Source organism: Neopelma chrysocephalum, unplaced genomic scaffold, assembly GCF_003984885.1.
Source record: "Neopelma chrysocephalum unplaced genomic scaffold, ASM398488v2 Primary Assembly neopelma1_77, whole genome shotgun sequence".
NCBI lineage: Eukaryota > Metazoa > Chordata > Aves > Passeriformes > Pipridae > Neopelma > Neopelma chrysocephalum.
Genome location: NW_020897738.1, coordinates 2,088,778 through 2,157,162, shown reverse-complemented (window position 1 = coordinate 2,157,162; position 68,385 = coordinate 2,088,778). Strand labels below are relative to the sequence as shown.

Genomic DNA, 68,385 nt, shown 5'->3' with positions numbered 1-68,385 from the left:
GATGTGGAACATGATGTGGAACATGATGTGGAACATGATGTGGAACATGAGGGCCACGGAGATGCTCCAAGAGCTGGAGCCCCTCAGCTCTGGAGACAGGTTGGGAGAGGCTCCAGGGAGACCTCAGAGCCCCTTCCAGTGCCTAAAGGGTCTCCAGGAGAGCTGGAGAGGGTCTTTGGACAAGGGCCTGGAGGGACAGGACAAGGGGGAATGGCTTCCCACCAGAAAAGTAGAGATTTAGAGGAGATACTGGGAAGAAATTCTTCCCTGTGAGGGTGGTGAGGCCCAGAGAAGCTGTGGTTGCCTCATCCCTGGAAGTGTCCAAGGCCAGGTTGGATGGCACTTGGAGCAACTTGGGCTAGTGGAAGGTGTCCCTGTCTATGGCAGGTGGTGGAAGTGGATGAGCTTTGTGGTCCCTCCAACCCAAACCATCCTGTGATTCCATACTCAAAGCTGGATGTGGAAGGATTGGCCTCACTTTTTGCCGTTTGCATATAATCAATCAGTTTTAATTGGAAAGAAAGGACAATCCTGTTCTTTCTTGATCCACATCCCACTGAACTACAACCAGTCCTTCTGGGGTGAGGGAGAGAAGCTTTGCTCTCACTCCTGCTGCTCCTTCCTTCAGTCTTTCATGTCTTGCACTGTTTGTCTTTGGGGCTCTGCTGTTTCCTGAGATCCTTTTATTCCGGCCCCGTGCAGTGACTCGGAGGAGGGGTTGGTGTTTTGAACTGGAGTTGAATTCACCTCAGGCTCCTCTCTGCCAGCTGCTCCTGCCATACTTCAAAAGCTTTCAGCATTCCTGACTCTCCAGCACTTGGAGCAAGACAATTCCCAAAATGGGAAATGCTACCTGTTCTCTGGGCTGGAGCAGAGGAGTGAACACCTGCCCCCAGGATTTGCATGTCAGTCTCATTTTAGGTCCACCAATACTGGTTCATCCTTCTTAAAGCCATTGGGAATTGATCCCCGAAGTCAGCCTGTGTGGCTTCAACATGAAGGTTTTTATTCAAGGAATGTTCCACAAAGCGTTGTCTCCACTTGATCCCACTTTGGGGGCCGAGCACTGCAAATGGAACTGAGCCCTCCTGCCACTTTTCAGGGAATAAAGACAGCATAAGCAATGCTGCTCAAACACCGAGCAAAGAGCAGCTGAATTTGGAGTAAAACAAGCTTAATCTCAAGGTAATGGCACAGCACAGAGATAATCCAGGGAAATGCCAGGAAGGAGGCAGAGCCCCGTGGTCGGGAGCCACATCCGAGCGGAATCCAAACGAGGCCGGGAGCTATGTGGAGCAGCTTGGGTTTAAGGCGATTATCCCGTGGAGTAAGACTTATTTATTTTTTTTTTTATGAATGCATCTAACAGTTTGCATCCATCTCTGGGTGGTTTATAATCCCTTCCAGGCCTGGGGAGGGAGGGAGGAAGGGGGACTGCTCCAATCTGAGAACTTTGACAAAGATTGAAAGTGATAGTGCTGGGGTGATACTTAATGTCTCCTGTCTTTGACTCCTGCTCTGTGGTGACACTTCCAGTCCCTCCTGCCTCCTCCCAGCCTGCTGTGCTGTTTTTGTGTGCCCACGTAGGTGAGTATAAATATATTTATTCTCCCGGTGCTCTCGGTGTTTATACAAACGTAGATGTTCGGATATTGCTCAAGGACAAGTTTGTTATCTCCATAAAACCTTGAAACTCTGGCTGACTCTTCTTCAGGGTGAATTCCTACGCAGTTTGTGTTTAGGTTGGGTGAGTTCTGAATCATGAGGTGTGTCGCTCTTCCCATCCGGTGACAGGTCGAGGAAAGGGAAGGTGTCCTTCACTCAACCTATTTGCTCTGCCCAAAGGAATTGTTTTTCCAGCCCATCTCTCTTAGGAGAGCTGGTGCAAACCAGGTTCTGTTTCCAGGGTGGCAATTCCAGTTCCATGTCTCTGTGTATTGCATCTGGTTGTGCCTTTTCAGTCTTCACGTGCCCATCCCTTTTCTTGGGATCATCCTTGTGCCTCAACTCTCTGAAATCTTCCTTTGCCTTGAACCGGGGCCTGAGGCTCAAGTGTGTATCTATTTTTTCCCTTTGTCTTTTGGAATACTTGGGAAGGATACCTTCAAAGGATTCTTAACATGCTGCTCGCTTCCCGTTTTCTCCACGGAGCCAGAGAGCAGAACAATTCTGAGATCAAAACCTTGAATGTGAAAAAACACAGCTCTCCCAAGGAATGCCTCAAGTGTTGGAGGGGCTGCGATGTTTTTAGTGCCTCTCATCTTGACAACTCATTTTTCAGGGCTATGTGCAGGTCTGCTGCTGACAGAGGGAAGATTTTTGCATTCTACTTCGGCGCTTTTTTCAGTCTCCTTATCTGTGTCATTGGAAATGGGAGGGGGAGGAACTCCCTCATCTCTCTTGTGCTGGAAATCAGGCTGGAAAGTGCTGTGATTCCTTCTGGTCTTTTTATTTAACAGTGTTATGTCTGACCTTTAGTTTATGGTTGTTTTTCTGGTCCCGATCTTTAATTTTACAGCCCTGTGGAAGCCCCGTGTTTATTTACGGCTGGGCTTGGCCGAGGGGATAGAAAGTGCTGCATATAAAAACAGGAGAGAGAAATATGTACAAGTGGTGGCTTTTTCAAACTGCTTGATCTCACTTCTCTTTGTGCACTTAAGGGTCTGTATTTGTGGAGTGGCTGAGTGTCCCTTGGAGGGGAGGGAATGGCTCTGTCCTTCCCGGTGGCTGTAGTTGTGTGGAGCAGGTCCGAGCCTGGCTGGTCCAGATTGATTGTGTCGCTGTTTCAGATAAGCCTGACCTCAGCTCCTGCCTGACTGCAGCAATCCCGGCTTGGTTTATACCTATTTGGCCTCCCTGTGGGAATCAGTGTCCCCAGGGAGCCTCTAAACCTGCACAGGGACATGTCCCACTGCCTTCCCAGTGCTGCTGGCAGCTTTGGCAGCTCATGGGACCTGTAGCACTGTCCTAATTGAGCAGAGCAGAAAGCTGCTCTAATTGGGGTGGTTTTGGGGTTGGCTTTTGTGCAAATGGTGAACATTCCCGGGATTCTGTGCAAGTCTGTCCCCCAGCAGTGCCAAGCCCTTATTTTGGGTGTTCACCCTTCTCCTTGTGGTGGTTGGTGGGTGTGGGATGTGCTCCCCATCCTTCAGGCTCCTGGACTCCTCCTGTTCATCACAGATGTTTGTAGTGAGCTGGGATGTTGTAATTAAGGGCCTTTCTGCACCTTGCAGTCCATTCCCCTTCCTCGTGGCTCATGAGCTCAGGGAAAGGCAGCACTCAGAGCCTCCCTGCTGGATCTCTGGTGCCCTGCACCCACCTCGGCAGAGCCCCCACCCTTCCCAGCTCATGCTTTGGAGGCTGCTCTTGTCCCTAATGAAAAGCTTTGAATAAATCCTGCCTGAGATCAGCCCCTAAGGGTTCTCCCACGAGGATCTCCCTGCAAGTTAAACCTTATTGATTCACAGCAGCTCATAATTGCCCAAATCATCAGCAGCTGCCCTGAATTCCTTTGGTCCATTTCCCAGGCTGAGATCCACATGGTAATGTTGGTGTCTGGGAAACTGCTCCTGAAATTCAGCTGGGTCAATCAAAGGGCCTTGAGTGGTGACTTCCGTCACAGGGAGGGGATTCTGCAAAGCATGGAAAAGCTTCTGTTACTCAAATTGCCCTTCTCTGACACAGCTCATGGATGGACTCAGTCTGGATTGTGGTGCTTTTATCAGAGGCACGAGAAAAATATGGAGCTGCTCTCCCAAATAATTGATGCCTGATGTTCAAAGGATGAAGCCAGTGTGGTGCTGTCACCCTGTAGGACAAGTAAGTGTGTCCTCAGGGGGGTGAGCTGGGGCATCTGTGCCTCCAGCTTCCCAAAGGAATGTCTGGAATCCCACTCCCCATAGCTATGTCTCACCCTTCGAGCCTGAACTCTTTAGGATGAATTGGGAAATGGATTTGGGGATGGACTCTGGACAGCATCGCTGTGCCCTTGGGCTGTGGGACAGGAGGCCACAGCAGGACTGATGTTGGGAGGCACCTCCCTCCCAGGGGCTTGGAGCATTTTTCCCCATATTTTGTGAAAGCTGAAGAAAGAAGGGCTGTGGTGATGATGGGTTTTTCCTGCCAGGCTTGATTCTCTTTTCTCAGCTGCTTGCTGAGTGTTTCTGACACGTGGCACACTCGGGATCAGAGACACTGGGAGAGGGTTTGTTCCAGGGGCTCTTGCCTGTGAGTGTTTGTAGCCATGGCAGAACTCACTTTGTGCTGAGCACATTCAGTTCCTCTGAGCTTTGGGGCAGAGGGAGAGGGAAACAATTCCCTGGCAGCTCCGGCTCTGCTGAGCTGGACCCTTGGAGACATGGGGAATAATGGACTGTGCTGACTGAGCAGGTGTGTCGTGAGAGACAACACTGAGGGGACTTCAGGCCTCTTGAATCATGGAATCACAGAGTGGTTTGGGTTGGAAGGGACCAGGTCATCCAGTCCCACCCCCTGCCATGGGCAGGGACAACTTCCACTAGACCAGGTTGCTCCAAGCCCTGTCCAACCTGGCCTTGGACACTTCCAGGGGTGGGGAATCTCTGGGCACCCTGTGCCAGGGCCTCATCACCCTCACAGGGAAGAATTCCTTCCCAATGTCCCATCTAAACCTTCGCTCTTTATCCTGGTGGTAAATATATTTTACCCCAGTGGTGTGAATTACCCTGGTGGGCACCTTGTGTGACATCCAGGTGTAGTTCACTGGGCTGGATTGCCAAATCCACTCCCCCTGGAAGCCCCTTTGCTGGAAAAAGGAGGTAATTTCAGGCTATGGTGCCACCAGCCCTGGTGAGGTCTCAGTGAGAGCCCCACTCATCCCCCACAGGCTCCGAGGGTGCTGCCAGCAGCATTTCCCAAACCATCCCTCTGCCACCACAGCAGCACCAGTATCCCTTTGCCCCACAGCTCTGCTCTTACAGCTCTAGCGTTAAATATTTGTGCTTTAAACACAAAAACATCAGAGGGAGTTTGTGCTCTGAGCCTTTGTGCCCCTGATTGCCTTCCCTGTGGCTGGGGTTTGTGTTCTCCTGGTGGTTTCCTGGGGGTTTTGGAGCTCAGCACAGGCACAGAGCCCGTGTTCCGTCAGGCTGGGGCTGAGCCACGCTGGAGCTGTTTTATCTCTATTAATAGTTATTTCCTCACTGAGGATTTTTCTGCTTCCATGCACTTAGGGAAGGTTGCTTTCAAATTCTCTCCCTATCACTCCCGATAAACGGCGTGTCAGTTCCAGGAGAAACAGGCAGGATGGGGAACGTGTTGCCATGGCAACTGAGGGATTTCAGTCATTGGTATCCATGGAGATTGTTGCTAAATTCCGAGAGATTTTAAAAATGCTTTTTTTTTTAAGACCTAACGAGGGTTCTGCTGCCCGTGGTGGGAGCACACGTGTGAGTGTGTGCACACACGTGCAGGCTCAGGCACAGGAGCTTTGCAGTGGGAGTTAATCATGCGTGAGGAAGGAGGGGAAGTTTATTTTCAGGCTGTTTGGATGCTGTGTCATGTGGCATCATGTCCTGTCCCGACCTGCCTGTGCAGGGTCCATGGAGGCTCCTCTGCTGCAGCCACAGAATGCTGAGGCTCCGTTGGGAGTGGGAGCACCTGGAAGGGGTGCGTGCGTGTTTGAGAGGGTAGGAAGGACAGCTAGGTCCATCTTTGGGGGCTTGTGATTATTGGAGCACCTCTGGAGGTGTATGGATGGCCAAAAGGTTGGGAATGGTGGCAAAACCTGCTGAGAAACTGGTTTATGCCGTGGGGTGCCTGTCCTGGTGTGGAACAGGGCTCTGTGAGCACAGCACTTGGCCCTGTGCTGTCCATGTCTTTGGCTTCTTCTGGAGGAATGGCCCAGGTGGAAGTGGCCCTGTGAGGCAGGAGGGATGTTCCTGGCCCTGTTGGATGGAGCAGAGGTGGGAATGGCAGCCTGTCACCATCTGGGCTCTGCTTCTGCTCCAGCAGCTTTGCCATCCTCCACAGGCTCAGTGAGGGAAGCGCTGCAGTGTTTCGGCACAGGCTGGGAACAAACAGGGTAAAAATCCCTTTGCCGTAAGACCTGTGGCTGTGGGGGAGCTGGTGGGTGTCTGAGAGGAGCCCGTGGCTTGGTGCTGCCTCCCACCACCCTGTTGTTATTGGAAGCAGAGCAGGAGCAGCTGCTTCCTGCTCCATTAACCATCCCATCTTGGCAGGGGGCTGGAAAACTACTACAGTGAGTGCCAATGAAACACCTCTCCAAAATGATCCTGGACCAGCCAGGTATTATATTTTATGAGCAGGGATGGAACAAATCAGAAAGCTCTCCCCTGGGGACCCAGCTGGTGGTGGCTTGGTTTGTCTTTTGGATCTCTAGGATGCAAATATTTAAGCTGCTCACTTGGAAAAGGTTCATGTAGTGGGAACAAAGGCCAAGTGAGGGAAGGTCCAGGAGGCTCTTTGTATCCCCCAACCAGGCAGAGCCCCAAACCCCTGGAGGGTCACTGGCTCCCTGTCCCAGTGCAGAGCATTGTCCTGAGCACACCTTGGAAAAAATCACACTGTATTTTGGGAAGAGCAGCTGGTGAGTGTCCAGGTGCTGGTGATGAGTTTGGCTTAATAAGTGGAAGGGATTTTAAGGCTCATCCAGTCCCACCCCCTGCCATGGGCAGGGACACCTTCCACTATCCCAGGTTGCTCCAAGCCCTGTCCAACCTGACCTTGGACACTTCCAGGGATGGGGCAGCCACAGTTTTTCTGGGCAACCTGTGCCAGGGCCTCCTCACCCTCACAGGGAGGAATTTCTTCCCAATTTCTAATCTAAACCCACTCTCAGTTTGAACCCCTTCCCCTTGCCCTGTCACTCTAGTGCCTGATGAACAGTCCCTTTCTGGCTTCCCTGTATCCCCTTCATATCCTGGAAGGTGCTGTGAGGTCTCCACACAACCTTCTCTTCTCCAGCAGCTTTTTACCTCCTGAGCTTTCCCTTTGCTTTTCCGCGTGGTTGTGCCAGGGATTAAAAATACCGCTGACGTTGGGCTTTGATGCCCCGACTCCCCACATGCTCCTTTGCACCGAGAGCTGCATTTTCCCCCTCAGCTCTCTGTGTCTGGGGGTGTTCTGAGGGCGTTGAGCCTGACCCGGAGGCTGCGTGGGCTTCCCGAGCTGCTCTTGGAGCCGTGGCTTCCCATCAAACTGACGGCTGCTGCCACCTCCCTCCACTCCAGCGGCTGCTGAGGCACCAGGGATAAGTGTTGTGGATAAGCAAAATCCATTCGGCCTCGACAGGCTCTGTTAGTGCCGCTCCAGTGCCGCCCGGTGTCACTTGGGGGGCAGCCACCACCCAGGGCCATGTTTCCTACCTGGTGGGGATATTGAGTTACTCCTTGTTTCTGATGGAAACACGACCTTGGCTTTCCGTCTCAGTGCCCAGAGCACGTCAGCTGTTCAAAAGGAAGAGATCCAGAGTGTTTTCAGGCTGGATGGAGCTGTTCAAAGGGAAAAGATCCGCAGTGTTTTCAGGATGGATGGCTGAGCCCTGCTCGCGCTGGTGGGAGAGATCTCAAGCCTGGAGCGTTTCCCTGGCAGAGCTGCTTTTTCTTGGGAATCCATCAGCTCCGGCACACGCCGAGTGTCATCTGGGGCTGGAAGATGGAGTGTGTGCTGGTGATCATCTCAGAGTCCTCTGGCTTTGGGGAAGGAGCTTTAGATGAGCTGATTTGCACAATTCCCTTCCCGAGCTGCGAGCCATGAGGAAACGCCACCGTCCGGCCTGTCACTGGATAATTGGTTGGCAATATGAATCATAAAAGTAGCTTCCCCCCTGGAATTTTATCCTGACACTTGATTTAATTTTTCTTGACATCCCATCCGTTATGTTCCATCGCCTTGCCCTCGATAGCCCACTTTGCATGCCGGGAGTACGGCCCAACAGGTTACTCAAGGAGCAAAGTGGCTGTCAGAGGGAGCCTTTGATCTCAGCAAAGGGAGAAATCCCTTTTTAAAGGAGATAAAAGTTGTAAAAGTGCTGGTGAGGAAGCAGGATTCCCCCTCCTGCTCTAACCTCCCAGCACGAGGAGAAGAGGCTTTGCTGTCCCATGGGGATGGAAGGGATGGGATGGATGGGGCTGAGCTCACAGGGAATGAAGGAAAAGGTGTTGTGTGATTGTTTTATCCAGCTGTGCTTGGTGTCTCTGCGCTTTCAACATTCCCAAAACAAGGAGATAGGGTAATTTTTCCACTGGCCACCGGAGACGTGGAGCAGACACAGTGTCCTCTGCACACCTGGGGCCCTCCTGGCACACGGTGACACCCCGGGCGTGGCCCCCAAACCAGGGAGGGTGAGGCTGGGGCTGGGATCAGCTCCTCTCCCAGTAAATCCTGTGTGCTGGCTGTGCTGCCAACCAGCATATCCACACGGAACTGGGGACATGCCGCGGTGCCACCGGAGGTTTGGTTTTTTGCTGGAGGTTTAATGAGATTTGTTGAAGGCTCGGAACACCTGGTGGAGCCTGGAAGGCAGGAGACCCTCTTGAGCCCTCCAGTCACCCTGACAATTCCATTTTGGCATGGTGGGATCCCCTGTAACATCCCCAGCTGGAGCCTGGATCTGCTGCTTCGGCAGGTCCACAGGCTCCCACCTCCCTCCTGCACATCCTCCTCCCACAAACTGGTAATTAGTGCAAGTGTAGGATCCTGTTAATTGTCATGTTTAGATTTATGGGTTAATTGGTAATATCTGGTGTAACCATTTCTCCCCTGGCTATTTTTGATACCAGTAATTAACCTCCCCTGTTGGGGGGAGCAGATGCTCGTCCCTGCCCTCTCCAACAGAGATCCTGGTGGGATCCCTCTCCATGGGTGCCATGGTGGGCTCTGTGCTGCCAGGTGGAGCCTCCCTGCAGTGTGACCCCTCCATACATTCATCTGGCATGTCCTCGGGAAGCTCAGGGAAGCAGAGACTGTCCTGGCTTGCCTTTGAACCAGCAGCAATAAAGCTGCTGCCAGTGATCCGTGTTTTTAGGGAGAGGACGGATCGTTACGGGCGGCTTCGCTTTCTTATTATTTCTGCCATGACAAAGGGAAGTGGAGATGGGACCGGGAATGCCAAGCGTGGCTGTCTCATCCCTGCTGCCTTCCGCTTCCTCCCCTCAGTCCTGGTGGCAAATGATGATGAATGTCCCGCTCCAGCTGCGGCCGGGACTCGAGAGTGGGAGATGGGGGAAAAAATCAGGTTTGTAAAGGTCAGCAGGGTGTTCCAGGACAATGTTCCAGCACGTCTCACTGTCTGCCCCGTGATGGGATCTGCAAAGGCAGGTTTGACCTTCCCACTGTGCTACCTGAGCCTTCCCGGGTGGGTGATGGATCTCCAGTGATGCTGGTTGGACTCCTGTGGGGCTGGGGGTGGGTTTGGGGTTTCTCCCTGTTGGTCATGGAGCTCTGGATGAGTGGAGATGTGTTGAGTCACATCTCACCTGGCTGCTCTCCAGCTCACGGTGTGGAGACACTGTTGAGAGCAGCCTTGGGCTTTACCCATCATCCTTACAGTGAAACACTTGGCTCTTCTGAAATCCATCCCAGGCAGGAGCTTGTGGGCAGGAAGACCCCAAGTCAGGACCAGTTGGGAGCACATCTGGAGAGCTTTCATGGAGAACCATCTCTGGCAAAAGGCTTTGGCAGCAAATCATCCAAAGTGTTTGTGTAATGAATCAATAACCCCCCTTCCTGGAAGTGTCCCAGGCCAGGTTGGACAGGGCTTGGAGCAACCTGGGATAGTGGAAGATGTCCCTGCCCATAGCAGGGAGTGGGACTGGATGAGCTTTAAGGTCCTTCCAACCCAAACCACTCTAGGATTCTGTGATGGTTCTATGATCAGTGGATGGAGATGTGGCTCATCTGGTCTCTGCTTGGGTCCCACCAAGTCCAAATCCAGAGGAATGAGAGCTAATGGAAAGGATGCTCCTACTTTTGGGAATTGAGACCCTCTGCTTTGTGGGGTGGCACTGGGTGTGTCATCCATCCATCCCCAGTTCCTGGCCAGTCTCACCTGGCTTTCTGCTCCAGTGCCATCCTCTGCTGGGACTTGCTGTATTGCAGCTTTCAGGTCACCTTCTCCTGGGGAACATCCCTCTGGGAAAGCAGGGCACGGACACGCAGCAGTGCCGGAGCAAATGGCACATCCACAGGTCACTGCAGCCAGAGCGCTCGGATGGACACCCACAACGTGCATCTCTCAGTGTCCTTCCTGGGCCTGAGTCATCTCCAGAGGCTTCATCCAACCAGGTCCTTCTCACACCCTCACTCTGGAGCCTCTGTGTCTCTGAGCATGACACAGTGCTTGATGTGATGTGTCCTTTGTGCTCCTCTCTCCTGCTTTTGCCTGGAGGAGAGGGGAGCAGGGAAGGACACCGATGGCCATGGCCTGGAGGTGAACCAGAACATCACGTCTGAGTGTCAGACTCTCCAGGGAGGCGTGATGAGAGCGTTTGAGCTTTGTGAGAGGCTGGTTGTGGTTTGGAGAAGTGCTCCTGAGCTGGAAGTTAACAGCTTCGAGTTGTCACTGACGGGCTTGTTGATGAGCAGAAACCAATCCCAGTTTGGGAGAGGTCTCTGGGACAGGAATCAGTGTCTGGGCAGAGCTGAGGGAGGATGACAGGATGGGGATGCTGGTGTGTCCCTGCTGCTCCCAGACCTTGCACAGTGCGTGTGTGTGTGTATGCTCCAGGGCCCCAAAATCCAAGGTACAGCTGAGCCTTCAGGATTAATTCTCCTCCTGTCACAGCTCTGTCGAGACAGGAGCCCTGAGGAGCCACCCCCCACCCTCCTCTGCACAGAGGTGACATTGCAGCAGCCGCCTGGCTCGGGGTGTCCTGTGATCCCTCCCAAAGGTACTGGATCAGGGGCTGGGGACAGAAGGGCTCGGAGACATTGGGAGGAGGGTTTGGTGCTCGCCTGAGCAGAGACGTGAAGGTTTTGCAGAGGAGGAAGGTGCCTCTGCACGTCCAGAACCACAGACCTGCTTGTTTTTGCTCCCTGTGATGCTGTTTGCAGGGACACCTTCCACTGTCCCAGGCTGATCCAAGCCTCATCCAACCTGTCCTGGAACACTTCCAGGGATGGGGCAGCCACAGCTTTTCTGGGCAACCTGTGCCAGGGCCTCCCCATCCTCACAGGGAAGAATTTCCTCCTAATATCCCATCTAAATCTCCCCTCTTTTAGTTTAAAACCTTTCCCCTTGTTCTATTATTATCTGCTGGTGTAAAAAGTCCCTCTCCCCATTTTTTATAAGCCCCCTTTAAAAAATCCTGGCTCTGGGATCCTTCTGCATTGCTGCCCTTGATCCCTGTTTCCCACATGGGTGGCACTGGCAGCATCTCTGCCCCTGTATTGGTGCTGCCCTCGCTTCCAGCCTGGATCCATCCCAATTCCCAGCTCTTCCCTTTTTGGATTGTCCTAGTAAGTGATTTTTTTTTCCCATTTCTCTTTTTTGGCTGCCTGTTGCAGAGCTTGCTCCTGATTTCCCAGGAGAGGAATAAAAGCCAGAGCACAGATCCAGCCTGGAAAATCACCGCCAGCGGGCAGATCCATCACACTGGGATGGAGCTCTGACTGAAGCCGCAGTGCTCATGGAATATCCCAAATGGGATGTGTGTGCCCATCCAGATGGGATGGGAGGAGAGAGAACCTCCAGCTCTGTTCTCCCCAGATGTTTCCCCATTTCCCAGCCCTTCATTTAATGGCTTCTAAGGAATATTTTTGCCTGAGCTTTGCTCTTATCCCGGCTGTAAACCTGCTTTCCCTGTGTTCGTTATCAGGAATAACCCTCAGAATAACCCTCGTTATTCCAGGAGCTGTCAGCGGGCAGAGCATTCCCATCAATATCCATCAGAGCATTCCCATCACCATCCATCGCTCCCCTCCCTGACATTCCTGGGTGGAACCAGCTGTTTAGAGCTTTAGCAGGTTCTGCTGTTGATTTTTCTATTGTTCCAGCTCCTTCATCAAAACACCCCCTGCGGTTGAATCCAAGGACCCGGCACGTTGGGAAACTCATTTTGGAATCTCAGGGAAAGCTGGGGTTGGGTTAATGAAATCTGCTTTTCCAAAATGTGTGCTGATTGGCACTAATTAAATCTCACTTCTCCATTAAGCGAGTCCTGTTTCAGACCTTCCCTTGTTTTCAATGTCAGCCCAACAATCTGGAAGGTGATGTGGATTGTTTTAATGCACAAGGAAATAAATAACACCACTGGAATTCAAAGTAGGCTCTTAAAAAGGCCTTATAAAGCAAGAAAAAAAATTAAAATAATACTTAGAATTAACTCCTTGGCCAGCACATTTAAACCTCTTTGCTTCACTTGCTCCAGATCTTGCTGATTTTTGAAAAGCTTGGTGTTAATAATCTCAATTTATTGGTTTATTTTAATTTGTGTTGCAACACAAAATATCCCATTGCACCATGGCACAAATGCATCATCTCATTCTCTATCTTCTGTATTAAATAAGCCCAATTCCTCTGTGTCATCAGCAGCATTTCCACCCACCTGTTGGTTCCAGGGCTGACCCCCTGCTCAGGTGGACCTGGACCTGACCTGGTGGGGCTGGACAGGGACCAGGATTTCTTCCAAGCTCCTCTTGCTCCCATTCCTTTTGCTCCTTTTATAATTTACCTGGTAGCAACAATCTAGTCCTATATATTGTATTTTTTAGAATAAATCTTGTTAAGCCTGATTACGTCTCCCAAGCGAGGCTTTTATGAATCTTTTTCTGCAGCTTTTAAAATAATTAATTGTCCCTAAGCAGCATCCATTTCTCTCTGTTCTTCATTAAATGCTTTCCCCAAGCTGACTGGCCTTACCTGCACCTCCAGTTTTTGTGTTCTCAGCCCTTTTAAAGCAGAGAGAGGATGTGAGTGTCTGAGACTTTGCCAATTCAGCCTCTATTGTGCCCAACTACAACCCAAAAAAGCGATTCCCAAGCCAGAATCCTTTGGGATCTTTGTGGAGAGGCTTTGAGTAGCTGTTTGCTGCTTTATTTGCCTTGAGAGAGGTGAGAGAGCCAAGTGATCCTGAGCTCACCTTGGTCTTAAAAAATTCTTAGGGCTTGGAACAACCTGGTCCAGTGGAAGGTTCCGTGGCCATGGCAGGGGTGGAACAAAATGGGTTTGAAGGTCCCTTCCAACTCAAACAGTTCTTGGATTCTAATATGTAAATGGTGCCTCTTTGCTGCTCCTTGATTCCCTCTTTGTTTCCTTGGTTTAATTCTGCCTTTTGGATCTGTTTTTATTTCCAGTGGCTGTGTTTGTGGGCAGCAGGCCCAGGAGAGGCATGAGGGGATGGACCAAGGGCTGGACCTCGTCATCCCTTTGGACTCTCTGGGAAGCTGATGGTTGTGCAGATTTTAGGATGGGGAACAGCACAATAATCTGACTTCGTGTCCAGAGGTTTTGGGGGGCAGCTGCTCTGCCTTGACCCCCCTGTGCTTCCCCATCATAAGGGGATGGGGGCACAGCAGGGGAGCTGCTGACAAACACATCCCACAGAATCTGCCTCTGGCAAGAGTTTTTATGCCTTTAGATTATCCTCCTGCCTTGCATTTGGAAAGCCATTAGTGGATCTTTTTATGGGGGGAAAAAACCATCTCCTTTGAGAGGACGTGTTATATTCCTTAAACTGCGCCGGGAGAGCTCCGAGTGGGCTCTGAAAAGGGATTTGCTTGGAAATGTGCACTCAGTTTGTTCCCTGCTTATTTTTCTTTCTTTTTGGGGTGGAAGAAGGAAGAAGAGGAGGAAGAAACGCATCAGCCTCGCGGGGCGGTTTAGGGAGGGAGATGCACAATCCGTGACTGTCCTTGAGGGTTTTAATATCCTTTAAATTTCTCTTTCCATCCTCTCTCCCACCACGTTTAACCCCCAGTTCGTGGCTGTGCGGGGTGAGAGGAGCCCAGGATGGTTGGGAGGTGCGACTTCTGCTCCCCATGCCATGGGTATGGGCTGTGAAGTGCCGATGCCTTGACACTTGTCCCCAAAATAACCCCGGTGACAAAGGAGAGATGTCCCCTGTGACGCCCCATTTGAAGGGACCCGACTCTATCCAGCATTGATAGATGAGGAATATTTTTTCCTTGTCCTCAGGTTGATGAGGCAACAAATAACCATGTGAGCTGTGTTAACCTTCTTTGTGGGAGCTGCTTGTTGCTGGGTGCTGGGAGGCAACTGGAGTAAAGAAAGGGAAAAAGAGAAAGGGAAAGAAAAAGAAGAGAAAAAAAGAAGAAAGGGAATTTGGATCTGATGATTCTATAGAGGTCTTTTCCAACCCTAATAATTCTATGGAAAAAGAAGAAAGGGAAGAGAAAGGAGGCGGAGGGTGGGGGGAGGTGGAAAATAGAAGAAGAAACAGAAGAAAAAAAGGGAAAAGGAAAAAAAGAAAAATCAAACAGCTGAAGAACCCAGTTTGCTTTCCTCTCTTGCCTCTTGTCTCATCTTTCTTGATTCCAGAGCGTTTTGCAGCTTCTCCTGGAACGTGTTTTTGGACTCAATGGGAATTAGGGAAAAAAGAGCGGAAAATCCCCAGGATCTCTCCTTCCCTCACGTGTTTTAACCGGCTGGCTCACAGCTCTGGTGGTGCCCACTCTCCATTGATCAAGGATGGACTTGATGATCCTTGTGGGTTCCTTCCAACTCGGCACACTCCGGGATTCTGTGATTCCAAACTCAGCCCCACCCGAGGGATGCTCTGACAAGTGGCCACTTGTCCCCTCCATCTCCCTGCCTTGAACCAGGACAGTGCCCACCCCACCATCCTGGAGCTGCCACTGCCTCTTTTTCGGGGAAGTGGTGCAGGGAGTGTCTGCCACCTCAGAATTGGGGGATTTTGACTCTTCCAGCTCCTGGAGGGGGTTTCTCCATGTGCTTGGCAGGAGAGGAGCAGTGGTGGCTGCCCAAGGGATCGCTGTGTCATCCCCTCCTGATTTCCTACAGCCCTGCTCCCGCTGCACCGCGGAGCAGATGGATCCGCTCCCATCCCTCTGCCTCTGGGGCTTTGCAGAATTCCACCAACACCCTTTTTTTTTCCTGGGCCTTAAATCCCTTTGAGTGGGGAAGCTTCGGTGAATTTTAAATAAGCTCTTGAAGCTGTGCATTAAAACCTAACGAGCCAGAATATCAATTATGTTGATGTAAATGAGGAGTAGCTCCAGGGAAGTAAATGGTGGCTTTGGGTTGATGTTGGTGGTGAAAGATCAGGACCTGCTGCGTGATGGGGGCAGAATTAAATCCATTTTCCTCTTCTTCCAGCCCTCAGAATCATGGCTGTGCAGAGAGAGCTGGAACAGCTAAACCCTGGAGGGGGAGAGAGGGAGCTGGAAGCTCAGAGAGGAGTTAAAAACTAGATTAGCTGGAGATGCAGGAGGTCTCTGGTCCCCTGGGCTGGGGAAGTTGAGGATCTCATCCTGCTTGGACCATCGTGTTCCGGCTGTGCTGGCATCTCGTTGTTCCCTAAATTGTCTCACTGCTTCATCTTGCTGTGCCAGTCCCTCTGGCTCAGAGTGGACCTGGCTGGGTCTGCATCCTGCGGGTTAATGCACCAAAATCCTGATCTTTCCTGCAAAGTCCCCATCAACTGATTAGAAAACAAGAGGTGCCAATTTTCCTTGTGAGAATCCCGCCTCGTGCCAGCTCCATTGGGGTTATTGATGGCACATTTGTCCTGGTTGTTCAGCAGCTGAGGAGCATTTCACCTGCCTAAATTTCAGCTTCACTCTTTGCATTTGAGCTTGATTTTGTCTCTATGAAGTTTAATAGTGCTGCTCTTTTCTCTCGTGCAGCAACTAAACCCCTAAATGTCAATGCAGGGGCAGGTTGGACACAAGCTCCACATGGCACCGTTGGCTCTGCTCCAAGCACTGGAGAATCCTCTAGCTTGGCAGTTACCAGCCACTGCTTTAGTGAATTTTTTAGTTCTGGAAAAGAAACCTCTTTATCAGCCAGCTTTGATAGCACAGGACTAAGTCAGTGGAAGAGGTTGAGTGTGGGTGGTTGAGGAGCTGGTGTTTAACCCCCAGGTTCAGCACAGCTGGTGGCAGGGAGAGCTGTGCTCCAGGATCTGGTGACAGCCCAGATGGTGCCAAGATCACCTCTGGTCCAGCTGTGCTTCTTAGTCCTTCTTTGGTGCTGGATCCCTCTGGGATCTGTTCCCTGGGTGCAGGGCATGGAGCAGGAATCATCACCAGGGCCCGGAGCTCATTCAAACTGGGATGTCTGGGAATGTGTGATGTCTCCAAAGCCATCCTTGCTTTCTGCTGTTTTGAGAAGCAGAGCAGAGTGTCTCTGTCATGGGAAAAGCCCTTGGAAAGAGCTTTGGCACCTCACAGCAGCACCTGCCTTGGGTGTCATCACACTTTTGCTTTTCCACTTGCTAAGTGGACCGGGTGAGCATCCCTCAGTGCTGTCCTCCAGGGACATGGCACAGTGGGGCCTTCCACCCTCTCCAGGGGAGTTCCAGGGATGGGGACTGCCAGGAATGGGGACCATGCATGCCAGCACCTTAAAGCTTTTCCCAAGAGGGTGTTGGTGCACCCAGAGGCTGCTGTGTCACCAGAGGATCTACTCAGGACCCCACAGAAAAGGCCCTCACAGGGGAAAGTCTGTGGCACCACATGTTCTCCCAGGGGAACCCCAAAATTAGGAGGGAGGGGGAACCCTGACCTATGGGGAAGCACTCCTGGAGATGTCACATGGGGCAAACCCAGCTGGGAGGGTGGGAAGAAAAGCAAAGTGTGTGTTTAATTCATTTTGGGGGAAACCAAAGTGGATTGATGCTGTGAGGAGGAATGAACTGAGGAAGGAGAAGCGGGGGGTGGGTGAGAAAAGGCTGGCGGTGCATTTTTGGTGTCAGAAATTGCCATTCCCAAAACATCCCCAACTTTTGTGTTTGTTAATGTAGCGCCCGACGCTGCAGCGGATAAATCCAGGGCAGGTTTGTAAATGCTGCATTGCTGGCAGCCAAAACACAAATACAACCTGAACGGCTGCCAAATGGTAAAAAGCAGGAAAAAAAAAGCTCTGTGTCAGGATTTACAGCCCTGGAAAAGAACAGGCTCAGCTTGGGCGACCGGGAAGGGTCTGGCACAGCCCCTGGCTGCCCTCCTGGGGCAGAGATTTGGGAAGAAGAGAAAGAGAAGCTGCTTTCAGGCTGCCTGCAGCTCCAGGGAGGGTCCTGGAAAGGGATTTCTCTGTCTGCTCCACGAGGAAAGCTCTCCATGTACATTCCACATGGTGTCCAGGAGTCAGAGAAAGCAAAGGAGATTAAGAAATCCAGAAAGGAAAGCACAGATCTGTGCAGGACTGGGGTTGATTTCCAGTTCTTGGTGTGCATTGTCATAGATTCAGCTTGGATTTGAGCCTTGACCTGTTGGGATGGATCAGGAAGTGTTTTGTCCCATGGCTCTGGCTGCTCAGTGTCCTACACATCTAATTTATTTCCCTGCAAAGGCACATAATGATGCAGATAAAAGTTATTGATCTGTCGGCGCCGGCAGCAGCCACGTGCTCTGTCCTGCTGTCCCCAGTGCCACCCCAGGGTGCCAGGACATGGGGACAGGGAGCCACCTGGGGGGTGTGGACTGTGGGAGAGCATGAGGAAAAGCAATGCTGCCAAAGAAAGGGTTGAATTCACCAAAAACCTGGATCTGATCCTCTGAGCTCCAAACCACGGTCAAGCTTTTAATGGAAAGTCAGACTTGGGTTGTGGTGGGAGGTGTCCAGGGGGATAAGCTCATCCTGGGGTTTGGTCTTTTTTTCCTGCTGTTTTAAGAGGAGGAGCTCTGGGACAGGCTGGTTCTGTTGGTGGATGGTCTCTTCCCAAGGGATGCTGGCTGGACACAGCCTCGTGCTGTGCCAGAGCTGTGATGTAGTTCCTGCCCTTCCCACCTGGACCAGGGCCACAGACAGGCACAGGTGCAGGAATGGGCACTGGGCTCTGGGGAATGTGGTGTCCCCAACTGGGTCACCTCCCAGCCATGGCCAGGGATGTGCTGGCACTGGAGGGGGATGTGGAGAGAGATTTAGGCCACCCACAGGATGCACCAGCTCTGTTAGAGCTGTGCCTGAGGTGTTCCTGGGATGTCACTGGGACACCAGGGCTGCAGCACGGCCATGGATTTACAGCCACTGCTTTGGGCTGAAGGCAGATGAGGAAGATGTGGAATGTCCTTTGTTTCCCAAGCAGGGATGAGGCTGCTCAGCTCTTGCTCCAGTGATCAGTGGCAAGAGGTGACCACATCCAGCCATAACCAGAATCCCACTCTTCCTTCTGCAAATGCTGTCAGACCATCCATGAGGACAAGCAGAGGAGAGGAGGGGCTGCAGGTCAGTGAGATGTGGGAGCAGTGGCTGTGCAGATCCCAGCGTGGGGACAGGCAGTTTGGGAAATAAGAGCCGAGCTCAATGGATGCAGGTGCATGTGAGCAGTCCTGGAAATCGGGTCACTTCAATCTGTTCCTGGAAGAAAAAGGAGCTTTAACAGATGTTTCTGAGATCAGCAGCTGGGAGGGCGACTGGAGCAGCCAGAGGCAGCAGGAGCTGCCCATGTGACAGGGCGTGTTCCAGGTGGGCTGTGCAGGATGGGACAGAGGATGGAGCACCTTGCAATGGGGACATTTGCTCTGCTAATTGAGAGGCCAGTCCTGACTGTCACTTCTCCAGGGGGGAGGCACCTCAGAAATCCCTCCTGGCCACGGTGATGCTGCTGGGGGTGATCCAGGCACAGGAGGCTGCATCCTGCTCCCTGTGCCCGTTCCTGCACTCTCAGCAGTGCCAACATTCCTTACCAGTGGAGATGCCTTCTCCATCCTGCTCCATGCACACCTGGATGGTGTCTTGCTGTGCTGGCTTTCTGTAAGGAGAAAATAATCAGGATGGAGATAGTTTTCCTTGCAACAAGACCAGTCCTTGTTGTTCCTTTATCAGTGCCAACCCCTGGGGCTGTTGGGGTCTTGCTGGAAGCACTGCATGTTAAACCCCAGGCTCCTTCCTGCTGTATCTCACTTCCTGAGCAGGAATGCAGGGATGCAGGGATACAGGGATGGGTCAGCTTCTCACCAGGAAGCTCTGGCTCATGGGTCTCTGCTGGCCTCCATGGATGTGCAGAGAGCTTTAGCCACAGGGCTCTGGGCTGTCGCTCCCAATCCATCAGCCGGAGTGGTGCTGGCACTGACCAGGTGCCTTCTCCTGGCTCTGCCTCCAGCCAAATCTCTGTGGCTGGATGAGGGCTCAGCTCTTGCCAAGTCATTTCCTCTTCCTTAGTTATCTCTAGGTGCAAATAGAACGTGTCCATTATATCTTATAATATCCCAGTGCAGTAGTTGGAGCGGAGCATCCATCTGTGCAGCGTCTTGGCTGTGCCTGCTGGAGCAAAGATCGAATTCACCAACCCCCCAGATCTGATCCTCTGGGGAAGAACTGCCAATTGTGGTCAGGTTTTGCACGGAAATTCAGGTCAGGGTTTGCAGATGCATTTCTTGGAGTGCAGGGTGGGAAGGTGCTGCCCATGATCCTGCAGTCCCAGCCCAGCTCCAATGTCACCACACTGGATCATCCTTTGTGGAGTGGGATCGATTGAGTCTGTCAATCACTGTCTGTCTGTCACTGAACTGTCTCCATCCTGCCTTAACCCTGTCCCTACAATCCTCCCTGCTTCCAGGGAGCTGGGAAAACCTGCATTTGCAGCAGGAGATTCTGCCCAGAGCCAGGGCAAAGCCTGGAAATCCCCCCGCGGGAGGTGGTTTCTGGGCAGCAACACAAAAATCAATCACTGGCTGTTGTGTCCAGAAGGGATCTTGGCCCAGTGTGTCCATCTGTCCATCCAGTGAATGCCCAGCAATACATTTCAGTGCGTGGTTTCCATGCTGTGCCCCTTTCCTGGGTCACAGGTCCAGGAACAGCACTTTATCTTCAGCGGAAACCCTCGGAGCCATAAATCTGCACTAAGCGGCCGCAGCTGCCCAGCGATGGGTGACCTGTATTTATTGGGCTGATCTGGGTGACTTTCTCTGACCTTCTGCACATTTCTCCTGGAAGAGGGATCTGTGCAAACACCCCCCTGGGAGGATGCTCAGCAGGCTGTTCACTAAGACCTTTTTTATCCAGGTTAACAGAATCCAGTGTGAATACACTTAACTACTCAAGAGCATTTCTGTTTTCTCCCATTGTTTGTGTATTAAGGAATATTTTCTCCCAGTGTTTGTGTATTCAGGAATATCAAAGCCCTCCGAGGTTGTTTTTCCTTTAAACAGCAGCAAGAAGCCTCCACTGAAGATCAAAGCAACGGTTCTGGCATATCTCAAAACCTCTCCTCTCCCTCCCCTGCGGAGGAGATGCAGGTGTTGGAGAGAATATTCATGCTGTGATACTCCATGTTTAACCCTTCCCAAGGGATTGCAGAGGCTCCAGGGCTGGCTGTGAGGAGCTGCTTGTCCTCCCTGGGCTAGTGGAGTATTGTGCTGCCCAGGATGAGGGATATCTGCTGAGTTTCTTCCCAAAACAAGGCACGCTGGCAGCTGGAAATACACAGTCCCAGATCCTAGGAGCTCCAACCAGACAGTTTCCAGCTCCCAAATTGTGCCTTGTGCTACCAGCCCAGCAACCTTTCCACTCTCATGTGAGAAGCTCAGCTGCTGCTGCTTTAATTTCCCCAAGAAAATCATTCTTCTCAAGGCAGCAGCCTGGGCAGAGATCAATAGATATCCTGCAGGATTGGCTGGGAAATAAAACCAGGTGGAAAACAGCCCTTTGTATGAGATGGTTGCTGGTGGCTCTGAGGGTGTCCCATGGGTACGAGGGGTGCTGAGCTGGGGACCCAAATCACAGCACCTGGACCCTCTGCCTCCTCCAGGGCTCCCTGTCCAGGCTGGGCTTTGCCCCTGGGATCAACATCCAGCAAATCACTCCGTGCTGGGAAGACTTGGCAGCCAAATCCCTTTGCAGCCAAATCCCTTTGCAGCCGAGTGTCGCTCGTGCTGTCACTTGGACAGGACTTGATGACAGTATTGATCCCTGAGCTTGTTAAACAAGTGCCGTGGCTGGAAAAGGTGCCTCTGCTCCCTCCCATGTGAGTACAACGTGTGCTGCTGGAACATCCTGATCCCAACAGAGATTTTGGGGAGTTCAGACTTGTCAAGGTTTTTGCTGTGGATTCATATGGAAAAGGGAGCACGTACAGCAGGGAGACAGGTCCCCATGAACCTGCACAGTCCTGTCCCTGGTGCCAGCACTGGGAAGGGACCTCAGGCCCTGATTACGTCAGGTCTGGTGGGGCACAGGATGATCAATATGATTGATTTCCTTTCTTCTGAGAGGGAACCCTTGGCCTGGGGTGACATCTGGAAAGAATAACAGACTTCCAGAATGGTTTGGGTTGGAAGAGATCTTAAAGCTCATCCTGCTCCACCTCCTTGGGCAGGGACACCTTCCACTATCCCAGGTTGCTCCAAGCCCCATCCTGCCTGGCCTTGGACACTTCCAGGGATGGGGCAGCCACAGCTTTTCCAAGCAAAGCAGGGGCAGAGCATCATTCCCAGGGCGCGGGAAAGGAGCACTCTAAAAATCAGAAAGAAGAGAAATAATAACAAATGGACCCCAAAGACCCACTGTCTGCTGCCAGGGAGTCCCTGGGTGGGGTAATGACCGGTGGCTGGTCACCACTACTTGGAAAGACCAGGAGGTTATTAATTCCATTGACCCAGCTCCAGGCCAGCCTTGGCATCCCCAGTGAGCAGTGTCACGGTGAGCTGGTGCTCCCGTCCCCACCCAAGCAGCCTTTTTGCCTCCTCCCTGTGGATCCGTGTGCGATGCTCTAGCTGGGGAGGGACGGGGGAGCCGCCAGCTGAAATCTGCCTCCGTGTGTTGGCAGAACAGGGAGATATTCTTGGAGTCAGGCTGGGAAGCCAGCAGACACCTGCCGGGCTGGGCTTTTCTTTCCCAGTGTAAAATTTCCATTTGGAAGCTGCTGGGGAGTGAGATAAGAGCGGGATGATGCTTCCCCGCTTCAGAGTGGAGCCGCCCACCTCTCTACGGGAGAAATGCTTCCAGGGTTCTTTGCCGGCTGGGAATGCGGCCGCCTGCCTGGACATCGCCGTTGGCTGAGAGTTAATTACTGCAGATCGACCAAAAACCGCTGCTGGAGGCGGCACCTCCTGGGCTGAGCTGGGGGCTGGGAGCTGGGATGTCTTTATATAAAGTCTGGCACGGGGTGGTTGTCCCTGGTCACCGGGAGTGACCAGTCGGAGGCGACACCCAGTGACATGGGGTGCCGAGTTTGCGGTCAGCAGCACCTCCAGGTATCGATATCCTGCAGGATTTGCTGGGAAATAAGCTGGAAAACAGCCCTTTGTATGAGGTGGTTGCTGGTGGCTTTGAGTATGTCCGACGGGTGTGAGGGGTGCTGGGCTGGGGACCCAAATCACAGCGCCTGGACCCTCTGCCCCCTCCAGGACTCCCTGTCCGGGCTGGGATTTGCCTGGACAGGGAGCCAGGAGTGGGGCTGCCGGATCCATATGTCCCCATGCATGGGGTCATTTTGTCATGCCCACCCCAAATGCCCTCGGAGCTGGTTGTTCTGGGGGCGCAGCGTTGCCCCCCCCCGCAGCGTTCCCGTGGAGGAGCAGGGATCGCAGCCGCCCTGTCACACCCCTTCCCCTCCGGCTGGCGGCTGGCACAGCCCGGGCACCGCAGCAGCCTACGGCCGTGGGGATGGGGAGGGGAGAGGCTCTATTTTAATACACCGCTGTGGGTTGGTGACCTAGAAAAGCAGCTCCGAGAGCAAGAGTGTGAAGTCCAACCTCCCCCGCTGCGAGCGGGGCTGCCGAGCACAGGGTGACCTAAATAAAGCCATGCAAGAGGTGTCGCGGGGTGCTGCTCCCCCAGTCCTGGGGGGAGCTCAGGACCCTCCCATGTGCACCCCAGTGCCATCACCCTGGGCTTTAGAGGGATGAGAGACGGATAAATGAATAAATCCCTGTGTTTGTGAGGAGGCAGCGGGTGGGATGAAGGAGGTCCCTCCAACCATCTCCGCGGGTCCCTCACGGCGCTGGAGGGTGTCACCAGTGACAACTGGTATTGAATATATATCAGCAATGGTGTAGCACAGATGATTCTCCACATTCATGGGTAGGAGGGAAGGTAAAGCTCCTTCCTCCCCTCTTTTTAATGTGCTGTCGGAAATCATTTCAATTATTTAAGGCTCACAGGTACGTGCTCTCCGCAGCCTCCTAAATGAAACGACACCCAGTTCTCCTCAGCTGGAACCAGTAAGTTTGTGAAACGCCGTGTTCAGCTGAGTGAAAGGCATGCCAATTAATTAAATCAGTAAATAAGTTATACTAATCCCATTAACAAAAGAGGAGCTGCAGATTAAATCTTTTATGCCACTTACTGCAAAATTAATGCAGGCAGTCTTTTAGGAAATATATTCTTCCCCTCACCTCGCCAAGGATAATAGTGCAGTTATATAGGACAGAACGTTATCAGGAATGAGAAATGAATGTAAAACTAGCACATATCTTATTAAAAGAGTGTAATGAGCTGCCGACATGAGTGAGCTGGGCCTGCTGAGCTCGGAGCTCTGCGGTGTTGCTGGGACCCTGCTGGGCCAGATCCTGCCTGTGCCACCACAGGAATGAGACATGGGGGAGCTCCTGAGGGATTTGGGATCCCTGTGGAATTTTCTGTCTCTGGGATGAGGAGGGAAGTGGGCTGAGGAGGGGGATTTTCACCTGGGATGGGTGAGAGTGGGTTGGGATGCTGAAGCCCCCTTGCTGCGGGTGCTTTTTGGTATCTCTGGCAGGAATGGGACCAGAGACCTGACACACTGTGGGTGGTCAAAAATGTCCTGGCATCCTCACAAGGATCCTCCTCCATCCCTTCACCAGCCCTTGGAGCAGCTGTTTTCCCTGTGACATCCCAGCACCTGAATCAAGTGACAAAGGGGAAAAATTTCCTTTCCTTTCCTCTTCCATGTCTTTTTTTATAAATCCAGCACTTCAACAGGGGGGATTAATCAAGGCTGTCTCCTCTGGTTTGTGTCTTGTTTGTTATTTTCAGAGTTGGCAGGAGGGTGAGCTGGAGGGGCTCAAGGTGTTAATGAAACGATGTGGATCCGGCTGCATCCCGGCAGGTGCTGAGGGGGAGTCTGAGGGATGGTTTTCTGCTGCTCCAGCCAAAATATTAGCTTGGGGTTTTCTCTCCTTGAAAAAGTAGGTCCCCAACCTCCCTGGACTCAGCTGCCAGGCTCTGTCCTGCTGCTCGGAAAGCTCAGGCTGGTGCCCATCATCCCTTCTCCATCCTCCTCTCCTTCTTTTCTCCTCCACCTCTTTTCCAAAGCATAATCCCCAGCGAGGAGCTGCTCTGGGCAGCAATTTATGGATTTTGGGTGGTGGGTCCTTTCCCATCTCTTTCACATGCCAGATAACTAAGTCACCCTAAATCTCTTGGGTGGGGTGTGATGGGCTGCACGTGCTGAGTTGTGGTGCAGCCACACATGATTCCTGCTGTCTCATCCCAGGATGCTCCTGGGGGCATCCGTTGGGATCTGTGGCCAGGCCAGCTTGGGGTGGAGCAACTCGGCTTTAAGTGATTTACAAGAGTGGAAAAATGCTCCCCTGGGCATTCAAGCTGCCATAAATCCTTTTAATTTAACTCCATGCACCCGTGCTTGGAGCTGTGTGGGGAGGGCCTGACGTGCTCCTGATTTATTTTCCCCTGTATCAGAGTCAGCTGTTACTCAGAGTTTTTGTGTGCTTGAGCTCTGAGAGTTTATAGATTTCCACTGGACCACTTTTAATCTTAATTAAAAGCGTAGAAGAAGAATTGTTTTATAAAGCTCATATTCCTTTTTCCATTGGACTGCCCAACTCTGCAGGTACCAGAGGGATAATCCAGGCCTGGCACTGGCTCACTGCTCCCTGTCTCCTGTCCTGTGCTGCAATTAGATGTGACTAATTGTGCTGTAAATGAGGGGAGAGGTTTCCTCCTGGAATATCTGATCAGAGGTGCAGGGTTGGCAATGCTGAGTCAGCAGTACTTGTGTTTCATTGCTGGTGCTGCCCTGGGGGGATTGTTCCATTCCCAGCCTTGTCCCCGGCTCCATCCTTGGCTCCATCTCAGCTCCATCCCCAGCCTCATCTGTGATGCCACCCCCAGCTCCATCCCTGGCACCATCCCCAGCTCCATCCTTGGCTCCATCCCTGAATTAATTCCCAGCCTCATCCACATTTCTGTCCCTGGATTCATCAGTGGCTCCATCTCCAGCCTTATCCATGTCTCCATCCCTGGCTCCATCCTGAGCTCAACCCTTGGCTCCATCCCCGGCTCCATCCTCTGCTCCATCCCCAGCACTGGCTGCATCCAAGCACGGGAGTCAGCTGGAGGTGAGGCAGAGCCTCCAGTTCTGCAGCGGGTGCTGATTTGACCCCCAGGGCTGTCTGTAGCCATGAACTTGGTTTTATTCCTCAGTTATTCCCACTGAAATCAGCTGCCAATGGGGATAAACCCAAGATTATTGGTACCATGGGATGGAGCCTCATCCAGCCCAAGCTCCAACCTGGAGCAGGGAAATGCTGCACTGCCCAGATAACTTCCAGGATTTTTGCCTCTGCACTTGAGCATCCAGGCAGGATCTGCTGGTCCGTGTGCTCCATCCAAGTCCAGGCAGGATGGCTCTGGGGTCAAACAGAGAGGGTAACCCCATGCTCAGTCAGATCCCAAGGGAAACACAGCAATTCCTGGAGAACCAGAGGGCTGGTGAGCATAAAAATAAACCAGGGAGGAAATAAATAAATAACCCCTCCTGCTTTGATCTACTGCACAATCTGCCAGACTGCCAAAATGGATTTCTAATTCCACAAAAAATCAAACTGGCTTTTTTATTTTAGAAGATGGGCTAAAAAAAGGAGTGTGGAAGTGCCAGGTATTCAGAACAGAGAAGGGCAGGTGTTGCTTTTTTCCTTTTTGGAAAGCCAGTTTTAGATCTGATTTTCAAATTTCTGCTGCTTTTTATGAATCTCTGAGGAAGGTGTCAAGACAGATCAGCTTGAAAGTCCTGTGCTTCTCTCTCCAACTACTTTGCATAAGCGAGGAATTCTTTTGCTAAATAAAAACACAGAGTTGGGCCTGGAATGGAAGAAGGTGTCCATCAAGCATTTACATGATGCCAATCAACACTCAGCCTTGAGTGGTGGAATACTTTCCTTGCTGAAGGCAAGAACATGCTCCATCCTTCAAGGATTTCTGTCTCTTTAGGGATTTCTTTTTAAATCCCCCAAAAAGTAGGGTTTTCATGAAAGGCTTACGTGCAGCTGGGTAAAAAATCATTTATATAAAAATGGGGAAATCCAGCTGGAGGAATGAGGAATTTTCCTTCCTCCGAAGTCTGGACCAGAGATAGTGTGGGCCCCTCTTGTGCCTGCAGCTCAGAGTGGTCTTTAGGATGATCTTTAGGGCTGCCAGGATTGTGGGATCCCCAGGAACTGGGAGGGACAGGAAGCTCCCACAGCTTTTGGGGGATGCTGCAGGTGTGTGGGATCTTAAAGTTCATCCCGTTCCACCCCCTGCCATGGGCAGAGACACCTTCTACTATCCCAGGTTGTTCCAAGCCCCGTCCAACCTGGCCTTGGACACTTGCAGGGATAGGACAGCCACAGGTGCTCCGGGCAACCTGTGCCAGGGCCTCACCAACTCTCATAGGGGAGAACTTCTTCCCAATATCCCATCTAATCCTGCCTCCTGGCAGTGGGAAGCCATTTCCCCTTGTCCCATCACTCCATCCCTTGTTCAAAGTCTCTCTCCAGTTCTCCTGGAGCCTCTTTAGGCACTGGAAGGAGCTCTAAGGTCTCCTTGGAGCCTTCTCCTCTCCAGGTGAACACGTCCAGCTCTCCCACCCTGGCTCCAGAGCAGAGGGGATCAAGCCCTCGGAGCACCCTTGTGTCCCTCTGGATTTACTCCAGGAGCTCCATGTCCTTCCTGTGCTGAGGTTTCCAGAGCTGGATGCAGCACTGCAGGTTGGGATCTCACCAGAACAGAGAAGAGGGGAAGAATCCCCTCCCTCGCCCTGCAGTGGTCATGGCTGGGGAAGGATGGGGTGGGATGGGATTCGAGAGGGTATGGAAGAAAAGGGTGAGAAAGAGTTGAGGAGCAGGAGGAAGAATGAGAGCGGGATGGGGGAGAGGATGAGCAGAGGGGTCCCACCGCCGCCTCCCTCTCCATCCGGCTGCGGGAGGGGGTACCACAGGGGGCTGGGGGAGGGCGGGGGCGGCTCCCCGGGGCGGGCACGGAGCGGGGCGGCCCCGGCCGTGTCCCCTCCCGTGTCCCCTCCCGTGTCCCCTCCTCGCACCGCCCCGCGCTGCTCCGCAGTGCTGCCGCCGGAGCCGCGCAGCGCCAGCCCGGCCGTGCGCGGGGAGCGGCCCCGGCACCCCCGGGACCCCCGGGACCCCGGCCCAGGTAAGGGGGGGTCGGGGGTCCCCCGCGCTGCAGCCAAGCGTGGGAGCGGGAGAGCGGCAGCGGGGGGGTCTCACCGCATCTCCCCCGGGGCGGGCAGGAGGCGCCGAAGGTGCCCCCAGGCTCCGCAGGGACAGCGATCGGGATGCGGATCCAGGGATGCTCGATCCCCCCAGCCCCGCTCCCGGCCCGGGGAAAGTTGCAGCATCTCGGAGCGGTGCGGGCGGTGGGTGACACCCCACACCCCGCGACCGCCGCGCCCGTGGGTGGCCGGTGGCAGAGGCTGGAGCAGGTCCCTGGGTGTGCGTGGGGCTGCATCGCCCGTGGGTGCCGGTGTGGGCTCCCTGGGTGTGTGGGGGATGGCATTGCCCGTGGGTGCGGGTGCAGGGGGGCTCTGGGTGCTGCTGCTGATCTTCCCAGTGCGTGGACAACTTTGAAGTGTGTTGAGCATTCGGGGGGATTCAAGCCCTCAAAACTGGCTCTTGTCCCTGTCCCCGGAGTGTGCCCAGTAGGAGCTGCGGTGGCACCAAGGGCTGAGCCCCTTCCCAGGCACCCGAGAGCTGCGGGATGCAGAGAACGACCTGTCCCTGCTGTGGGGGCACTTGGGGTGCTCTGCTCCCTGTTGGGGCTCTGGAAGGGCATCACTGCCCAGCTCAGGGCTGGTCCAAGGGCTTTGGCAGGTGCCTTTGCTGCTCCTTTCCCAGGATGGACAAAAGTGGTGCAAGAGACATTAAAAACCTTTTTGGAGTAGCCTGGAACCTCCGGGAGGCACAACCAGCCACCTCGGAAATTAGGCTGAGGCTGCTGGATGCTGCCGCTCCCAGGGACGGGCTCCTTCAGGAAAGGGACCTGATTATTTCTCTTGCTGTTGTCCTTCTAATATTTCTGGTTTCAGGTATAAGCTGGAGCAGCAATTTGTCTTTGTGCAATTAACACTCCTTCATTTCACTGCTAAAAAAGCTTTGAGCAAGGTGGCTGCCCCGGCCGTGGCTCTGTTTTGGGCTCGGGCCATGCCATACTCCTCCCGGGATCCTGGAAGTGTGTGTGGATCAGCCTGATCCCCCCCTTCCCATGAGGCTGCAAGAAAAAAAGATAATACAGGGCTTCAAAACACGGACAGTTGGCTCCAGGGATGCAGAGCTGATAACAGATGAACCATTTGCTTTAATTACTGGTATCAAAAGCCCAGGCTGCAGCTTAGCCTGAAAATAAATATTGTTAATGTTGTGACACTGGGCTTTATTTGATGATGCATCATTCATCCGGCAGGGATTGAACGAGCTGCTCGCTGCTGCTGAAGGGCTGACTCAGGAGATCTGCCTCAGGGGCTCCGTGAGCATCAGCTTGGGGATGTAGAGCCTTGGGGCTGGGAATTGCTGTAGCCTCCCGTGGGCACTTTGCTGGGATCCCCCGGGAGGGCAGCGCTGGGTGGGCGCTGCTCGCCCGCAGCAGCCCCGCAGGCTCCGGCGGCGCTGAGCCATCGCCAGGCGATGCGGTGGGAGCTGTTTGCCACCTGCAGGGTGGGCTTCCCGGGACACCCCACGCCCACCAACCCTGCTCAGAGCACCCCACCTGGGTGCAAACCCCCTGCCCAGCTCGGCGCTGCCTCCAGCCCACCCCTCCGCTTCCTCCTCCTTCGCAGACTTGCCTTGGCGCTGCCCTGGCTCCCCAGGAGAGCCAAAAAACGTGCCGAATAGGGGAAAAGCCCGTTTGTCGTGTGGAGCACCCTTTGCAGCGGGGGTGAAACCCAGGAGCCCATTGCAGGACTCTGCTGCGCCTCCGTGGCCGCGTGGTACGTGTGTGCTGGTGTTAAAACATTCCCTTGGCTGGGGAAGGGCAAGGGGAGGAAAACTGCTGAGGGAGGGTGAGGGGGCTCACAGCTTCCGAGCCCCTTTTTGTGCTTAAGTTTTGAGGGGCTTTCTCTGGGAGATGAAAACGAGATGGCCCCCCCTCCTGTGCCCCGCGGGTCCCGGGGGCTGTGCTGGCAGCGTGACCCTCTGCCAGCTCGCTGGTGGCCCTGGCTCAGTGCCCTCCTCCTGCCCACAGCCCAGTGACGATGTCACTGCAGTCACTGCCAATTAGTGATAACGGTAATGAATCGCTCCAGGTGGTCCCAGCAGAGCACTCAAGGTCTGGGAAGGGAGGAGGGCTCTGCTCCCCAAGGCCCGACTGATTAATTCCCACGTCCTCGTTAAGCTGGGGAGTGGCCGGGGGTGAGGATGGGATGGTTTATAAGGTTCACGTGTTGTACGCAGCATTTCTTTTCTCCTGCCCCGGGAGGTGAGGATGGACTCTCTGCTTTGGACGTGGTGTGCTGGTGATGGGGAGCAGGTCTGGCTGCATGAAGCTAGATATTGAGGGTGTGTGGGGAGGGAGAGGAGCTGTGCTTGGTGACTGGGCAAACTGGGAGCCCAGGGTGGTGCAGATGTTGAGCTGGGTGACCCCGTGCTCTTCTCTGCCAGTGGCTGGGCTGCCCATGGCCCTTGGGGAGGGGCTGTGGTGCCAGGGGGATCCCCTCCACACCACTGGGACCCCTCTACACAGGTCTGGTGTGGGGGGCCAGGCTCTGGGTGGCTCCTCTGCCCCAGCCTGGGCATCCCATGAGGAGGGTGGGGCTGCACCCCTGAGCATCCTCCAGCCGAGGTCATGCTCTGGGGGTGTCACCACTACTCCTGTCCTGTGGTGTGACACTGTGGCCCTCAAGCACCCCTGGGGCATCTCGTGGGGACTGTCACCACCTTTGGGAAACCTCCCCTGGCAGTGAACAGGACCTGCCACCTCCAAGCACACCTGGTTGGTGCTTCCCAGCCTTTTCCCCATTGTTAAACTTCTTCAGCTGCTCTTGGTGCATGGGGGTCCCTGCACCAACATCCCTGGTGGGGCTGGTCCACCCTGGTGGCTCTGGCCGTGCTCCCCGTCCAAGGCATCGAGGGTGTGATCCGTGTGCTGGAGCCATGCAGGGATTTATCTGTTGCTAAGCAGCTTTGGAGCAGCTCTGTGTGGCACAAGGAGCGATGGCAGCACCAGGTGAGCTCAGGCTGTGCTCCGGCATCGCCGGGACCCCCAGCACTGACAGCCACGGGGAAGTCGGATAAACCCAGGAATGATGTATTTTTTTTACCGTTGTCTTTCCTATAATTAATCAAGAGGAGTAAATCCCTGTGACAGCATCATAACAGTGTTTGGTTTGTGAAGGAGCTGCTGGAGGAAATGTCAACGTGCTGCTTAAATAAAATTGACTGTGCGATGCTGCTCGGCTGCCTTGGGATGGAGCTTTGTCTGGAGGATGATGGGGAGCTGGGAATTAAGGGGGAGGGGAAAGAAGGCATTTCTCAGCACCTTGTGGGAATTTAAGCACAGACATCGCCTTAAGGAGGGCTCCCAGGTGCTGTGGTGTGGATTTAACTGGGGGGCAGGGGAGGCAGGAGCAGCCCTGTGGGCTCCTGTGTGCTCCATGGGGCAATGCAGTGTGCCAGGTTGTGGTGGTGCCATCCTGGCATGCCACGGGGCTGGGGGTAGGTGGGCTTGCAGGAGTGGTTGTGGTATCGGGGCGCTGTGGAATGGCCAAGATTTCCATTGCTTTGTGTTTCCTGTCTGTGGGTCACTGTCACCTGGGAATGTGGCCATCACATTTAGCTTTAATTTTTCAATTAAAGCTGGTTCAGGAATTGCAGGGCTGCTGTTCCGTGCAGGGGGTTGGTGGGGGGCTTAAGGATGTGATGACCCCAGGTCTACAACTTGCTGGTTCTGGGTCATTCCCAAAGCTGGATTCCCAGGACTCCTGGCCCTCGCTTTGCCATGGGGTGGTTGAGGGGTTCAGTGTTCAGGGTCTGATCCCACCTTGTGGCATTATTGGGCTGTTGGAGGATGCAGATCCTTGTGGGAACACTGGCAGTGTGTGCTGCCATGCCAGTGTGTCACCCGATGCTTCATCTGGGACTGTCCTGCTGTCCCATGCCCCAATCCTGGTCCAGGTGTCCAGGGGAGCTCCAGGCCAAGCAGCTTTTGTGCCAGTGAGTTCTGCCTCCCTCCATTCTGTTTTGAAAGAAAAGCCTCCAAAGTGGGCTGTTCCGCTGTTCCATAGCGCAGATGCCCAATTTTGCCTGAGCTTCCTAAACCAATTTGCATGTGAGATGAGCCAAGTGATGGAATGTCAGGATTTGAGGGAGTTTTGGTGTGTGGAACCCTGTGGGGCTGGGCTGCCCTCCTGGTTCCCCATGTGATCTGCTGGTTCTCTTGCAGTGTTACACAGCAGTTCCAGCAGATTTTTTGGGGCTATTTCCACCTTTTTTCTTGCCCTTCTGCAGGTAAATCCAGCAGTACCAAATCCCACCTGACACTGGAGGATAGTGAGCACCCGCTGCCTGTTTGGGCAGCTCTGTGGCCCCTATAGCCATGGGAATGCCATGCCATGGGTCCCTTGTGCTGTAGAGAATGGTGTGGGGTGTGCATGGCACCTGCACTGGGCAATCCCCTTTTCCTGGGAAAGGAAAAGCCTGGATGTTGAGAGATGCTCCAGGCAGAGCTGGACATGGGGTGCAGCATCTGTGCCCAGTGTCTGGTGAGGACTTAGGGGGTCCCCTGTGGTTTGCAGACCTTCCTGAGTGCCGGGTGTGGGCCCTGGAGCTGGACAAGGCAGGATCTGGCCCTGATGGAGTTGTGAGATGGCAGTGAACATCCTCGTGAGCTGGGAGAGATTTCCTGCCAAACACGGTGTGTGGGGATGCTGAGTGATGAGGAGACAGTTCTGTCCTGGTGCATCCCGGCTCCTGCATTCGCTCCTCTCCCTGCTCAGCTGGGGGGTCCCAGTGGGTGCTTGTCACCCCAAAATAGTTCCTCTTCTCCCTGGGAAAGAGACTGGGGAGCTCCATCAGGCAAACCCATCCTCATATCCTATTTTTCCGTCCCCATCCGTGGAGCATAAATCCACTCCCATGCCAGTGTGCAAACCCCACCAGCCCGCCAGAGGATCATGTTGGGATCCATTCAAGTTCAAAGCCTCCTGTTTGGTGATGACACAGAGGAATAATCTCCCACTTGGCAGCGGAGCAGCAGTTTGGGTTGGTTGGTTGGGGTCTGGCTGCTGCTGACGCTCCGTCTGCGAGTGTGTTCCGAGTGAATGGACGAGCCCTAAAACCTGCTCCTTTCAGACCAGATTAATCACATTAGGCTTTGTCAATGCAAAAATTACCTCATCATTGGCACTGGCAGGTGGTGGAGAGCAGCAGACTTATTCAATATTTAAGAAAGCTGCATTGCAGAGCTGAGAAGGCTGAAGAAATAGGTTGCCTGTGTCAGTGTCTTTGCTGGTGGAGACAATCTCTGCAGGCATCGAGTGTGGACTGTTGAGCTCACCGTAAAAACCTGATTGTTGCACTGGGAGCCTGTAAAATACTGAATTGTCTGTTTTCTACCCTGGGTTGTTATTTCCGAGTGGCTGAAGGGGTGAGTTTGGGCAGCTGTGGGAAGGTCTCTCTTTCCAGGTGCCCAGTTTGTGGGTGGCTTTGGGTCCTGCCCGGGGAAGCAGCAGCTCCGTGTCCTTCCTGGTGCTGTGGGGTGGGATGGGCTCATGCCATGGGGCTCCTGCTGCCTTTCCCTGCCTGCCCAGGAATGCTGGTCACTGATGCTGCGTCTGCCAGGTTTTGGGTGCTGGAGAAGCGCCCACGAGTTGGCACCTCCTGGCTTGGAGCAAGCGGCGATGACGGGAGAGGCCGAGGGATCCGCGGAAGGCGTTCAATCCCATTTTATCAGGGCATGATCACATTCATGGGCTCCGTCACACAGAAGTAATGGAGCGGCGTGATTGGAGTCATGTGGCCCTTCCTTAAGGCCAGAAATTAAGACCTCACTGCTATTCCTGGCTCTGCCCTGGACACGTCGGCGCCGGCGGGAGCTGCCGCCTCCTTCCAGCATCCACCAGAGAACCTCGAGCAGCTGGAGAGCTGCTCACATCCCTGCTCATCCCAGACCAGGGGGAGCAAGCCTGGGACCCTCCAGGGTCAGCCAAACCCTGGAAGGTCTTGGCAACCTCTTAGGTTGGGATGTTTCCATTTCATTAACTAAATGCTGCTGCATCCCATCGATCACCACTTGGATGGGCCACATCCTTTGGCTTGGGAGCAAGGATTTGGCGGGGGGGAAAAAGCCACCGTAAGCTGTTATTTTGTTCTCTACCATGTGCTAAAAATGCAGAACCAAGCATTAGGGCAAGTGAGGGTAGTTGCTGGAAGTAATGCAAAGTAGATCTTCCAAATCTATTATTTATAGGCAGAGGAACGGATTGTGAATTCCTTCAGGAACTGTCCCTGGGCTCCACTCCATCCGCAACAAAGCGAAACATTCGTGGCCTCTCTATTATTAGCAGAAAGTTCTAGTTGGGGGAAGAAGTTTTCCTCCCCAGTGCTGAGTGCTGGTGGTCACTTTATCCCCTTTGCTAGGAAAAAACAGGGATTTTCCGCTTATTTTCCCCTGTTGCAGGGCTGGGCTGGACACTCCTGCTCCATGTGACCTTGGGCAGGTCCCTTATCCACCCACATCTCCACAAAAATGGGTGGTGGCATCACAGTGTTTCCCTTCCTCCCAGAGCACCCTATTAAACGTGTGCCCACCCCACAAGACCCCCAGGCTGTGCTGGAACCCTTCGTTCCCAGCGGGAATTTGCTGCTGCACTGCGGATTGTGGAGGTGGCGGTGGGGACTTAAATGAACAATTTGCTTATTTAACTGACCTTGTTAATCAGAGCCTTCTGGTTTGGCACAGGAATAGGCACTGTGTGAAACCAGCGGAGCACTAATTACCCACGTGCTTCACTTCTCCTTTTTTTCCAAAAATATTTTCATGTATATGTAAGTTTTCAGTGAAGCCAAGGTGAGCCTCAAATCTCTGACTCCTCAGAGATACTGCAGAGCAGGAAGAGGATGATGGGAATTATGTTTTTTCCTCCTTTTTGAGAAAGTTTCGTGGTTTTTGTGGCTTGGAGTTTGTGATTTCAGTGGGGCAAGTTTACAACCTCCTGTTTTCCTTCTTCTCTATGGGAAAACCTCCCCAGTGCCTCTGCTGGAGTTTTGCTGGAGTTGCTTCATGCCCTGCAAAGGTGCATTTACCCATTAGGGCTGAATTCTGGTGCTGCTGGGGTGCACTGGCACCTCTGAGATGCTGGGGTTGGTGCTGGGGGTCCCTCCCAGGCAGGGAGGAATCCACAGCAACATCATCCCAGGGCAGCAGGATAGGGAGATGAGGTTCTCCCAGCCTCTGGGCCATTCATCATCCACAACCAGGCTCTGCAGAGGGTTTTAGGGGTGGGTTTTGTGTATTTTTAGTTCTTCTGCAGGCAGAGGAAGCAATTCAAATGCAGGTGCTGCGAGCGATGCAGGTGGGAGGCTGTTGCTGGGGTGTCTCTGCAGGTCCCCCATCCATGGAGGAGATGGGTGAGGGGAAACCTGGGGGTGGGAAGTAGCTGAGCTAAAAAAATTGCCTCCATCAGCAGGAAGCCCTGAGGAAGGGGGAGTTGTATCCAGAGCCTTTTGCTCCGGTCAGTGCTGCAGCAAAGCCCTTCCTGGAGGGATTGTCTTTGCTTTTATTCCCACCTTAAGGGCTGTAAAGGGAGGCTCAACCTGAGCTTCTCCCTTTGCAAGTGGTGTCTTATGGGTGATGCCACCCCTGGACACACCAGCTGCCCTTGGGGACCATCCTGGGAGTGGTCCAGGTGGGACAGTGTCTGGCAGTGTCATTACAATATCCCTAGCAGGGATGAGGGGCTGTGCAGGGGGATGGATCCTGCCCTGGGCTGGGTTTGGGGGACGCTGCTCTGCCCAAGGTAATCACCTTCCATAAAATCACTGGTTTTCCCTCAGAAGAGATGATGGGATGGATGGATCCATCCCTGCGCTGTGGGTGATGCTGGTCACCATCAATTTGGGCTTTGCTATCCCCATGCAGGGATTAGGGGGGGTGGGTGGAGGGGTAAAACACCTCCAAAATATGGGAATATAAAACAGTCAGGCTGAGGATTTGACATCAATTTGTATTTTAATAATAGTATCAGTTTTGCTGAAAGGAGGAGGGTTTGAAGAACCCTTTCTTGATGAACCTCTTGGAGATGAGTGGACAGACCTCGTGTTTGGGTCTTGTTCCCATGTCCTCCCTCAGTGCCTCACATGGATCCATTTAGCAAAACCTTTAGTAAATGAAAATAAAAAAGGAGGAGTTTTGTTCAAGAGGGAAGGACAGCAAGACGTGCTGGGTTTTGGGGAGAAGGTTCCGTGGTTTGTAGATGTTTCTCTGAAATAGAACACCCTCTTCCCTCCCAGCTCTGAAGCCTCATAATTAATGTGAGGTCAGGTATCTCATTAATTACAACTGCGCTGAGCGCGGCTGCGCTGCCTCCTGGGAGGGGGGTGGTGGTAGGATCCTGTGTCTCATGCACAATATCAGGACAGTCACCAAAGTAACGTTCCTGGTCCAAATCCTCTTAATGCCAAACGTAAAGCCTTTCCCGGTATGATTTTTGGGATTTTTCTTGTTTGTTTTTTTTTCCCTCCAGCTTGGCTGAAAGCTCTGGGTTACTGTCATTGGCATCGCTGCTGTCTGCGAGTGAGGTGATTGACTTGCCCAGTGTGCCACGTTGGTGCTTTTCATCAGGGCACTGGTGTCCCTGAAGTCAGTCCCCGAGTGCCCCGGGAGCGGGCGATGACCGACGCCGTGGTGGGCGGCAGCTCCGACCGGTGGATGTGCCCCAGCGACAGGACCATGTCTGTCCGAGCCAGGTGAGAGGAGGGGACTGGGGCTGCGGGAGGGAGGAGAGTCCCCAGGGTGGGAGGTGACACAGGGTCTTCCTCTGGGGACATCAGGAACTGGGTTTGTGCCGGTTGGACGAGGATGTTTTGCGGTGTTACCCCCTGAACCCCCTGAGCAGGTGGTGGTGGCAGACCCGTGGGTGGGCATGAACCTGGTGCTGATGAGGAGCCCCATCTGTCTGTCCTGATGTTCTCCAGTGTGGTCACCATGCAGGGAGGTGCTCTATCTGTCTCTGTCCTGGCTGGGTGGATGGTGGCAGCACCTATGGTTGGGTACAGGTTTTGGGAGCCTGGAGGATGCAGGGACTGGGCAAAGCTCATGTTTGGAACTGCTTTGGGGAGAGCACTGGCTGTGCCAGCCTGAGCTGTCCTTGTCATTGCTCTCACCTAGTCCTTATTCTCTCTCTTTCTTGTGCCTCCCAGCAGCGAGAAGGAGCAGTAAGTATTTCCCTTGCTTTTTTTTTTTTGCTTTTAACTTATTCCTCTTTACCTGCTACTCTGATGGTTTTGAGAAAATAGGAAAAGCCTTGTTTTAGATGCCAAAAAAAAAATAATAATTGAGTTTGGGAAGTGTTGCATACGGTTTTGATGCATTTAAGGTTCAAGACCATGCAGCTGCGTTCAGTCCAGGAAGAAAAATACACAGGAAAGGTCTTTAGATGAGCAGAAAGATGAAGGTATGAGGGACATTTGCCTTTTGCATCCTTTGTTGTTCCAGTCTGAGTGGCAGACGTTACCCTGTCACCAGGTTATCGCTGCCTGACACCCAGGCTGGGCGAAAGGATCCTTGGAAATGATGTTAGAGGAGGAAACACTCCCATGTTTGCTGAAATGTTCCCAAAAAAACCCCACCCACTCCTGCTCCATCACCCCGGTACCATGGCTCACTGGCAAACCTGGTGTTCCACAGTGGAGAGGAGGCTGCAGAGTGAACTGTGTTGGCTGAAACATGGAAATAATGAGAATATTTTTATAAAGGAATTTTTTTATCCATATAAAACAAGTGTTTCTATATGAAACCCTCAAAAAATGGAGATAAGAGCTTCCAACCGGGGTGGGGGGCCATTTGCAGCTAGAAGGGATTTGAGGGATGGGGTGGTATCATAGCTCTGCTTTTGGGTTTGGGGATTGGTGCCTGGCTGTTCCCGCACACATGCATGATCCATGGTATGAATCACATGTGTGATCCATGGATGAATCCCTGTTCCCACAGGCTCCCCTCCGGCTGGGGCGGCCAAGCCGACCGGCAGCGCAAGGGCGAGGAGCTGACGGATGAGGAGAAGGAGATCATCAACAGGGTCATCGCCCGCGCCGAGAAGATGGAGGAGATGGAGCAGGAGCGCATCGGGTAAGGCAGTGCTGGTGGCACTGGTGGCGTTGGAAGTCCAGAGGGACATGGGAGGAAGCTCCTGCTTGGCTGCTTTCCTGGGAAGCAGCTACTGCACTGCAGTGTTTCTCCTGAAAGGAGCCTGCGGGGGATCTTTGGTTCTCAGCCAGGAGGAACCTGCGCGCAGGGGAGGGATCTGCTCCGTGTGCTGCTCCTGCTCCGTGTGCCACGGAGTTTGGGCCAAGGATTTATGGTGTCAGCCAGTTTTTTCAGTCTAAAAGGGATCATTAATAACATGTCATTTCGTGAAGCTGCTTGTCCAGGAGCCTGAGCCCCCGTGAGTGTGGGCACAGTCATGGCTCACCGAAAGGGGCTTTGTCTTGTTTTGGGAAAACAGACATGGGGCTGGAGTGGTGATGGATCCATCCCTGTGGTTAATCCCTCCTGCCACCCTGAAATGAGCTGTCTCTGAGGCTCAGTAGGTCTGAGTGATGCTCAGCGCTGGTACGTGCTGGGACCAGCTCCTGGGGATTCTGGGGTACTCATGACCGCTGAAGGGTACCGGGGGCATCCCTGGCGCCCATTCAGAGAGTGAGAAGAGCCTGTGTTTCCTTTCCTGCCCCTCTGCCCTTCCTAGGCAAAGGTGTCAGGTGAAATAATGATAATGAGGCATCAACTTGCTCTGCTGGGGCTGGTTTTCCAGTGGGATCTCCATAATCCTGTTTGTCAGGCATCACACCTGTTTTCCTTACAGAGGAACAGTTTCTTCTTGCTGAGCTTAAGCATCTGGCTTTTTTTTCCCCTTGGAGGGAACATACTGAGGCCCAGGCAGGAATTGTGCTCTCCACTGCTCTGGGAATGCCAAAGCCCATCTTGTAGCTTGGGGAAGCTTTGCTGTCCCTTAATAACACTTAAATATCGAGTGTTTGTGGTGCAGCCGTGATGTGCTCTGGCCGCACCCTGTGGCTTCCGAACTGGTGGATTTATTTACTCACTTGCAGAAATCCTTTGTTAGGAGTGGTCTGTGAACAGCCTGGGCAGGTTTTGCCTTGACAGAGGTTGTTCTCACTACCAGGGCTTGGCATATGCCCCTTGGATGTGCTGCTCCCCCAGGCTCAAGAGGCCTCCCCAGCTTGGCATCACCTCACTTTACAACAGGTAGCGCTTTCCTCTCCCGGCTTTTTGGCAGAAACCAGGTGAAAGTAGCTGTGAATGGTGGTGATTCATTCCCAAAAAGTGCTTACAAGCAGCGTTTCCCCGGCTTTGCCCATTTGCAGCCCTGTAAGAACTACTCTCAAACGTGATGCTCTTTGGATCAGGCATAAATCATCTTCAGCAGAGAGGGGGGAGAGATTTATTTTGCATCGTGCAGCTGTTTGCCAGCCTGCAGAAAGCCTCCCTTTCGCCTTCGTGAGCCGAGGAGGAGGAGGTTTGCTCATTCTCATTCATGAAAAGCCGGGCGGAGGACTGGGAGCCGGGAATGCTGGCGGATGTGCTGCCGCAGCTGATCCCCCCCTGCGTGGAGGCGCAGCGGGAGCCGTGCCAGCCCCTTTGTGTTTGTTGGCTTGCACAACAAGAGCTGTGGGATGTTCAGCTCCAGAAATATGGGACAGCGCCTGGATCAGTCTCGTACGGAATCATCCGTTCAGGAGCTGCTCGGACCTTATCCAGGAGAGCTCCTTATATTACAAAATAATCCGGGTCTGCCAGGCTGGCCTCTGGCAGGGAGGCAGCGGATATGGATGTACCTTGGTCCGACAGGCTGCTCCAGGATGCTGCTCCTGGAAAGCCTGAGTTTCTGGGATTTACTGGGATTTTCTCTTCCTGTAAGGGAGAAAAAAAAAAAAATCCATTAAAACTTGTCCAAAGAAGCTGTGGCTGCTCCATCCCTGGAAGTGTTCAAGGCCAGGTTGGAGCAACCTGGTCTAGTGGAAGGTGTCCCTGCCCATGGCAGGGGGTGGAACTGGATGGGCTTTAAGGTCCCTTCCAACCCAACCATTCTATCATTCCATGAAAACTCTGTTTTTGGTTAATATAAGGAAGAGCTCACGTGGAGCGAGCGTGCCTTCCAAAGAGGAAATATGTGGTAAATATTTGGAGTTAAGTGGATGTTTTTGAGGGGTTCATTTGAGCTTTACATCTGATACTTGAGCAATCATGAATCCCACAGCTGGTGCTGGCTGCAGATGAACCTCCTTGTGCTTGATGTCTCTCCCAATTTAGTTCCCTCCCTCTCCTTTATCCTCTGTCCCACCAGCCCCTTACCTCAGCCAGGTTGGGAACAAATCGATGCTGCTTGTTGAGATGTTGTTTGTGGAATTGGACTTTGTGTCAAACCCAGCTCAAATTAATCCAGTGAAAGAGTATTTTTAGCTGCAAGGGTGGATGGAGCCCGTGGGATGCATGAGCTGGATGCTGATGAGGATCGTAGGACAGGGACACTTTGTGTGGGGCTTTTTTTGGCTGGATCCTTGTCTCATGGCACAGAGAAGGATAAATAGGAGCTGAAATCATCTTAAACATGACACAGCAAGAGCACGTCCGGCTGGAGTTGATGAAGGACTTCACAACTGCTGGATGAGGAAGATAATCCCTTGGGCTGGTTGAGGGACACAGGGGCTGAAAGCTGTTGGGCAGAGGGATCAGAGGTCCACGTTGGCAGGGATGAATCTGCTGCTGTCCCGTCTCACTCCCTGCTTGGCCTGGCTCATGCTCAGGGGGTCCCTGTGCCAGCTCTGGTGATACTCCAGTGGTGGTGGTGATGCTCCAGCTGCACTCCAGGAGGAGCCTGTTCTTCCCAGCTGGCACAGGAGCACCTGCAGACACTAATTGACTCCATTATGCATCTATAATTGGGTGCCATCAATAACACACCGAGTCTGCTCTGCTGCCTAATGAGTTCCAGCCTGCTCTTGGCATTGAAGGGAAGATCTCAAACCACCCAAAGTCAGAAATTGATATTTCTGGAGAGTGCCTTGCATGGAGCTGGTTCTCCCAGGGGTGAGGTGACATATGGCTCCTGGATCCCCTCCAAAAGTGCTGTGGCTTAACTGTCTCTCCCATGGGTCACAGCCTCTCACCTTTCCTCCGAGAGGACCAGCTCTGGAGCAGGATTGCATTTTAATTTGGCTGCTTATTGCTGGAATGACACATGGATAATGACAGAGCAGATGGCTGAAATCACAGGGGATTAAGTCATTAACCTTGGTGACCAGCAGCAGGGAGGCTCTCTGGGGACCACAGCCTCAGCTCTTCTTCCTTGTGTGCAGACAACATAAAAATAAAATTGGGGGTCAAGGAAGGGCAGGGAGGTTGCTGGAGACAGGCAGGAATGTCTCCTGAGATGCCAACTTCTAAAGGAGATGAGGTTGATTCATGGCTGGGAGACAACTCATGCTGCTTGAGTTTTTTGTGGGATTTTGGTTGGGTTTTTTCCCTAAAAAAATTCTCCTCTCTTATTTCCAAGGCTGGGATGACCCTGTAAAGTAACAACCCTCCTGTAACACATCCTGGGAGGCAGCAAGCACATGAGCATGGAATGGGATATCCGGAAAAACACAGGTCCCTGTCTCCTCTCCATGGTGAGGGCTCAGCCTGGAAAAGCCCAAATGGTGCTTTACCTTTAGTCACCTGCAAACTTGTAGGGGAGGAAAATTGCTTCTCATTTCCCATCCCAATTTTAATTATGTTTTCTTTAATCTGTAGCTTGGCTGCTTTTCTTGTCTCTTTTATGCCATTAAAATTAGCCTTAATTTAATATTCAGCCCTTTAAGGCACATGATTTCCCCATGGAGGCAAAGCAGTGCTTAATTCTGGAGGCACTTTGTGACCTCCTTTGTGTTCTACTGGAGTTTCTTTTGGCCATGGATGTGATTTTTTGGTGGCTGTCTGTCCCTGCTGGTTTCCACATGGTGCTGGGGAGCACCTGGCTCATCATGCCCTGGATCAGGTCGTTCCTCATGGATCAGGTCCTTCTCCTACCCCCTTTACAGCATTAAATGTCCTCCCTGGCACAAAACCCATTAAGCACATCTTTACCATTAACTTCTGAGTGGCAATGAATATTTAAACACAACAAACTCTTGTGTGCCTGCCCCGCTGTTAAGTCTTGTTTTCCGGGATCATCAGCACTTAATTCCAGTGTCTCTCTGTTCTTCTCCGCATCCCTCTGGTCCTGGTGCAAGAGAAAACGCCGATGCTGCAGCACTGAGAGTTCCATGGGATCATTTAGGTTGGAAAAGACTTCCAAGATCATTAAATCCAACTATTAACCCAACACTGCCAAACCCATCACCAGTTCCATCCTGTCTAGGATTGAGCCAAGCCTAAGGTGGTCCCTCATCCCTGTGGGGATGCCACCGACCATGGGAGATGTTTGCAGGTCTCCTGTGACCGTGAGCCCTTCCCCACCCACTCCAGGGCTCTGGAGTGTGGGCAGGAATGCCCAGGGAGGGCTGGCTCACCGCCTTGGGGCTGCTCACCTTCCTCTTCCAAACCATATTTATGGGGCTGGGTCGTTAATATGTTTTATTGCTGTTATCTCAGGTGCACGTGGAGCATTTCAGATACAGCTGCTCCTATCTTGCTCTCATCAGTGACTAATCCGTATTTCTTTGGCGGGTGACGAATGTTCTCCCGCTCCACAGGGCTGGCTCCTGGTGCTGGGCTGAGCCAGCTCCCTGCCACCAGCTTCAATTACTCCTCTCTTGGCTTTTTTTCCCCCCTATTTTAACAATTTGAAGGATATTTCCTGCTCTTTAAAGGCAGTCCTACAGAGGCCAGAGGGATGGGCACTTGGAAGGGCAGACAATGGTGAGGAAGATGTGTAGCCCTGGAGACATGTGAGGGAGAGGGATGAACTGGAGGGCAATAAAAATTATAAAGAAATCATATCTAGGGGAGAGAAAAGCTTTGGGAAAGGCACAAAGCTTGGCAAGAGCAGGGCTTCCCTTGGTTATTGGTGGGAGACTGTGGAAATGGGGCTCTGGAGGTGCTGGATGGAGCTGGAAAGAAACCTGGGCTATTTGCTCCCAGTTATTACTTAATCAGGAGCTTCCCAGCCCAGAGGTCTCAGCACGACACCCCCTTTCCCAGGGCTCTTTCTGCCAAGCTCACCCAAGGACTTACATTTAACTTTTTATCCACTTCTCTCCCAGCAGCATTTGAATCATGGAGAAAAAAAAAAGCCCAATTTTTCCTTCTTGAAGGGATGTTTTAATTAAGGAAATGTGCTTGGCTTGCAACGGGTGCCACAGGTGTGTGTTCTGGCTGCTGAGCTCTTCCACTGGTTAAAAAACCACTTAAGGAGCCGCTTGTGCTAAATGAGAGACTGGGAGAGATTTTGCAGCTAAATAATGAATCTCTTGAAATGCAAAGGCTTTTTCCTTTTTTTTTTTTTATCCCTTTGATTGTGCCATTTGTTCTAGTTTCTATAATAAGTTTGTTTGGGCTTGCAGATTTCCAACGGGAAGCTGCTTTGCTTGGAGCTCTTGCAGCACAGCCGGAGGGGGGGATTGCAGGAGGTACTTGTGCTTTGCTGCTTGGAAAAGAAAGGCTTTTCCCCCAGAATATTCCCCCTGGTGAGGTGGGAATGATGTGCTGCCACAAAAGCTGGAGGTTTCTGGTTGGTTGCTGTTGGGGGCTCTTGGTGGGGACCCTGCATTGCATGGGCTGAGATTCATTTCATTTAAATAAGAAACGTTTGGGGAACAGCCAGTTTCCAGGTTTTTGTTGGAATACTGCTGGCTGGGGGTTATGGAATGAGGCAGCTCTGCTGAAGTCGCTGGGAGCTCTGTGTTTGCAGCAAAATGTGCTGGCCATGAAGCTTGGGAAAGGCACCAGGGGTGGGTGCTGATGGGTAGGGATGGACAGTCACATCTTTTGAGTAAATCCCAGAATGGTTTGGTCTAGAAGGGATCTTAAAACTCATCTCATTCCACCCCCTGCCATGGTCAGGGGCACCTTCTATTAGACCAGGTTGCTCCAAGCTCCATCCAGCACTGGAGTACCTTCTCCATGAAGTGGAAAAGCACAAAATCCCCTTGCCATGGTCCAAGGATGTTATTTTTTAGCGAAAGGCTGCAAACCAGAATTGCTGTTTTTAGAGCCCCCGTGGTCCTGTCGCTGCCAGAGCTGCGGGCGATGGAGACTGAAGGAACTTGTGAACTCCTCCATCTGCTGTCTGGTGACACTGCAACTGTGAAAACAGCGATTTCTCCCCGTTGCTGGCTCCGTCTGGCTCTGCTGCTGCCCACCCAGCCCAGCAGTCCCATCTCCCTGCTGGGAACGGGCTGTGCAGGTTCATTAAGAACTGTCAGGAGGCACCTCCACACTGGCAGCCTGGAGCCCAGGGAGAGGAGTGGGAGATTGCCCGGTGGGTTTTAGCAGAACTGTTGTCTCCCACCTAACTGAGATGATGTGATAATGTGGCTTTGGTTGGATAGTGTCTGCAGAGTCACAGAGCTGCATCCCCACATTGGACTTGATGTGGTGGCTGGTGAAGTGCTTTGAGATGCTCCTGTTGACTGCATTGAGGAATTTCTGGGCTGTGCTAGGCTGCACGTCCCACAGTGCTTTATTTTAGGAAGAAATCCTTCCCTGTGAGGGTGGTGAGGCCCTGGCACAGGTTGCCCACAGAAGCTGTGGCTGCCTCATCCCTGCAAGTGTCCAAGGCCAGGCTGGACAGGGCTTGGAGCAACCTGGTCTAGTGGAAGGTATCCCTGCCCATGGCAGGGGGTGGACTAAATAATCTTTAAGGTCTCTTCCAACCCAACCCATTCTATGATTGCATGATTTTTCCCCCTCTTGCTGCTGTTCCTTCATCAAGCTTTTCCCCATGGAGCCCGTGGAATACCAGCCGTCCTGCAAGTGGCTGGACACCAAACCAGAGGCACCCTGTGTGGACTGAAGCTCATAGATGGTTTATGAACCTTTCAGAGGTGTTGGCAGCCGAGTCACCATAAATCCAAAGGTGTCATCAGACATGTGGGAAAATGTCTTTCCAACGCCGGGTGTTTTTCGTGCCGCGCCGTGTTCGCGGCTCTGTCGGATTTGGGTCAGGCTGCCGGGGGGAAGGGCGGCCTCGGGGGCTGCTCTCTCCGGTGGGCTTGAATCTCCTCCTCCCTTCCTTCATTCCTGCTCCTTCCTCACTGAATGGCATAAATAATGCATCCTTTTTCCCTTCTCGTGCTATTTTTAGGACCAGGATTCTGGGTTAACTGAGCGTACGATGCTGGCAGCTCCCTCCTGCTTCCCAAACTCCTTTTGCCAGTGCTGGTTTTCCAGAACTTCCCTAACTGTTTGGTTTTTTTTTACCTTTGCAGGAACCAAAGGTGTGTTTTTATAACCTGTTCTCCAGTGGGCTTTTAGCATTTCATTTAAAGAATTTCCATAATTTCCACTATAGGCAATATTTTTCCTTAATTAATAAGAAAGCTAATTAATTAATTCAGTCCTTACCAGAGCCCTTCCAGGATTTTTTGCAGCTCTTCATGAGCAATCACTGGGTGGAAAAGTTTTCATTTGGGGACAGAGCTGCTTCACTGATGCCAAACTGCTCTCTGTAGAGATGCTGCCTTGGATGGATTTCCACATGTGTGTATGTGGAGCTGGGGCTGGTGTCAGCTCTCTGGCTGCATCAGCAGAAGTTAATATTGTGCCATATAAAGTATAAAGGACATGCTGGAGTATTATATCCCACTGGGACGTCTTTTCCCCTGGTTGCATTCCCATAGTTGGAAGGGGAGATTCTCTACTGGGAGCTGCCCAAGGAAAAGGAGCGGCCGGACCAAAGGCAGTGGCTGCCCCTCAGGAGCAGGACCCTGACCCCAATATCCTGAGCCTTTCCTGACATTCCCTGTCCCCTCTTTGCCAGGAGGCTGATGACCAGGCTGGAGGACATGCGCCGGAGCGTGCTGGGGGACGGGGTGAACCGCTGCATCCTGTGTGGGGAGCAGCTGGGGCCACGTGGGTCTGCCTGTGTCGTGTGTGAGGACTGCAAGAAGGTGAGGCCCCTCCCTGTGCCCCGCACCTCCCCGGACCCCCACAGCACCTCCCAGACCCTCAGAGTTCATCCTTGATCCCCGCAGCCTGTGGCCCCCAAGGAATCCCCCAGCAATTGTTCCTGACTGCAGGAACCTGCTGCAGGGATGCCATGTGGACTGGCTGGCTCAGGGATTGTTAATTCAATTTATTTTGTAATTTCGGGCTTTTAGCAGTTGGAAATTATAATTTCAAATGAGGTGGGTGCTTGTGAGCGAGGGGGTCCAGCAGAGTGGAGCTCCTGCAGCTCTGAGCAGGGAGAAAGGAGGAGTTTGCTTTGCCACACATGGCTCACACAGAGCATTAGGGCGATCCTTGGGGAGGGTTTTATTGACAAATCTGGGAGAGCATCTCAGCCCAGGGGGAATCTCAGTCTTTGGGGGCATGTTTCTGTAGCCCCACATCCCTCCACACGTGGCATGAGAGGACATCTCCGAGGGTTTCTGTGCTCACTGGTGCTTCTGCTGGGAGAGCTCTCGTTAACCAGCCCTCATTAACGTCCCGCTGGTGGTGCTGGTGTGGTGGGACCTTGGGGTGGCCAGAACTTTGTTTTCCCTACAGAATGTCTGCACCAAGTGCGGGGTGCAGACCACCAACAACCGGCCCCACGCCATCTGGCTCTGCAAGATCTGCAGTGAGCAGCGGGAGGTGAGTGTGGCCCCCCGGGCTCCCCCTGCCCCATGGATATGGTCCCTGCCCTTGGTGTCACCCTGTGCACTGTCCCCACCCCAGACCTCCCAGATGGGACCAACTCAAGCTCCCAGGGATTTTCAGCACCACTAAGCCTTGCCCAGCTGCTCGAGCCTGGTTCTCACAGCATGGTCTTGTTTTCTACATAAAATGACATTTATTAGTCCAAAACAAAGTCTTGGTGTCGCAGAGGCTGTTGTGGGCAGAGATTGACTGTCTGCTGCCTGCAACATGAGCCAAAGAGTTAATTAGTTAACAGCATGGGCTGCAGGGTGGGGATATGGAGTTGCGTGTCCTCCACCTGCTGGTGCAGGGAGATGAAGTCCCCAGGATCCCTCCCAAGACATGGATGCCAGCCTTCTCCCTGCTCCCCCAGGTATGGAAGCGCTCTGGTGCCTGGTTCTTCAAGGGTTTGCCCAAGCAGATGTTGCCCCAGCAGATGCCCGTCAGCAAGAACAAGGGACCCCAAGCCCCGAGCGAGCCCAGCCTGGCAGAGCCGCCCACCCCGGACCCCAAACTGTCCTCCCGGGCACCCACCCGAGGTAGGTGACAGCGAGTACTGACCCCCCCCAGCATTGCCAGGGGTGCTCCCAGTGTGGTATTGGGTCTCTCCACATTGTTGGCATGGGAAAACTCTGGGAAAAAGCACCAGAGCAGTCCTGTGGCTGCTGCCTGTGTCCTAAAGAGCGTAGAAATGGTCCTGGTGCCCTCCCTGCCTGCGGAGGCTTTATCCAGGCTGTCCAAGTCGGGGATGGATGGGATTGCAGGAACATCCTTCAGCAAAGCAGCCCCGGGTGGGGATCAGGAGTTTGGGCAGTGCCTGGGTATGAACACGGTGATGGAGAAGCCTGGGAAAAATAAGAATAAAAAGGGAAATAAGGGTTGGTGTTGGGAGGAGTGTGGGCTGCAGCTTCACCCCTTCTCGCTCTGTTTGTGCCCCCAAGGCCAGGCGGAGGCCGGGCCCCCCCCAGCCGAGCCGGACGCCGAGGGTAAGCACCGGCCTTCACCCTCTCCCCGTGCCACTGCCCTGGTGCCGCCTGTGCTGAGTCCCCTCTCTCCCTCCCTCCATTCCCATGACGTTTTCCCGCAGAGTTTCCCATGGGAGGCTGCAGCAGGACCTCTCCTTGCTGCTGCCGCCCACCACGCGGGGACTGAGTTATTCCTGGGCTTCCCCACCCCCTGCACACGCCGGAGCTGAGCGGCTGCGATTCCAGCGCTGAGCGGAGCTGCCTCTGTGGGTGGTGGGTCCTGCTGTGAGGGGCAGGAGATTTTTCTGCTTATTTAATGGCAGTCCTTGGAAAACCTCCCGGAGAAACTCCTGGAGGCTTGTGGGGGCTTGTGCATGTCTGCAAGGGATGGAGCAGCTGAGCTGCTCTGCTCTGGTTTCCCCCACCGAAGGGCACCAGCACAGAGCTGTGCCCAGGCTTGTGCCGTGCACGGGAGGCAGAGCAGGGGGAGGATGCACTGGGGTTTTTTTGTGGTAATACCTTGCCCCCTCCACCACTTAGAATCATGGAATAATTTAGTTTGTAAAAGCCCTCTAACACCATTGAGTCCAACCATTCCCCCAGCAATGCCAAGGCCACTATTAACCCATGTCCCCAGGTGTCACATTTACATGGCTTTTAAATCCCTTCAGAGATTGTGGCTCCACCCCTGCCCTGGGCACCTGTGCCAGGGCTAGACAACCCTTTCAGTGAAGCAATGTTCCCTAATATCCAACCTAAACTTCCCCTGGCACAACCTGAGGCTGTTTCCTCTTGTCCTGTCCCTTGTTCCCCAGGAGCAGAGTCTGACCCCCACGTGGCTTCACCCTCCTGTCAGGGAGTTGGAGAGACTGAGAAGGTCTCACTGGGAGTTAATTTTGAGTAACATCCCCCATTTTCACAGTTCCACATCAGGGTGCTGAGGATTCCAGACCCCCCTCAACACCACCTGCCCCTGGCTGGACAATCATCAAGACGGGAGCAGCACAGTGGCTGCAAACCCTCCTTCCTTACGAAGGAGGCAGTAGGGGTTTGAGAGGACATTTCCCCTGGTGTTGTCCCCTCCATCCCACCTGTCCTTTAGCCCAGAGTCTGTTATGACAGTGGCCGTGCTTGAGTTCCCAGTTGTGGCTCCGTATTTCTGAGCTCTGTTCCCTCCAGCCCCACGATGGAGACACATCCTACGTGTCTGGGTGGTGTTTTGGGGTGAGCCCCATGGGGGGGCACCCGCTGTGGGTACCTGGGATTAGTCACAGCCCTGTAGGGAGCTCTACATGAGCCTGTGCCCAGCCTGGTTCTCCCAACTGATGATCTTCCCCTTCCTATGCAGCAGCACTTGGGGAAACTACTTAATTAAGGCAATTTAATCGCAACAGTTGGGGACCCCTGGTGGCCTAGTGGTTAGCATGCAGGACTCTCACTGCTGCGACCACGGGTTCGAATCCCAAGTCCCCCGGGCAGATGGTAGCTCGTTAGCCCTGTGAGGCCATCCATCTATGAGAAGGTCACTCTAAACAAACCTACGTCCTGAGGACCTCACTGCCATTGTCCAAGCTTGCTTGGCCCCGGCAGATGAACCTTAGGATTAAAGGGTGGGCTCAGTTCAGCGCAGGCTGTGTCTCACCTAAAAAATCCATTGCGCAGGCTGGAAAGGTAAAAGACCTTTCCCCAAATCTTCGTTCGCGAAGACTGGCCATTATTATTAGCTGGTGCTGTTGAACTTCCCAGCCCCACAACAGGCAGCTTTTATTGAGCCTCTGGCTCCTGCAAGTCCGGGAGGCTTTGCCAGCTCTGCAGGTCCCTCCCGGTGCTCAGCATGCTCACGCCGTGCCCATGATTTTCCTAAAGCTCCCTTGGAAAATTATTTATTGCACTGCTATTTCTGCACCACGGGGCTCCTGGGCCTGGATGCTCGTTTCCACTCCCCTCTGCTCTTCAGCATCCCGGTGTTTTTCCCTCCCTCCTCTCCCCCACCTACAATCTGTTGCGTTTCACTTTCTCCGGTGACCCTGAGAGCCCAGCCAAGGAGAAACATCCCATTTATGTCACAGCCAAGATTTATACCTGGCATCTCCAGTGCCAGCCAGGTGAGCGCCGGGACCTTTTCCATCACATCTGTGGGTTGCAATTTGTCACCATGGAGCGCTCCGGGCACCCTGGAGCGTGTGGCTGGGATTTATCTGCTGGGTGATGGAAGTGAGAGGCAGAGGCAGCTGCCACCCTTGTCTCGTTAATAAACGGAAGATGATCAACAAAAGGAAAATATGATCCCCGTCCTGGGGACTGTGGAACTGTGGTGCCTTAGGGGTTTGATGGGTGCTGAGGACTGGGTGATGGATGCCTCTGGCCTTGTTTTCCCATGGGATTCCTGCATTTCTTGGTGTTCCCATGGTTTGGTGTGTCCTTTGGGCTTTCCTGACTGCTGTGTGAAGGTTTGGTGGTGCAGAGCCCTCCTGTTGCAGTCCCCAAAACTCTGGGGGTGATGCCGTAGTGGCTGTGCCCATCCTCTTTCTCCTCCTCTTGCTGACACCCAGACTGGGCTTCACCCAGGGGTGGGAGGTTGGTTTTCCAGCCTCACAGCTGCCTTTATCCCTCTCCCGCAGGCAGCGACACGACGGCATCCCCCAGGGGGAGCCGCAGGCCGGCCGAGGGCCGGGCGGGTCCGTGTGGCAGCGAGGACACCGGTGCGGACACCGAGAGCCGGGACTACGGTGCCGAGAGCGGGGTCAGCAGGAGCCCTGGTGAGAACTGTGCTCCTGCATCCCTGTGCCTGCTTCTGCACCCTTGGGAGGAGAGGGCTGGGGGGCATAAGGCTGACAACTGTCTAAGGGTTGTCTGGGCTGGTTCTGCCCCCTCCTTGCAGGTGTGAAGAGAACCAACTCTGTTCAAGCCTCACGGCCACCCCCACCAGCCACTGCCGGACCCGCTGCGGGTCCCGCTCCGGCAGCAGCACCCGCAGGTAGGATGTGACGGGGATGCAGCCAGGAACAGTCCCTGGGGACACCCCAATGCCTTGTTTGTGGAATTGCGGTGCTGGGGTGGGGGAGAGGGCTGGAAGCACCTCCCGGTGAACCCCCTGGTGATGCTGCGTTTGTCCCCAGCGCCGCCGGCAGCAGCGAGGCCGGGCCCCGGGGCGGGCGGGCGGTTCCCGGAGAGACAAGGTAAGAGCGGGGGCCTGTCTGTGAGGGGCTGGGGGGCAGAGCCCACCGGGGGCTAACGGGGTCCCTCCCGCAGCGAGCCCACCGCTGGGACCCTCAGAGCCGGCCCGCGCCGCCGCCAGGGAGGAACGAGGAGGGGGCTACGCTGCACCCCCCGCCAGGGAGGAGAGGCCGGCCTGGCAGCCCCCCGCCTTCCAGCAGCCCCCCGCCGCCACACCCGCATCCGCAGCCCCGCAGCGGCAGCAGCAGCAGCAGCAGCCCCAGGAGGAGGAGGAGGATGCCAACAGCTATGACTCTGATGAAGGCAGTACGTACCCAGGGTGCATGGAAGGGAGGGAGCTGTTCTTTGGGAAACATGGGAGTTTGAGGAGATGATCTCTGGGGGAGCCTGACTCCTACTGTAAGGTGGTGGGTCTCCGACTGGGAGAATCCTTGGGGAACTCTGCTTCCCTGTGATCGGGGCAGGGTCTTGCAGGGTGTCCCTGCTCAGTGCAGTTCATGCAGCCCACAGGATCTGCAGTTGGTTTTGCACCAAACACTGAACTCTGATGTGATGATTCAGTCTCTGAGCCTACATCACCTTCCTGTTTCCATACTGGAGTCCCTAAGGCATCTGCCTCTTTCCATCCGAGCATCCTTTGCTCTGAGGAACACCACTAGCCTGTCTAGGAAGGGCTTGGTGGCTGCAGTCCCTTTGCACCCTGAGATCTTGGTGTTCAGCCATTTGCTCCCCTAAAAATAAGGGTGTTTGCTGTGGGAGGGTGAGCATCTGTGGGAGAACATCCTGGGTGGGAAGAGCTGCTTGGGGCCAGGAACAGGTGCTCGGCTAGGAGCAGCTGGACCCAGCTGAGGTTCTGTACCTTCTCTTCATCCCTGTCGTATTTTCCTGGTGATCACATGAAGACAAGCTTGAGTTGGTTTTGGGGGCCAAACTCTGGCTCTCAACCTTGGGAGAAGACGCTGTCCCTGAGTTGGTTTGTAGGGTTACTCCTGCTCTGCCTGGTGAATACTGAATCCAGCTCCAAAGTCCCAGGCTGCCCTCCCTGGGCAGTCCTTCCTCTGTAAGGCTTTGACCAAAGCTCCCAAATCCAGCTGGATCTGTGGCAGTTTGGCCGGTGCCAGCACAGTCTCATGTGCGTTAAACAGCTTCTACATTTGACCCACAAATCTTTCTAATTATTACTAATCGGGGCTGACTAAATCAGTTATTGGCTGGGGTTTTAACAAGGTTCTGTTTCCAACTCCTCCTCCCTCTCTGTCAGCCACGCTGGGAGCTCTGGAGTTCAGCCTGCTCTACGACCAGGAGAACAGCTCCCTGCACTGCACCCTCATCAAGGCCAAGGTAAGTGCTTCTCTTTTTTCCCATTTTGTCCCCAGTTTAAGGTCCATCTGGCTTCCAGTTTCTTTGGTGTGATGAGATGGAAGCCATGTGGCTGCTGACAGAGGCTGCTCCCTTGGGGGAGACAACCTGGCCCTGTTGGCACAACTGCTTCTGGCTGGGGAAAGTTGGGGGGCTTTTCCTTGAGTGAATCCAAGAGATTTGTGAGGATGGTGAGGCACTGGGATGGCTTCCCAGAGAAGCTGTGGCTGCCGCATGCCCGGAACTGTTCAAGGCCAGGTTGGACAAGTCTGTTGAAAGGTGTCCCTGCCCATGGCTGGGAGTTGGAACTCGGTGATATTTGGGGTGTCTTTCACCTCAAACCATCCTGTGGTTCTATAATTCTATGATTTTTCCTTGAGTGAGTCTGATGTTTCAGCACATTGTGGCACCCACGACTGCTCGGGGCAGAGAACGAGGCTCTTGGTTCACTGAACACGTTTTCTCTTTGCTGAGTTGCTTCGTGGGCAGCTTCTTCTCTTCCCTGGCTCAGCTGAAGGAGGATTCATGTGCCATGTTCTCTTAATCATCTTTTAGGGCTTAAAACCGATGGACTCCAACGGCCTGGCTGATCCCTACGTGAAGCTGCACCTCCTGCCTGGAGCCAGCAAGGTGAGGCTTTGCCTGGTCTGGTGCATTTTGAACTGGGATGGAGCAGAGGTTTCTCAGAGCCCCCTCAGGCCCCTTCCTTTCATCAGATTTTCCCCCTTGATTTCTCGCTCACTGCTGCTGTTTTACCCTGGGGGTGTCTCTGAACAGTGATGATGTTCACAGATGCTCTCCCAGACCCAAGGAACAGCTCATCCTGCAGGCAGGAATCTGCTCAGGGATGAAGGGACGCTCCAGAGGAGGCAACACTGTTAATGCATCACAAAACATCTGACCAAGAATCTATTTATTGCCAAAATTTGAACTACTCATTTGCTTTTAAACTGCAACATGTTCTTGTTAGAGGTGTGAGGAGAGAACCATTGAGGAAACTCTGGCTCTATCATAGAAATCCCTGGAAATCTGCCTCCCCAGCCCAGCTAAGCTGATCTTAGTGGGGCAACTTTGGAGGAAGGGATGACCAGCACTGGCCCAGCAGTGCTGGCTCTTTGCTCAAGGGTGCAGAGTTTTTTCCCTGCAGCAGATTTTTGCTCAGAGGAACTAAGTATAAAACAAGGGGAAAACAGAAAATAAACCCATTGGATTGATATTTACTGGTTTGCTTTTATGTATGTGGGATTTCTGATCTTGTGCAGAGTAAATCAAGGTGTTATGATCTTGGGAATTGCTTTGATTTCTGTTGCTCTCATTTGCTGAATTTTTTTTTAATTTTTTTGATGTTTAACATGTGTTTGTGAAAGACACATGACCAAGTGGCAGAGCTCCTCGATTCCCCAGCTGCCACCTCCTTTAGACCATGAGAGCCATGACCTGAGCCCCCACAGCCTGCCTTGTGCACCTTCTTCCTTGTACAAGTGTCCTTGAGGGAATAGACCCCAGGGAGTGATAAAAACTGGGCAGTGAAGGCTGCCCTGGCCACCATGTGTCACCGAGTCCCCGGTGCTCCTGTAAAGGTCCACCTTGTTGGGTTAGTGATGCTCACCTGGAGTTGATGCCTCACCAGCACAACCCAGTCAAACCACCTCTCGTGAGCCAGATGGGATGGAGCATCTCTGCCAGGAGCTGGGATTTCGGTGGGGGGGAGCTCAGGGGTGTAGTTATGCCGTGGTTGGTTTGTTTGCCATTGCAGTCAAACAAGCTGAGGACGAAGACGCTGCGCAACACCCGCAACCCCGTGTGGAACGAGACCCTGGTGTACCACGGCATCACAGATGAGGACATGCAGAGGAAAACCCTCAGGCAAGCGGAGGAGCCTGGGATCCCATGGAGGGGTGGGATGGGGACTGTGGGGCTCCTCACATGGAGGAGAACACTTGCAGCAAAGTACAGGGGGTGATGGGGCACCTGGAAGCACAGAGGTTTTGGTTAAAAATCACCATGAACTTTCTGATTTGGATGGTCCTTTTAAGTGGAGAAAAAGCATTTTGGCCCTGTAATTTAATATTAAATTATTGGCATCGCTTTAATTCTTATCAGTGTGGAGATGTGCATATTGTGTATCTGTGCTGATCAAACAATATCCCAGCAAAATATTAAGATGTTTATTTAAATAATCTCTAAAAATTTTTGGTGTTTTCCTTCCTGCAGAAAATTTCCACCTTTCCACTGTTGATTTCTTGCCCTATCACAGAGCAGATATTAAAAATGTTGATTTTTTTGGCCAACCAGAAGATTGATTTTCTTCCTCCTCTTATCAGAGGACAGATAGATGGAGGGTGGTTTTAGGGGGGCTTTGCTCAGTCCACCCCTCCAGCAGTGCCCCTGCAGAGGTGGGTTTAGCTCTAGAGTGAGGTGGTGCTTCAACCTGGCTGATGTTCCACCTTTTCCTCTTCCCTTCAGGATCTCTGTGTGTGATGAAGACAAATTTGGCCACAACGAGTTTATTGGAGAAACTCGAGTTTCCTTGAAAAAACTCAAAGCGAATCAGAAAAAGAACTTTAACATCTGCCTGGAGAGAGTAATACCAGTGAGTGTCTGAGAGATTTCCTTCTGCTGCCCTTTGTGTTGGGGTTGCAAACAAGTGGCACGTGAGGGAGGTTGGGGTGGGTTTGGGGTTGGAGCTGGAGGTGCCTGACTTCACTGGCACCTTCAGGAGCTGGATTCCCACCTGGGTCTGGTCTGATATGATGGAGCAGATGGAGAGGGCAGGTTGCTCAGTCCCTGAGCTCTGCTCCCCAGTGTTGGATCTGCTGAGGTGAAATTTGATGGAGCAGATGGACATTCCTCAGCCCAGCAGAGGAGCTGAGCTGAGCCCCCAGAGCTCTGTCCCAGCTGTGGTCACTCATGGCAGTCTCTTTTTCCCTTTCCCATCCAAGACGAAACGTGCTGGAACAACTGGTGCATCCCGTGGGATGGCTCTGTATGAAGAGGAGGTAAGTCCTTGGAGGACAACATGCTCCCTGCATGTTTCACCCACCATCTCGTGTGTAAGCTTGTTTTCCCACCCCTCATGGAGAATGAGGTTCCCTTCTGTCCACCTTGTCTCATCTGTCTTGCTGTGGACATTTTCCTGGCTCAGCTCCCCTGTCCCCATCTCTGGTCTGTTCCTCTCACAGGTAGATCGTGGTGGGGATGTGGAGGAGCGTGGGAAGATCCTGGTGTCCCTCATGTACAGCACCCAGCAGGGTGGGCTCATCGTGGGCATCGTGCGCTGCGTGCACTTGGCAGCCATGGACGCCAACGGGTACTCGGACCCCTTCGTGAAGCTGTGAGTGAGCCCTGGGGATGGCTCGGGCTTGTAACCCATGGGCAGGGAGCCACCTGCTGTCCTCGGGCAGCAGCTGGTGGGCTGGGAATTCCTTCCAAAGCCACTGCAGACCTCGTGCAGGAGGAGCTGTCCACCAGCAGTGACTGTGCACGGTGGAAGTGCCCCCACTGTGGCTGAGACTCACCCAGCCCTTGGCTCCATTGCTCCCTGTAGGTCCTCAAACGCCCAGACGCAATGGTCACCTCATGTAGAATCAGGGAATCATTGGAAAAGACCTCCAAGACCATTGAGTCCAACCTTTGACCTCATGTCAAGGAGAACAAGGGGTCCTTCTCTCCATCTCTGACCCACTGTGGCTGCAGGGCAGGGGTGGCTTGATGTCCCTCCATGCCCCACTTCCTGACTCATAATCCCACGTGCTGGGTGAAGCTGGGAGCCCAGGGATCATCTTGTCTATCTCTGTCTCTGATGGTTGGGTGGCTCCTGGGAACATGGGAGAATAAAGTTGTTTTAACTCCAACCTCATAAACTGTGACACAGTGAGGACCCTGCAGTCATTGCTGGTGAGGTTATCATTGCTGTTTTCACTTTGCCTTCAGAAAATACCTCTGTTCTCCCTAAAACCCCTTCAATAACTCTCACGTTGAACATTTTGCACATCTCTTTATAGCTGAGGTGGAACTGAGCAGTTTTCCTTCTCAGTCTCTCTTTATTTTTTTATCTTTTCCATTTCCACAAACGTGAGATGGTGAACTTGCATTTTAAAATCAACTTCGAACATAGATTTAAATTATTTCAACTCTATAACTGAGTTCTGAATCTCTGTCCAGGCTTCACAGCCCCAGCCCTACATTTTTCCCACATCCTCTAGAAGATGGGGAGAATGGCCTTAAATAAATATAGTCAGTGCCTTTTTTTCTAGCACAGAAACTCACTTTTTAAGCTTATAAGCTCCCACTGTTCTTGCACTTGAGTTTTGAGCTGTTTTCTGTTACCCCCAGTTGGCTGAAACCTGATATGGGAAAAAAGGCCAAGCACAAGACACAGATTAAGAAGAAAACATTGAATCCTGAGTTTAACGAGGTAGGGATGGATCTATTTTTTTATATTAATAAATCAATTTAGCTAATTACTGTGTTGTGTGGAGGAGGTGGAAGACAAACTCTCTGAGGTTTGACTCCTTGCTCAGTCTCCTTTCCCACTTCTGTTTCCAGGAGTATTTTGGGAATGACTTTGCCACAGGGCCAGGCAGCATGTAAACCCTGAAGCCTCCCTGCTGCTGGTGCTGCTGACTCTTGTGTCTCCCTGGCTGGGGGGTGTGGGTGGGATGGGCACCCCTGGGGAGGTCCCACCACTGGTTCTGCTTTGATGGGACACCTGGAAAGGGCTCACATAGGTACAGGGAGTGAGCTCAGCTCCTGTTGTCCTGAGAAGAGGTGCTACAGGGAAGGAGCGTTTTCCCTTCATTAATTTTTAACTCTTCTCTCACTGGATTTTGAATCCAGGCTCTACAGAGAACATGTGCAATCCCTTAACTGCAGGTTTTGGGGGGTGTTTTCCTGGAATGCTTTATGTGATGTGTTTTTCTCCTTCTGCAGGAGTTCTTCTATGACATAAAACACAGTGATCTGGCCAAGAAGTCACTGGACATTTCAGTCTGGGATTACGACATCGGAAAATCTAATGACTACATTGGTGAGCTGAAAGTCTCTGCACTCTGGGGTGTGTTTTTTGGTGCCCAAGACAGTGTTTGCTGTATGGGAGGGGTGTGTAGGTCACCTGCCCTGTGAGAAACCCCAGGTGGGACCATGGAAGCTGGTGGGGTGCTTGTATCAGACCACCACATACACTGCACCCACTGTGCTGCCCCATCTCCTGCATCCCGGGGGGGCCTTCTGGGCAAGCAAAGCATCTCGGGGTGTTTCCATGAGATTTTTGATCCAGGGGGTGGAAAAAGCGTTGCAAATGTGAGTTCTGTCCCTATGGAGGGATTTACTGGAACATCAGCATCCCCTCTGAATGCCATGTCTCCTCTCTCCCTGTCTCCCAGGCGGTTGCCAGCTCGGCATTACGGCCAAGGGCGAGCGCTTGAAACACTGGTATGAATGTTTGAAGAACAAGGACAAGAAGATTGAGCGCTGGCACACCCTCCAAAACGAGAACCACGTTGCCAGTGATTAAAGGGAGCTGCTGCCCCACGCTCCCCAACTGCCCATCCTCTGCCAAGCCCTTGTAGATCTCTGATGTCCGTCTTCCAGCGCAGTCATGCCTTGCTACAGCCTCTGGTCCCAGGGCAGTGATGCTCTTCTGCCTCCTCTGAGCATCCTCCGTCCTCACCTCCACCTAAAAACCAACCCAGATCTTTCATATTCTCTTCCTCTGTTTGTTTTTTGTTTTGGGAGGGAGGTCATTGAGTTCCCCTGGTGTGTAATTTTGTCAAGCAATAGTTCTCTCCTGACTGTTCCTCTCTCTCACTGGTCTCACACGCCCCGTGGTAGCGTTCCCGTTGTGTGTCCGATGCTCTGTGTTCCTCCAGCCTCTGCTCCTCTGGCTCATCCCATTGCCACTGGCTCGTGGCTCTGGTATCTCCCAGTGGGATGTGCAACCACCAGTCTGGCCGTGCTCCTGCCAGGCACTGGGGTGTGGAGTGCTGGTGTTGGAGCATCGGCCTGTTCTGCTTGTGTGATATTGATACCTCAGTTGCAATAATGAAAAAGCTCTTTGGCTTTGGTGTGGGTCGTCACCGTCTCCTGGTGTCTGTGTTGTCATGATTAGGCCAAAGCCTGTGTCACCGGTGTAATCCTGCGAGTCCTGCTTGAGCTTTACTTCTGGTTTGGTCCACTTGAGCAATATTGTGGTACATCCTTTGCTGAGAAGATCCACCAATAACACAATAACAGTTACGAGGAATAGGGAGCTCTGTGCTCGCAGGGAAGCAGGTTTGGGTTGGTTCATGTGATTCCTTTTGCCTGAGGAACTCACACACTGTTGCTGTAGGAGCCCACCCGTGTTTCAAGGTTGTGACTACCTCCTCTTCACCTCTGAGCTGTGTAGTAGTGACTGAGCCCTGAGGGCAGTCCCTGGGCCCCCTCAGACCACCCCTCCTGCTGCCGAGCGTTTGCCGTGCCACGCTCAGGAGGGAAGCCGAGGGAGATGACACTTCCCACCAAGTAGCTGTGTGCAAGGATTGTTGCTTTGAATTGCTTCAAAACACCACAACTACTGAAATTAGCTGGGACAGTTAGAGGTCTTCCAAACTTCGGTTGTTTTGGTTTTGTTTTGGTTTTTTTTTCCTATTCTGCACAAGAACCACTGTCTTCAACCTGCGCTTTAGTTATCTCCTGGAGCTGTTCAATCTGTCCTTGATAGCAGGAGAGCAAAGACGTTCTCAGACTGATGCTGGTCAGGTTTGGTACCATTTGCTGGCTCTGGACAACCTCAAGCATAGTTGATAGTAGCACAATAAGCACTATGGAATATATTGTCAGTGGGCTACACACTGAGCATGTTGTATGAAACCTCAACCCTTTCAGTCCATGCCTCCCCGTGCACCCGCTGCTGCAGTCGGCTGGGGAGCTGTCCTGTGGCCTGGGCAGCTCTTTCTTTTGAGCTGGATGAGTTGTTTTCTTGATATTTTCTTTAAATTGTCTTTTTCCCCCAGCAGAACTTCCTCTGAATGCTGACACTCCGTGACCGTCCCCGTAGCTCTGTGCCAAGTAGTGTCACCAGGTCTGGGTGACACAAACCCTCATGTGTGGAGTGATGCTGCTGCTGCAGAGCAGCCCTGCCCCAGCCCAGCCCAGGGTCTACACATCCAAGGAGGTCTGTGTTGCCTCCCGCAGCCCCCATGCTCCCCATCCTTGGACCACCAGGTGGGGAAAACCAACCTAAACCACCCTGTGCATCCTCTGCTTTGTCCGGCCTGAGCTGGGAGACCTCTTCCATCACCCCAGACTCATCCTATGGCACAGAGAGTGCAATGGAAGAGGATACTTGAAAATTTTGCCCTTCTTTCATGGAGTTCTTGACTCTGTGCCAGTGAGATCTCTGAACCAGACTGTCCACGACCCAGACTGAAATGACCCTGTTCTTTGGGATGGTTTCCCTCTGTGTCCTGTGCTGAAATCTCACTGCTCTGGCCCATCTGGTTCATCTGTGGGATGATTGGACTCTAGGATCAATGGTTGGACTTGATCTTAGAGGTCTTTTCCAACCTTAATTATTCTATGCTGCCCTGTCCCTTCCAGAGTGATCAATCTGGCCAAAACCTCCCTGCTCATCTCAGAGCAGCAGTTGGGCCCAGAGCTATGCTGGGGAAATGGGTAACTGGGGTAAAATTACCTTTAAAAAACATTATTTAAGGAATTCCTTGATGTCCCCAAGCCCTGCAGCAGCCCAGCCTCCTTTGTACGTGCAGAACAACTCAATTAAGGTTGCCATTACCCCGTCCTGTATTGCCATTCTCTGTCCAGCCTGCTTTCCCTTTGAACAAAGGATACTCAAATCATCTTTTTACACTCACAAAAATCAAGTGCAACTTGCCAATCTCCTCAGTATTGTGCAAACCACGGTCCTGGTCTCTGCCACCTTCTTCTCAGTTTTTCTGATGGTAATTTCTGCCCTGAATGACTTCTTTTCGTTGTAAATAAAGCATGCACATCTGGATTGGGAATGGTGAAAAACAACAAAAACAAAAAAATAAAAATAAAAGCCTCTTCTACTGCTGTTTGCATTCAAAGTCGCATGCAGTGATTTTTCAGCAAAATATCAGTTTACAACTATTAAGAGAAAAAGAAAATGTTACACAGGAACTAGAAATACTCCAGTCTTCCGCTGCATGCAGCACAACATCCTCTCTTGATGTGGTATCTAATAAAGTGAGACTATTGGAAAAGAAAAAATAAATGTGGTTTTTGGCTTCTTTCATTCCCTGTGGGAATATGAACCCCGTGGGTTCATATGTGGGAGTTTGTGGTGGGCTTGGAGGTGCTGGGACATTGGATTGGGTTTAGGATATTGAGTTTGGGGTGGTGGGTGCAGGTTCTTCTATAAGGGAAGAGGTCACAATTTTGCAGAACTTGGTTTGGCTCCTCTGCTGCTGGGGGGTAGCAGGGATGGTGTTGGGAATATCTGGGTTAAATCTTGGGGATGTTGTGGGAGTCGATCCCTCGTGCACATCCAAGGCATCCATGGGCTCCCACTCACTTCGCGCCTGAGGGTGAATGCCATGGGAAAGACCATGAAGTTTGTGGTGGTGGCTTCCTTCTGATGCTCCCTCTGAGAGCAAACCCATCCCATGAGAAACCAAACTCCCCAGTTTGGAGAGCATGAGCCTTTCCCTCCTCTGGCTGCAGCTCCCATTGCTCCACTGCAGGAGAACATCCCACCAGGACCTGCACAACCCAAACAATGATTTCCTCTATTTTCAGTTTTTATGTGGGTATTTTTAAGCTCAGCTTCCAGGGATGGGCATGCAGGGCCGGGGGAAGCCCCTTTGCATGCAGCTCCACGGGGTGATGCCCGAGCCCTGGGTTGGTGACATTGCCTCCTGGGGACATCGCACCCTCCGTGTGCCCAGAAGGGGAGCGTGAGGCCGGGCTGGGGGGGTGGTGGGTGGCCGGGCTGGTGGCAATGCCCAGAGACGGCAGCAGATGTCACTGGAGCTCCAAGGTTGGAGCTGGAAGGAGATGCCAGAAGGATATAACGCTATTTCCAGGCATGTTGAGGACTTCGGAGCCAACCTCACCCCTCCCTTCCACTGCTGCTAAAGCTTGTTCTCTTCCAGAGCTTTGGTGGCAGGGAAGACTTGGGCCTTTGTCCTCTTGAAGGGGTGTTCCCAGGGAAGTCTATCAGCCTTAAAGTTGAGCTTTAAATTCCTTTCATTAGCTGTTTTTCAGCCTTCTTCCCACTGATTTTTCCTCTCTGCTGCTGCCCAGAAAGTAGCCAGAGGAGAGGTTCCAGTGGTGAAGTCCCATCCAAGAGGTTCCAGCTGAGAGGTTCCATTCAAGAACTCCCAGCAAGGAGGTCCCATCCAAGAGGTCTCAGGCGAGAGGTCCTATCCAAAAGCTCCCAGCAGACAGGTCCCAGCAGACAGGTCTCATCCAAGAGCTCCCAGCCAAGAAATCCCACCCAAGAGGTCCTAGTAGAGAGGCCACCCAACTCGAGCTGAAGACTGGGATGATCATTCCCCATATTCCCTGTGCTGTGTTCCACTGCAGGTGACAGAGCACCAGCTGTGGTTGGTTGTGAAGTCCTGAATGGAAAAGGCTTCCAAATAGAGAAATAGGGACTTTATGGGAATAAGAGAGGCTCCTCTCTTATTGTCCCCCCGATTGTTATTTGTCCTTCCATTTTCCTGTCAGGTGCTCTGAAAAGGAAACCCTTGGATTGCAATTTGCACTTGAACAGGACCATTCCTTGCCTCTCCTGCTTTTGTGGGTGGGTTTCCAGTTTTAATTACACCTGAGAACATCTGAATTGTTCTGCTGTTCCCACCAGTTTCCTCGTGTGCTAATTAGATTTAGACCTTTGGTGCAATCAATAGATTCTCATCTTGGTCCTGACCAGGCCAGTCCTGGCCAGTAATTTACAGCTCCAGTAGTTCTGAAATCAATATAGATTTGCTCTTCATTGAGAGGGCTGTAAAATATGGGTGACAGCAGCACTAAGCAGCTGACGTGGAAGCAGGTCTCTTGCTGATCTTGGAGAGGGGCCAGGAAAATCAGAGAGGAAAAGCTACAGGAATGTTGAGCGAGCACTGGGATGAAGACACTGACAAAGTGTTGCTTTGCTCCTGGAGCAGGAGACGCAAAACACAACATGGCCAAATGGCTCCTCTCCAAGGTGCATGTACTGCATGAGGTCATGGCAGCACCCAATGACCCAGCTCATGCCAGAATCCCCTAGTGCTGTTTTTTGTCTACCTCCTTGGGGCATCCTTCATTAAAAGAACGTGTTAGGGAGTGCTTACAGTGTCTTGCATGATCCTGGGGCATCACTGAGGTTCTCCTGCTTCACTGAGCAGGACAGAAACCTTCCATGGCTTTTCATCTTCTGGGGGAAAAAATAAAATAAAAAAGCAAGCTTTTACTATTTAACATTTCACTTAAAAAATAGAGGAGCTCAACTAAATAAATCCCTTTTCTATCCGCTTTCAAGCCCGGCTTTTCAAAAAGCCAGCAGCTCAAAATCTCTTTATCTCACAGGGCACAGATAACAATGTAATTACGAGCTCGGATCAATGGCTTTCATCTGTCGGTCCTCAGCCTAAAATAAACTGTTGTTCTTTCACTCAGGTGCAGAGCTGGGGCTACAAACTCCTCTGGGCTCTTGGCCCACTGCAGAACCAGTTAGGAGAGGTGAAGGTCTGTGGTGGGGTCTGGAGTGGTCACAAAGACCTGCCTGGGGGAAGCCGAGGTTTGGGTCGTCTCATTTCTGCACAGGGAGGCACCTTTTGGGGACATTTCGGGGGTGCTGGGTGATGAATTAATACCCCTCAGTGAGGGTTGTGGGCAGGGAGCAGGTGAACTGGGAAGATCAGGCAGCAGGAGGTTGGCTCCTGCCTCCAAACCTGAATTAAGCAGCTGGAGTCGAGATGGAAACTGCAGTTTTCTGCTTTTTGGAGATCTGAGAGCTCTCTGAATGCATTAGAGATAACTGATTTCTCAGGTTTTCTGGCAGCACTATAAAAAAACCCCCACAAACTGTCTCCTTTCAAAAACTGTCCAAGCAAAAAAGACTCACCTTGATCTGGTCAAACTGGAAAATAAAAGCAGTGGCAGATAGAAAGGAACAAAAAAAAAAAAATTTACAGTTGTGTGAAAGGGAATTGCTATTGAGAAGCCTTCAGGTTGTTTGTAGCCAGGATGGGCTGAATTTGAGAAGGAAGGAGCCTGAGAAATTTGTAGGTGTCTCTATCACTCCTCTTTGTTGCCTGATGAGGGTCAGCATTATTAATTAAGGGCCAGCCAGGCAGAGCTGCAGAGCTGATGGGTATCTACCTCATAAGAGCCTTGTCATGGAAACCCTGAGTGTTACAGCCAAGATCTCAAGAGCCTCAGCAAATCAGGGCTTTATTCAACCTGAAGACAAAGAGTATTTTCCTTTTAAAATCTGAATTATTCAGCTCCCCGTGACTCCTACTCCGTTGTGGGAGGCAGGTGGGATCTCCAGGGGCTGAATTCAGTCTGTACCTTATCTCCAAAGCTCTCCCCAAGGACGAGTGTTCTTGAGCTCTCACCTTGCTGGAGCTCACACAGCTTTTATCCCCAGCCACTGCTCCCAGGGTGTATTTAATAACCCAGACTTGCAAACTGGCTGTGATCAAGTGGCTGGAAAGTTTTCAGAGAAAAAAAGCCTTTGGAGACAGCCAGACAGGAAAACTGGGCATGAAAACCTGCCTAAGGGAAAAGGTATCCTGCCAGGCCAGAGGACGATAGGTCAAGGTGGGTTATATCCCTGGAGAATAGACTCCTTCCAGCCCAGGCCAGGCTGGACAGGGCTTGGAGCAACCTGGTCTAGTAGAATATGTCCCTGCCCATGGCAGGGAGTGGAATGGGATGAGTTTTAAGGTCCCTTCCAACTTAGATTGTCCTGGGATTCCATGAGGAAACAGAAGCACGAAGCAAAGCGTTGTTGAACTAAAAACCCAGTAAAAGGGAAAATAAACCCTAGAAGGTCCCTGGGAGGGGTGCCCAGGGATGTTCTGGTGCACAGGGAGTGTGTCTGGTGCATGGGGATCACACTGAGCTGGAGCTGCTCTCCTGGAGACGGAACCTCATCGATCGCTTTTATTTTACAAGCGGCGCTGCCGTGATAATATTTGGCAGCAACATTAACCCTGAAATATGAGCTGCACTTGGGCCGCTTTATATTTAATTGTGTGAAAAATGACACGGCCATGGCGTTTGTGCCCTGGAAATCTCCATCCCTCTCCGACAGAGCTGTGGGGGAGGTGCTGATCCACAGGCTGGGGACCTGCACGGTGCCAGCGCAGCAGAGCCGGTGTGACACAGGGGACAGTGTTGGTCACTCCGTGCCTTCCCAGCTCCTGGCATCTCCCTGTCCTGCAGCAGTGACCAAAGGTGCTGCAAAGTCTCCTGTGCTCATGGAAGTGACCACTGGCAGATGGAGCTTTGGCTGCTGCCCCTGGGGCAGAGTGTGATGGGATCAGCGTGGGGAGGTGGGGGCAGCAGGGACACCCTTCCATAGGAGCAGTTGCTGGTGGTGACAGCACAGCATTTATTCATCCCAGTTTAGTTTCCATGTCTTCTTCTCCTAATCAACTTGAAACACTTGACAGCATCCTACACAGGAGCTGGGGAGAAAGGCAGCATGAAGAGGGAGGTGGAACTGGGTGGTGCTGACATTTAATTCAGACAAGGATTTATGCTAAAATAGAGTTAAAAATTACTGTCCTGGTGCAAAGCAGCTGCAGCCAAGAGCATGGGAAAGCTGTGGGCTCAGGGATCTGCTTTGTCCCTGGGATGGGGGAGGATGTGCACCCCAGGGGGGGTTATTCCCAACCAGGATCTGCTTTAGTAAAGATGTGGGGGCACAGGGGGAGAAAAGGTGACATAAGGTCTCAGGGGTCAAACCTAAAGCTTGATAAAAAGCCTCGTGAGTGTTTCCAGCCTGGGGTTGCACTGTGCCAAGTGTGGGACTGGCCCCTGGCACCCAGCAGGATGAGGCTTTGAAGCCTGTTGGCAGCAAATTGGTTTAATCATCAAATTGCAGGGCAAGGAGATGTGACAGGTCACCTTGGTCACTCGGCCGTCTGTCACATGTCCTTCCCTGACCCAACCAGCACATTCCATCCTGCACCATCCCTGCTTCCCCTCCATCATTAAGGATCCCACATCACCCCACAGACACCTCCTGAACTGACACCTCCCTTTATCCTCAGCTGCCACTGGTGCTTAACAAGCAGCTCCCTCCACTTCATCTTAGTTTTTGCCCTTTCAGGGGGACGATGGGGTGGAAACTCATCGCTCTCTTCAGCTCATGGAAAGGTCTCTCCCTGCCTGATCGGGAACGTAATGACCCAAAACTGCACCTCCTGAAATCCTTAAATACCAATGAATTTGTGCAAGGGACACTTCTGCACTGGGGGGAATTCTTAAGCATCAGCGTGGAAAGGAGCATTTTAAACATATCAACTAAGAGATGACTTTTTGCCTCATCGTGGAAAGGGACATTTTGAAACACAGCAATTAATTGATGTGAGGTTTTTTCCCCCCAGGTTTTTATTCATGGTTTTTAGACAGATGCTCCTCAGGGCAGGTCTGACCAGTGCCGTGGATCTATTGCTGCTGATCTCATGACAGCAGCATCCAGCCAGCAGGTCCGTGGGAGGAAATCCCACGTTTTGGAGCAGCTCGGGATGTGTTCCAGCCCCGAGGCAGGGCAGTGCCGCAGGAGCTGCTTTGAGGAGCAGCCTCCCGAGTCCTGCTCACGAGTCCTCCCTTGCTCCATCAGCAAATGGTCCTTCCTTGAGCTGAATAATTCAGGCTCTGCAGCGCTGCCGGTCCCGCCGGGTGAGCGGGGAATGCCAATGAGGCGGGCGCTGCGGAGCCGCACGGCAGCCGCTGTCTGGGCTCAGAAAGCTGGAAATGAATCCTTTGCCCCCCTCTAGGAGGTGCCACCCCGACCCCCAGGGCAAGCCCCCTTCCCAGGAGGACCCAGCTGCACTTTGAAGCCCTGGAGCCGAGTTGGATGGTTCAGGATGCGGCGCTGCAGCAGCAAATCTGCTTCTGGCTCTGCTTTGAGATGCAAGTGATGTCGTGGCCTCGGGGACACAAGTGAAGACAGGAGGTGGCTTCAGGACAAGGAGAACCCAGGGGGCTGGTGGGAAAATAAACCTTGTTCCCAGGTCTTGGTCACTGCACTGCAGGAGATGGTCCTGAGGCTGGAGCAGAGCTGAGACACCCTGGGCTGTCCTTGCAGCATCCCTGTCCTTCATCCCTCCTGTCCCCGCCCTTTGCCTCCTCCTGCTCTCCCGGGGTTGCTCCTGGGCTGGGGCTTTGCTGGGGGCATGTTCCTGGCATCATATGGTGCAAAAAGAGGTGGAGAGCAGGTGAGTTGATCCCCAAACTGGGAAGCGGGAGCACTGAGGCTGCAGCTTCGTCCCCCCCATTTCACGGTGTCCCCCTGATGGGATGGATGGATGAATGGATGCCAGCTGGGATGGAGGGAGATAGAAACCACCCCTACTCCTCTCTGGGTCTGTTTTTGTGCTGATGGAGCTGGGACTGGGGTCCTGAGCAGCAGCTGGCACGTTGCACTTTGTGGGGTATAAAAAAGGGGATAACAGTGCTGAGATTCTGGTATCCATCCCTCCTGCAGCTGGTGGAGCTGTCAACATTCCTGCTCCATTTTCTGGATGAACCAGGCTGTGGGTGAAATAATTTGATGAGAATCATTAACCTAATGATGGAGGCTTTCGATAAACAGCTTAGCCTGGATGTGGGAAAATGGGCTTAGTGATGGATCTGGAGAAAAAGAGGGAAAAAAGAATTGGACTGAGTGGTGGGAGGCTCAGAGAGCACCAAGGCTGGGGTCTCCTCCCAGGCCCCTGAGCCCAATGATCCTCAGTCCCATCCCACCCCTCTCCATCCTGGAGATGGAAAGGAGCAGGAGTGTGAGCACCAGAATCCTGCCAAGCCATGGGATTTATGGATAAAGCCTCAGGACCACATCCCAGTGCTGCTCTGGAGTAAAAAAGAAAACAAAAAAGCAGCTTTGTGGCCACAAATGTTAGAGACAGTGGGAAGTGGCACCAGTCAGAAGGGAGTTAGGAGTGAATATTCCCATTTATGTACAGAATTGTGCCAGACAAGCAGGTTTTGCCAAGAAGCTCTGAACAGGCAGAGGGAAAGGAAAGGCCACCAGTTTCATCTTTAAGTCTCTGTGCAATTTTTCTGCCTAAATCAGAATTGACTTTGGAGCTGGGCAAGCTCTAACCGCCGATAATTAAGCCCAAAACACATCAGCCTCAACATCAGGTGCCCCCCCTCTCCCCATTCGGTCCCTGGCCCTATTATTTTAAATTGATGCGATTATTCATCTTGCAGAGTAATATATTTTAGTTCTCTAGTGCCCAGCGGACCTTAAAGCAGAAAAATGCTTTAATAAACCCAAGATGGGGCTTCCTGGAAGCCAGAGCAGTGGATTATTAAGAAGAGGAGCAGGTTTGGGAATCTTTAATAAATTTTTGCCTAATATTTCTTTCTTGCAATGAATTTCTATGATTAGTAAGTGTTTTCTGTTCGCTGATTAACTTTGTTTATTCCTTAATTAGATTTAGCTCCGTCTGTCTCGTGGTTCCGAAATAATTGTTTGATTAATGGGCCTGAATTTACATTTTCATTAAGCCCCCAAAATCAGCTCTGCACCAATTAACCACCCAGAACATGGAGATCTGGGACATTAGAATGACAATTTTAGCCCATTAAGTAATAACTGTTCTATTGATTGGTGATAATGGAGCAGAGGCAGTAAATCCAGAGGCAGGCATTCCAGGGGGAATGTTGGGAATGCACCCCAACAGCACCATTCCCCATCCCATCCCATCAAATCCCATCCCCATTCCTCATCCCCATTCCTCAGCCCATCTCATTCCCCTTTCACCATCTCCCATCCCCATCCCATTCCAACCCATCCCATCCTCATCCTCATCACCATCCAGTTAAGTCAGTGATTAAGTGGCTTTAATTGGTTCTTTCAATTTGGGCATCCACTGGAAACGGAGGACTCCCAGTTAGAGATCAGTGATGAAGGTGGAATCAACATTTCCCTGGATGGGATGGGATGGGAATGGGATGGGAGAGTATGGGGATGAAATGGAGATGGGATGAAAACGGGAACTGGAATGGGGATGAGGATGGAAATGGGGTGGGTTGGGATGGAATGGGCATGGGGAATGGTGAAAATAGAATGAGATGGGATGGGATAGGATGGGATAAGGATAAGGAATGGGGATGGGATTTGATGGGATGGGATGGAGCGGGGATGGGGAATGGTGAAAGAAAATGGGATGCGATGGAAATGAGAATGGGGATGGGATGAGATTGAATGGGGAATGAGAGATGGGAACAGGGTGGGGATAGGGATGGGGACAAGGACAGGAGAACAAATGGGGATGGAGATGGGGACAAGAACAGAAATAGGAATAGGAATAGGAATAGGAATAGGAATAGGAATAGGAATAG

The 68,385-nt window shown here is 52.6% G+C and overlaps 1 protein-coding gene across 5 annotated transcripts; it reads left to right on the top strand.

Annotated features, from left to right (window-relative positions):
• The first annotated feature begins 27,392 nt into the window (after positions 1-27,392).
• On the top strand, positions 27,393-59,355 carry RPH3A (rabphilin 3A). Of its 5 annotated transcripts, none has more exons than XM_027689574.1 (22): positions 27,410-27,490; positions 29,130-29,279; positions 36,030-36,252; positions 36,709-36,720; positions 37,496-37,630; positions 45,483-45,612; positions 46,211-46,297; positions 46,716-46,881; positions 47,284-47,328; positions 49,929-50,066; positions 50,189-50,284; positions 50,427-50,486; positions 50,560-50,790; positions 51,746-51,825; positions 52,399-52,473; positions 53,600-53,709; positions 54,310-54,436; positions 54,786-54,842; positions 55,026-55,177; positions 56,179-56,260; positions 56,776-56,872; positions 57,228-59,355. In XM_027689574.1, the coding sequence occupies exons 3-22, from the start codon at positions 36,176-36,178 to the stop codon at positions 57,356-57,358; spliced, it is 2,088 nt and encodes a 695-aa protein (XP_027545375.1). In that variant the 5' UTR covers positions 27,410-27,490; positions 29,130-29,279; positions 36,030-36,175; the 3' UTR covers positions 57,359-59,355. The 5 variants fall into 5 exon arrangements, with proteins under 5 accessions (XP_027545374.1, XP_027545375.1, XP_027545373.1 ...); XM_027689572.1 differs by having other exon boundaries at positions 36,706-36,720; XM_027689573.1 differs by lacking the exon at positions 29,130-29,279 and having other exon boundaries at positions 27,393-27,490; positions 36,706-36,720.
• Positions 59,356-68,385: the final 9,030 nt, after the last annotated feature.

Coding starts and splice junctions, on each gene's coding strand:
- RPH3A (XM_027689573.1), top strand. CDS start 36,176: ATGACCGACGCCGTGGTGGGCGGCAGCTCCGACCGGTGGATGTGCCCC. Junction 54,843..55,025: donor TGGCTCTGTATGAAGAGGAG/GTAAGTCCTTGG, acceptor TTCCTCTCACAG/GTAGATCGTGGTGGGGATGT. Junction 56,261..56,775: donor TGAATCCTGAGTTTAACGAG/GTAGGGATGGAT, acceptor CTCCTTCTGCAG/GAGTTCTTCTATGACATAAA.